The following is a 72,089-nucleotide window of genomic DNA, read 5'->3' as shown; positions in this document are numbered from 1 at the left end:
CATGGGCTCCCATTGTCAGGAGTCAGGAAGGATGTATTTCTGTATATTTTAATGATAACTGGCCACTGGAGTTAACAGAAGTCGGAAAAAGTTTGAATAAACTTTTAGGCTTATCAAATTACTTACACAGGACAAAGTAATTCATTTATTTATCATTGTTTTTTGTGGTGAGAGAGGAAATGTAATTTAGGACTTGGAGCCCTTGGGGCTGTGGGAGGCTGCAAGGGTGACTTTGGACAGTAAGCAGAGTCGAGACCCAGGAGTGATGTGGACTATTAAAAAAGCAGGAAGACCTACTAAGAAGGATAGCAGAGGCTCCGGAAAGGAGACATGAAAGAGAACAGCCCTGTCTCAGCACAGGCTCGAGGCTGTCTCCCCGTGCATTCCCTTCTTAGATATCAGGATGGGCAACTGTTCAGCGACCCCAGCTCTTAGCACTCACTGTCATTGGCTTTCTTGACCCTAGAAGGGCACAGAAAGAAAGAATGAAGGGATAACCCAGCAAAAACAAGTCACAGCGAAGCAGAGCTGAGCCTGGGGCATCTTCCAGGCACAGAGAGCAGAGCAGTGCCCTGTGGTCGTTCTCACACCCTGCTGAATTCCTCGGTATGTCATCATATCCCAGCTTAAGGCTTAATCCAGTGTGTTAGCTAGGCTTCGCCAGTTCTTAGACATACTTTCCAGTGTGGTTTTGACACTTAGAGAGATTTGGAGGAGACATTATAATGATGGGTTTGACCAAAGGCAAGAAATAATAGCTTAGGGTGATGAAAGGAAATATTTATTTAGAAAGTTGTCCATTTCTTGACGAGTTAAGACTTCATTACTTACCAAAATAAATGTGCTTTAGAATTAAAAAAAAACAACAACTATTTCTTATATTCTCAAGCATGGGAAGTAACACAGTATTTTATATATTACTGTACAGTTATAAAGCTATTGTGAAAATGCAGCTTCCTCAATATGGGAAATGAGAAATTTTCTAAATTCAACCTTTGCCTTATTTGGTGGTTGTGTAGCCTAGCCTGACTTTCATATCTCTCATATAGTAATAAAATATATGATAACACATTCATCTTATCCTGCTGCTGCTGCTAAGTCACTTCAGTCGTGTGTGACCCCATAGACAGCAGCCCACCAGGCTCCGCTGTCCCTGGGATTCTCCAGGCAAGAACACTGGAGTGGGTTGCCATTTCCTTCTCCAATGCATGAAAGTGAAAGGTGAAAGTGACGTCGCTCAGTCGTGTCTGACTCTTAGAGACCTCATGGACTTCAGCCTACCAGGCTCCTCTGCCCATGGGATTTTCCAGGCAAGAGTACTGGAGTGGGGTGCCATTGCCTTCTCTGCATCTTAACGTATGCTAATAGTGATTTTGGGCATCTGAGTATCGCATGAATAACTGACTGTAAGATGACCTTTGTATTTACACAGTAGATAATTATTTCACTTGTCCTCATTGCTACTGGAGAATCCAGATAATTGCACAACTGAGGCAGCCAAACATTCTATACTTGTTAGGGCAATAAACGGATTTTGCTAACCAACTGTGCTAGCATAGGTGAAATAGGAATGGAATAACACAAAAGATTTTAGAATTTCATGAGTTGTTGGGAGCATGGCAGATATAAGCAAATGGTTAACAGTTCAGATGTTCTAGTAGTGTTAATTTTTTTTGGCTTCTAGCTGGGTTGTGTAGCCTGATTGTGTAAGAAACACACCTAGGTTTCTATAGGGCCAGCATGGTGGATAGAATAAGAAGTGGGTAAATCTCTTGCAAGAAACATGAAATTTTGGGCAAAACTATCAATCACACTCAATTTATTTAAACAATATAAAATGTATGCATAGAAGACAACACTGAAATACTTAGTCTGAAATACAAGGAAGAAGAAAAGTTGGTAGAATTTGAAACCATGGGCATGCACCTGGAATGCATTTTGAAAGCTCTTATTTACACTACTCAGGAGGTCCAGGAACCACCCAACTGAGATGTGAACTGAAGGTCAGCTACTTGATTCGGGCTCTTGGCAAAAGGAAACAGGAACCCACCATGGAAGATGCTCACAGTCCAAGTCACAAGGAACCCACACCTGGAAAACTAGCCTCCCATTCATGAGTTACACCACATAACGAACTTTGAAATTCAAAGGACTAAACTGAAATCAAGTCACTTGGTGATCTGAAAGGATGAACTGGAAATCTGAAAGAGCAATTTTAAAAGAATATAATTAAAATTTTTCACAGCATTAATATAATCAAAGTCCTGAAAAAAAAACAACAAAATTTCAATTTATAATTTTTAACAAGATAGAAAAAAATATATGGATAAACTCCCCAACTAATCCACACAATGACTGGATGAAGAAAAGTAAAATGTAGAAAAAGTAAGAATGTGATGGCAGAAATAAATCTAAATATACAGTAAACTCCATAAATGGGAAAGAACTGAGTCATCTAGTTAAAAACAAAGATTGTCAGGATCAGTTAAAAATACTCAGCCATATGTTTTTTACAAAAGACACACCTAAAACCTAAAATAAATTTGAAAAATTTGCATCCTACAAAACACAAAAAACAATCTAGTTGGAGAGTTGTTTATAACAGTATAAATCAGCAAACAAACAATTAGATCCATAAAATCATCTTAACAAAATGCTATCTCAAGAGGAAACATAAGTGTTTCAGTTCGGTTCAGTCGCTCAGTCGTGTCCTACTCTTTGCGACCCCATGAATCCCAGCACGCCAGGCCTCCCTGTCCATCACCAACTCCCAGAGTTCACCCAGACTCACGTCCATCGAGTCAGTGATGCCATCCAGCCATTTCATCCTCTGTCGTCCCCTTCTCCTCCTGCCCCCAATCCCTCCCAGCATCAGAGTCAACTCTTCGCATGAGGTGGCCAAAGTACTGGAGTTTCAGCTTTAGCATCATTCCTTCCAAAGAAATACCAGGGCTGATCTCCTTCAGAATGGACTGGTTGGATCTCCTTGCAGTCCAAGGGACTCTCAAGAGTCTTCTCCAACACCACAGTTCAAAAGCATCAATTCTTCAGTGCTCAGCTTTCTTCACAGTCCAACTCTCACATCCATACATGACCACAGGAAAAACCATAGCCTCGACTAGATGAACGTTTATTGGCAAAGTAATGTCTCTGCTTTTGAACATGCTATCTAGGTTGGTCATAACTTTCCTTCCAAGGAGTAAGCGTCTTTTAATTTCATGGCTGCAGTCACCATCTGCAGTGATTTTGGAGCCCAGAAAAATAAAGCCTGACACTGTTTCCACTGTTTCCCCATCTATTTCCCATGAAGTGATGGGACCAGATGCCATGATCTTCATTTTCTGAATGTTGAGTTTTAAGCCAACTTTTTCACTCTCCACTTTCACTTTCATCAAGAGGCTTTTGAGTTCCTCTTCACTTTCTGCCATAAGGGTGGTGTCATCTGCATGTCTGAGGTTATTGATATTTCTCCCGGCAATCTTGATTCCAGCTTGTGCTTCTTCCAGCCCGGCATTTCTCATGATGTACTCTGCATATAAGTTAAATAAGCAGGGTGACAATATACACCTTGACGTACTACTTTTCCTATTTGGAAACAGTCTGTTGTTCTATGTCCAGTTCTAACTGTTGCTTCCTGACCTGCATACAGATTTCTCAAGAGGCAGTTCAGGTGGTCTGGTATTCCCATCTCTTGAAGAATTTTCCACAGTTTATTGTGATCCACACAGTCAAAGGCTTTGGCATAGTCAATAAAGCAGAAATAGATGTTTTTTCTGGAACTCTCTTGCTTTTTCGATGATCCAGCAAATGTTGGCAATTTGATCTCTGGTTCCTCTGCCTTTTCTAAAACCAGCTTGAACATCTGGAAGTTCACAGTTCATGTATTTGTGAAGCCTGGCTTGGAGAACTTTGAACATTACTTTACTAGCACGTGAGATGAGTGCAATTGTGTGGTAAGTGTAAGTAACCCTTATTAAAGAAATTAACTTAATAATTTCTAGCATTTCCACCAAGAAAATAACTATCTCAGAGAATTTTGTGCAATCTACCAAACATATAGAAAACTAATTCCTGTCCCAGAAATCTTTTCAGAATTCATGAAAAGAGCAGATGGTCTTAAAGTATTTTATGAGACAAATTATGCCTTACCATCACAACCAGAATATGCAATGCTGCTGCTAAGTCGCTTCAGTCGTGTCCGACTCTGTGCGACCCCATAGACAGCAGCCCACCAGGCTCCCCCATCCCTGGAATTCTCCAGGCAAGAATACTGGAGTGGTTGCCATTTCCTTCTCCAATGCATGAAAATGATAAGTGAAAGTGAAGTCACTCAGTCGTGTTCACTCTTAGCAACCCCATGGACTGCAGCCTACCAGGCTCCTCCGTCCATGGGATTTTCCAGGCAAGAGTACTGGAGTGGGGTTGCATTGCCTTCTCCAGAATATGCAATAGAAGTGAGGAAATCTGGTATCCAATCTCTTAAGTACATCAAAATAAACAACAACAACAAAAAACAATATAGGATTAACTGTAAATTTTTTAGCATAAGAAAAATAATTAAGGTAACTTAACACATCAACAAATAAACAGAAATGAGCCTAGTGATCACCTTATTAATGCAGAAAAAGTATGTGATAAAATTGAACAGTCACTAATGATAAAAAACATTGGCAAATTGAGAATAGAAGAGGACTTCTTTAATTCAATAGATACTATCTAGAAAAGTCCCTGTAACAAACATCCTGTTTCACTGTTCTTTTTGTTCGGTCACTAAGTCGTGTCCAGCTCTTTACAAACCCATGGACTACAGCACTCCAGATTTCCCTGTCCTCCACTATCTCCCAGAGTTTGTTCAGATTCATATCCATTGAGTCTGTGATGCCATTCAACCGTCTCATTCTCTGTTGTCCCCGTCTCCTCCAGCCTTCAATCTTTCCCGGGGTCTTTTCTAGTGAATTGGCTCTTTGCATCAGGTTTTCAAAGTATTGGAGCTTCAGCATCAGTCCTTCCAACAAATATTCATGGTTGATTTCATTTAGGATTGACTGGTTTGATCTTCTTGCTGTCAAGGGATTCTCAAGAGTCTTCTCCAGAACCACGATTCAAAAGCATCAATTCTTCGATGCTCAGCCTTCTTTATGGTCCAGTTCTTACATATATACACAGCTACTGGAAACACTATAGCTTTTACTATATAGACCTTTGTGGGAACGTGATGTCTCTGTTTTTGAATATAATATCTAGGTTTGTCAACTGTTCCCTAAATCACTGTAATCGTACCAAATTTCCAGCCACTGTTTCATGAACTGCATAATCTGTTTAGTCAATTTATATGAAAAAGCAAAGGGTCAAAGCTATCCAAAACATTTCTGTAGAGGAACTAGGTTAGGATGGCAGTGAGGGCATCTACCTTCAAGAGTTATCAAGAACTGACAGGAAGCTATCATGATAAGAATTCAAGAACACTAAAATACACCAAGAAAGGAGTGGGGAGCTCAGAAACAGATCGAGGGCTAAAGAGAAACCTAGGCCAGAGGTCACTGAAGATCACCCGGAAAAGCCTGAGCCATTCAACAATGTGCCAATCACTGCTTATCTAAATGTGGTAAGTATTGGATATATTCTTTGTGTGTGTGAGCTCAGTTGCTAAGCTGTGTCCTACTCCCTTGCAACCCTATGGACTGCAGCCCTCCAGGCTCCTCTGTCTATGGGGTTTCCCAAGCAAGAATACTGAAGTGGACTGCCATTTCCTCTTCCAGGAGATCTTCCCCACCCAGGGACTGAACCCATATTTCCTACATTGGCAAATGGATTCCTTACCACTGAGCCATCTGAAGAGGTTGTTCCTGTGTTGTCAGGGCCTCAAACACCTTGGTATGATTCTGACTCTAAAGTGTGGTGGTGAGTATATGCATAGCTACCCTAATTTTCTTCTTTAAGCCATTATGTGGACTTTTTGTTGTGATATATTTGAAATACATGACATATTTCAGAATTAATAAAGAATAATAAATAAGTCTCGAAACTTTTATTTCTAAACATGTTGCAAAACATCATTTAAAAATTCAATGTCTTTAAAAAAATGCGTATAAACACATTTTGAAATGCGGGCCAAATGAAAGGAGTGTTTCCATGCTACAATACCCTGTGGAATTGAAAGCATATTGAATTGTAGAACATAGAGAGATATCTCAAATAGATATATCTTTTGTATATCTAGGAGCATGGCTATGAAAAAACATAGCCCACCTCTCCTAACCCTTGCTATTTGCTAGAGAATCAGGTCTAGATCTTATTATATGATACCTTCCTGCAACATACAGTTGAGTCAACATAATAATTCATATAGAGGTCACTTGTTACAACACTAACATCATATGCAGTCAGGCCAGAGCAAGCATGTGAGAGATTTCGTCCTCAGATCATGCAAGAGGAACAGCAACTGGGGTAGTAGCGTGGGCTCGTTACGGGTCTTCCAGCACCTGATGTGGGCTGGTGGTCACGGCTATTTCTCAACAGTTATCTGTGACACATACAGATATGAAGGCAATGAGGACTTTAAAATGCAACAATATCTGCACTATAGGTGGATCTGAGATTCATGAAGCTCTGGACCTGTTGCTGAGTCATCCTCTAATATCTTGTGAGGATGAGAACTCAGGTCATTTCTAAACTACAAAGATGAAACAGAAAAACCTGGACACTGAAAACATATTCAATGGTATCCGCCAAATTTGTGTGGGTGTGAGTGTGTACAAACTTGGAAACTCAGATTTGGCCTGTGACAAATATGCTCTACTCATTCAAATAGTTAATTAACCAGATGGGTACTAGTATTATTTTACCATGGGTGCTGGGCAATCAGAATTCTTAGAGACAGCTGCACATGCAAATCTGTAGCCCTGTGCTGGAAACACACGCAGACTGAAGGCTCCAGTCGCCCCACAGCTGGCAACTCTATTCTCCACGCAGCTTTCAGAAAGCTCCAGAGCATCATGTATCACATTAGTCCACAAAATCACAGATGACACTAGAAATAATCATGATTTATGACATAATAAGAGGAAATCATTTCTATGAAATGTAACAATTTGTGTGTGTATTTAAGCTTCAGCACGTGCCCCAAGCCCCTACAATCACTAATGAGAGTCGTGTTTCCATGTCATGTGGAAAACAGACCTTTGAGACCATACTGCCTGCACCCTGGAGAACTAGCTGTGTCCTCTGAATAAGCTAAAAGCCGTTTCAGGCATGAAAAGCAAATTGGATACAATTTTTAACAATCTGGGAATAAAATTATTTCACAAACACGTCGAAGAATCTTACCAGTTCGATTTTTTAAAGTGTGTGATGGGATATTTGGTTGGAAGGAAGATATGCAATTAGTGGATTAAAAACACCATTTTGTGTACTATTATTTAATAAAACAAGGTTATTTTGATTTAACTTGTGCTATTTGTTAAACAGACTTCATCTTTAGGGAAGTTTTAGGTTCCCAGCAAAACGAGGTTAAGATACAGAAAAAGGTAAATCCCTGCCCGCCCCCTAGCCTCCCCACTGTCAACAATCCCCACCAGGTGGTACACTTGTTACAGTCAATGCACTGACACTGAACTACTCAAAACCCACAGTGAACCTCGGGATTCACTCTCACTATTGTGCATTCTGAGGGTTTTCACAAACATATAGCAACATGTATCCATCCTCTTTTATTGTATCATAAGAATAATTTTTGTGTTGTGTTGTTGTGCCCAGTGGCTGAGTCATCTCTGACTCTATGCAACCCCCATGGACTGTAGCCCACCAGGCTCCTCTGTCCATGGGATTTCCCAGGCAAGAACACTGGAGTGGGTTGCCGTTGCCTTCTCCAGGGAATCTTCCTGACCCAGGGATTGAACCTGCGTCTCTTGTGTCTCCTGAATTGGCAAGTGGGTTTTTTACCACTGAGACACCTGGGAATCCCTTCAAATAATCTTATGCCCTAAAATTCCTCTATGCTCCAAGTATTCATCTCCATCTGTTCCTCCCACCTGGCAACCTCGGATCTTTTTGCTGTCTCCGTAGCTTTGACTATTTCAGAATGTCATAGAGTTAGAATCATACAGGGTGAAAACCTTGGTTCACAGGATAAAAATCACTTTCTGTATCTCTCTTGGTGATCAGATCACTGAGATATCATTTCAGAATATCAAATATTTGCAAAACATAAATATAGTGACATGTATTTGCTAATATGGATTAAACTTTTTTAAACAGAAGAGTAGTGGCTATTTAGCCACCAATGTATTGGTATTTTCAGAACATGAATCTGACAATGATATATGTGATAGGTCCAAGGGGAGGAATAAGTTACAGTGGATACATTAAATTAACCCTTGGAAAAGGCAGTTATAAGAGAATCACTGTGGTGACTGTGAAAAGGAAGGGCAGATGCCAGAACCATTTGAAATGAGTCATCATGCTGGGGAATTCTTTGGATGCTCCTTCTTGGGGAAGAGAGGAAGAAGGGCTCTGTGTGATACAGACTTTCCATCTTACTGGCCACGTGTGGCAGTGCCCCCATCTATGCTTTTTTCTCAGACTGTGTTTCCACACAATGGGGCCACATGGCCCCTCTACAGGAGGAGTTTTGTCCATTCTTAAACTATGTGATGAATGCATGAAAAAAAATCACCTTGGTTACAAAAATTGATTCCATTCCTCAAACTACTATCATCATAATCCTTAGGTATTTATTTTGTTTCTGGTAAAAGGAGTGGAGAATATAAAGATATGTGTAAAATAACATACACTTCAGTTGTTACCAGTTAGAAGATTCAGATAACCTATAATACTCCTGAGCTCTACAGCATGGTGCTTAACCATCTGCCAACCTCTATTTTTTTTTTTCAGTCAAAATATTCTTAACTCCAACCTCCATTTTTTTCTTTTTGTCCTAAACTTGGCCATATCTTTTGCTATAATACTCTGCACTCTAATGTGAAATCTTCATGACACATGGGCTTACAGTCTCATTCCCAACCACTGGAAATCAACCCTTATGTAGGCTAAACCACCTGTAGTCCACCTGGAACTTCCTGGTTTCCTAAGTGAAAGTCTCTGTCCCAGAAACTCATTTACTATCACAGGATGACAGGACTACAGCTCTGTATTGATTTTTTCAGTTCCCCCTTCAGAAACAAGAGCACACAAACTGTCATCGATCAGAATGGAAGGCAGGAAAGACATCTTCTGATCCCAATTAGTGTGTAGTTTACCTCCAACACAAGGGCCTTTTAGAACAATCTCTAAAAAGAGATGTTCTTTGTGGAATAATGCCCTCAACATTCTGTTAGACTAAGGGTGAGTCCATCCCTATGAGACTCATGCCCTGTCAGGGTGACTGCACTCCAGCTGCTGGCCAAAGGTCTGCCCTCCAGGAGATGCCCTGATAGGAATGGGAATAATCCAAGGGAAAAATGGGTTGGAGGAGAAGATGAATCACTCGGTAGTGGGTCTTTTGAGTTTGATATATTATGGATATTCATCTTAACAGCTATGAAAATACAATCTCAGCCAAGTGTCTGAGAGCCCACAAAGCTTTTTACACCATAGCACACATTATGTGCCTTAGAGAAACTGACCTAATTCTGCTATTTTCCTTGTCTCAGTTTCCTTGGAAGCTGTATATGTGGGAACACATAAAATATGTTTTCTGTACCTTAAGACATTATTTTAAGTTTTTTGGGGGGGTGGTTATCTTGTAGACAAAATATTGGGATGACTGAGTCAAGGGTTTCTTTTCATTTGAACTAAAATATTCTATTTGTTTGATCTAGAGGTACCAAACAACTGAATTCCTTAAATACTCATTAATAAAATCTCCAGGATGAAAAGTGACTGAGTGCATTCTCAACTTGAAAAGCTATAGTCTGTTTCCTTTTTTTTTTTACTGCAGTCTGTCTTTACTGGAGAGGGAATGATGAGAGTCAGGGCAGGGAGGGGGCATCCAAAAGAGAAGTGACTGAGTTGAAATAATTCAAAAGTGTGTTCATGAGGCACATAGACAACGAGCAGTCTTACCAGCTATAAGAAGGCATCAAGAATCTTCTAGAATAAAATGCAGTGGAGCTTTTTGCAGTATCCACAGATGAGGGAAAATGTAGGTTTGGTCTTGCCTCTAACTCAAGTGAATATCAAAGGAAAGCAAGTGACTGTGACTAATTTCTCAACTCCCAGTGTTGGCAACAGAGCAGGAGATCCAATTCACTCTGCAGTAACTACAGAGAGAGTATGAAATGAAATACACACTCTAACGAAGATGGGTCCCAGACAACCACAGGCTTAAAAGGTAATCACCTAGCAGGAACTAGTAAACCTCAGTATTTATTGCTCAGAGTTATCCTCCTGCTTAGAATACATAATTGAATCAGAGAGCTTCAAAATTTTCAAGTTAATAAAAATGTATGTTTATATCTATACTTTTCCTCAAGAAGAAGGTTTCAAGACACATATCCTTGTAGATTAAGAGACAATTTTTATATGCCTTCTTGTACTCTCTTTAGTTGTTGTTTTTTAGTCACTAAGTTATGTCCAACTTTTTTGCAACCCCATGAACCCCATAGTTCACCAGGCTCCTCTATCCACGGGATTTCCCAGGCAAGAACACTGGAGTGGGTTGCCATTTCCTTCTCCAGGGGATCTTCCCCACCCAGGGATTGAACCCCCATCTCCTGTGTCTCCTGCACTGGCAGGTGGGTTCTTTTCCAGAGTCACCAGGGAAGCCCATTCTCTTTAATACATAAAAGAGCTATTTAGCAGCGGAGAAAATGTGTATGTGTACAAAAACAAAGCCACAAAAAGGGAACAAAGAGAAATCTCCAAGCTAGAAAAAAATAAACGAAGGAAGAAGAGAAATAAAACAGCAACACTATAATGCTGCATACATAATGAAAATGGTATAAGTAGAGTCCTTAATATAGCATATTGGTAATTAAATTTTAGCTTCTGGCAGGTTTTACCCGAAGATTTTTAAAATCATTTTTATTAATTTTGTAGTAGAATACTAATTCAATCATCAATCATAGATGTTCACATAAAATTTTGAGTAAAAAACAAAGCAAAAACCAATTAAAAATGATTAAGAATGTTTCTACAGAAAGTTTCTATTTCCTTTGTACAACTTTATATATCTTATCATATGAATCATCATATTCTAATTTGAAATACCTTTAAAATATCACTATTTTGAGAAATGTTTTGTAAGTTAAGGCCCAACAAATCATGGTAATTTTTTTGATAAAACATATTCCGTACAGAATACACGCCCGTGCTAAGTTGCTTCAGTCATGTCCAACTCTGTGCAACCGTATGGACTGTAGCCCATGAGACTCCTCTGTCTGTGGGATTCTCCAGGCAAGGATACTGGAGTGGGTTGTCATGCCTTCCCCCAGGGGGTCCTCTTAATGATGCAGGGATCCAATGTCTACTGGCAGGGGGATTCTTTACCACTAGTGTCACCTGGGAAGCCCTGTAAATCCCACCCCACACTCACACTGTCCATGATACTAAAAGTAACTTTAAAATCCCATAATATGTGATTCCTTTAGACATCTTTGAAAGCCCTTTCTGTAAGATGGTTTTGCTTTTCTTCTTAAAGCTAACCCTGCTCTCTGAGATTAAAACAATGAAAGGGTTCCATGAGGACAAGACATAGTCTGTGTGAAAGATTGTGAAGTCATGCATAAGATACAAAATTCTAGACTCACTATGCTCTTCTTTTGAATTACAATTATTTATCACCGCTGACTAAAATTAAAAAGACATATAGTGTCAGCAAGAATGGGAAGCATGGAAGCTCTCAAAAGTTAGTGGCATCACCTAAGTGAACATACACACCCTCCCAGCTTAGTCATTTTACTTCCAGATAGGTAGACAATAGATGGGAGAGCTCATGTCTACCAAAAGCAGGCTTGTTCACAACAGCCTTTGGTGAAATCAGCCTCCAGACTTCTCCCCCAAGAAGGGTGAATGAACCTTTGACTATTAACACATCAGAATAGCCCACAGTGTGGGAAAGAACAAACCAATATTTGCAACAGGGCAAGCCTGACTAACCTCATGTTGAAACATTGCAGTCAGCCACAAAAGCACACACTCCACTGCTATGAAATACCAAAAGAGGCAAAATCATTCTTTTGTCTAGAGATAGGAATAGAGGTTACCTTGAGTGGCGGTTATTGCTAGGAAGTAGGGTAGGAGGCTGGTTGGAAGCTGAGGAGTGTCTTGGATCAGGATCAGGGTTATGGATCCTGGATGAACATGCCTGTAAAAGTGCATTGAGAGGGTCCTTAAGAGCTGCATGCAGTTGTAACCCAGTTACACACACACACACACACACACACACACACACACACACACAGAGGAATAGAGAAATAAAGACAAAACAGTCACTGAAGTTCATTCCATGAGGCAGGACTGTGATGGGGTTGATTTCCTTCCTGCACTCTTTTTGCTTCTCTCAACTTTTCAAATGAACACATACTATCCTACTTTTATCATCAGAACCAACCCAGAAACAATTTTATAACAGAGAAGCTGCCAAAATGAATTAAGGCAAGAATAAAACTTGCAATTTATATATTTTATAAAACTGATTCATCCCATTCGGAGTTCAGGTCAGCGTGTTTTTGTTCACTTAGTACTTGTCTCTAGTAAGCTTTAATTTATGGGAAAGAACATGTATAAAGAGTGGCTTACTATTTAGTCTACAGAATAAAACCTTTTTCTAAGACAATATGTTATCTGTTTGCTGGAGGCGTTTTGCCCTTTTCAATGCATTCATAAAAACTGCCCCAAAGACTTAACTCATATGGCTTCGGGGCGAGGTCTCCCTGAAGATGAGAAGGACCATGTTGTCTTGCTGGACGTCACTGTGGTTTGTCCAGATTGAAAACAGCTGGGCAGAGGAAACGGCTCTCTAATTAGAACAATGTGTGGAGAACAAGGGAGGAGGGAGGGATCGCTGAGCCACTCTTGAGCCAAGTCCTAAGACTTCAGGTTCAGTTCTGTGTCTGTGGATTGATGATGGGTATACACCTGTCTCCAGACACTGCAAACTCCTTGGGTGCAGAACAATGGACCCCCATCCGGACGTGCCTCTCGAAAAGCAACAAATCAGCTGATTGGTTTGTTGTGCTTTAACATTGAAATATTTTACTTGGATAAGCAAGTTGTAAGAACTTTCCTCATTGTTAGCATTTTGTAAAACTACATTTCATACAATATTACAGACAGAATCTTGCCATTAATACAACCCGTCCATCTTACTCAGATTATCTATGCTTTATCTGTACTTGTGTGTATGTGTGCATGTTTGTGGCAACTCTATCCCATGTATAGCTTTGTGTGTCCACCATAGTCAGGAAATGAACACAAGGATCCATCAAATTGCCTTTTGGTAAATATACCCACCGACCAACTCCCATCCTCAACTGTTGGCAACCACTAATCTGTTCATTTCCAAAATTTTATTTCAAAAATATCATGCACATGGAATAATATAGTATATAACATTGTGGGATTGACTCACTCCACTGACTCCTGTAATCCCCTGGGGATTCATCAAGTTGTTCCACATATCAATAGCTCATTACTGTGCAGTGCTGAGTAAACATTCCATGGAATGTGTGTCCTAGACTATTTAACCATCCGTTTGATTAAATACATCTGAGTCATTTCCAGTTACTTGGCTGTTACAAAGAAAATTGCTCTTCACTTTTGTACACTGTTTTATCTGTGAAAGTAAGTTTTCATTTCTCTGGGATGAATGCCTGAGTATGTTTACTGGGTTTTATGTTAATTGGATGTTTAGGTTTACACGATACTGCCAAACAATTTCAGAGTGGTTGTGGCATTTCACATTGCCACCAGCGATGTGGGAGCAATTCAGTTTCTGTACTTCCTCACCAACCTTTGGTATTCTCCCTATTTTTGTTTGTTTTAGCTGTTCTCGGAGGTGTATGGTGACCTTTCATCATGTTCTTGATTGGCAATCCCTAATGGGTAGTTACATCAACAATATTTTCGTGTGTTTATTTGCCATCTATGCGTCTTTATCAGTGAAGTGACTCTTTGTGTCTCCTACCCATAAACTTTCAGAGTTCTTCATATACTCTAGTCAGCAGTCTTTTTTCAGGTGTGGCTTGCAAACACTTTCTCCCAGGCTGTAGCTTGTTTTTTGATCCTCTTCACATTTTCATGGAGCAATAGTTTTTAATTTTGAAATCCAATTTACTGTTTTTCCCTTTGAGGATCATGCTTTTGGTGTCAGTTGTAAGAACTCTTTGCCTAGCCCTCCTCAATCCTGAAATTTTTTTTTACTACTTTTTTCTAAATAGATAGTATAGTTTTATATACATTTCAGCCATTATTTCACTGAATAATCCTTCAGACCTACTATGTTTCTGTAATGATGCATTTATTAGATCTTTTGCTAGTTTCCTGTAGGTCTCTGAGTCTCTTTTTCAATCTATTTCCTCTTTGTTGTTCAACTTGGGTGAATTCTCCTGATCATTGCTTAAGTTCATTGATCCTACCCTCTGTCATCTCCACTCTACTATCAAGCCTATCCAGATAGGTTTGTTGTTGTCATTGTCATTTGTCTGTTTTGTTTGTGGCTTTGTTCTTGCTTTTGTTGTTATCATAACTTCTAGTTAATTTTTCATAGTTTCTATTTCTTTGCTGAGATTCTATTTTCCATCTGTTTCAAGAAAATTAATAACTGATTATCTAAGCCCGATGGCTCAGTGGGTGAAGAATCTGCTTGCAATGCAGGGGACTTGGGTTTGATCCCTGGGCTGGGAAGATCTCCTGAAGGAAAATACAACATACTCCAGTATTCTTGCCTAGAAAATCCCATGAACAGAGGAGCCTGGTGGGCTAGAGTTCATGGGGTCACAAGAAGTTGGACACGACTGAGCCACTAAGCACATAATCATGTAAGCATTTTATGATGACAGCTTTAAAATCACTGTCAGATAAAACATCTGACTTATTTTGGTGCTACGATCAGTTGCTTGTCTTTCTCAAGTTTTCTTGATTTTTTTTGTTTTCTTGGTTCTTGCCATGACGGGTTATTTCTCCTTGTACTCTGGACATTTTGTCTGTTATGTTAGGGAACCCCATGTCCTCTTTAAATCTTTTGTTTTAGCAGGATATTACCCTGTTTAGGTTTACTGCCCTAGGACTTAGCTACTTTGCAGGTTGTGGTTCCAATGACAGTTTAATTTTCAGAGCTTATGCTGCGTTATTTTGGTAGAATTCATTAATCTGCTGCTGCCGTGTTATTCCTTCAGCCCTGGGGCCTACATTAGTTCACCTTCCTCTCACCTCTTACCACCTTTAAGAGTTCCCTGTCATTTGCTTCTTGCATAATTTCCAGGAATTGCAGTTGTCCTTAGTGGGGAGAAGCAGGGTGAAATAAGTCTATGCCATCCTGTCTAGACTGAAAGCCTTAGTTGTGCTTTAGAAAGATAACTGATAGTTTGTATAGACTGAGAAAAATCAAATACCTATTGATGCTACTTCACGCACTTTTGCAAAATGTTTAAAAAATGTGGTCTCGATACTTAACATGTATAATAAAGAGACCACAGTGCTTCTTTTCAACATCCTAAAACCTTAGCTTTTGATGGTTCTCTTTTATTTTGCACAACTTATTTTCCACTTATTTGAGTGTGGGGTGTAACACACACAAAATGCAAAAAAGATGGCAATGAGTTTATTCTGTTGCTGCTGCTCCTTCTTGTATCCTTCTCCATATGCTAAATATAATACTGAATCCTATGTAAATGATAATGCCATGGATCAGTGGTTGTCAAGGTGGGATTCCTGGACCAGCAGCATCAGTATCACCTGGACATTTGTTAAAAATTCAAATTCTCAGGTCCTGTCCCAGATGCAGAAATTGTGTGCTGCATGGCTCACCACCCAGTGTTTTAATATTAATAGCATTTTTAGCTGATTCTGATGATGCTGAAGTTTGAGAACCATACCATAGGTGTGACAAACCTAGACAGTGAATTAAAAAGCAGAGACATCACTTTATGGATAAAGGTCCATATAGTCAAAGCTATGGTTTATCCAGTAGTCATGTACGGATGTAAGAGTTGGGCCATAAAGAAGGTTGAGCACTGATGCTTTCAAATTGTGATGCTGGAGAAGACTCAAGAGTCCCTTGGACTGCAAGGAGATCAAATCAGTCAATCCTAAAGAAAATCAACTGTGAATATTCATTGGAAGGACTGATGCTGAAACTCACACTCCAATACTTTGGCCACCTGATGCCAAGAACCAACTCACTGGAAAAGACTCTAATGTTGGGAAACAATGAGGGCAGGAGAGAAGGGGATGACAAAGGTTGAGATGGTTGGATGGCATGATCGACTCAATGGACATGAGTTTGAGCAAATTCCAGGAGACAATGAGGGACAGAGGAGCCTGGTATGCTACAGTCCTTGGGGTCACAGAGTCAGACACAATTTAGTGACTGAACAATAACAACTCTCCTAGTATATTATAAAAATGTGTGACATGTCCGGAGGGAAGTGAAATATGCCATTAGAGCTTCAGTGTTTAGTCCATACAGACATGTGGACATTATACTCTTTCACATGTGTTCAGTCATATAGCAAGTATTTCCTGAGGACTACTATGGCCAGAGCCCTGTATCAGGCATCCAATATAGTCATAAAGAAGACGGATGCAACCTCTGCCCTCATCAAGTCTGTGCAGCTTGGTATGCAGACTTGTGACCTTTTTTCATGCTTTCACAAATATTACTGAGTCATAATTTACTGAAAATATTTTTACTGACTTCTCAAATGTGTTTTGGAATCCAAGATCTATTCTGTGTGAAAATGCAGCTTTAAGAAAACTATTAATACCTGTGATGGATTCATTTTGATATTTGGCAAAACTAATACAATTATGTAAAGTTTAAAAATAAAATAAAATTAAAAAAAAAAAGAAAATGAGTGTGTTATGGTAGATAACACTTTTCTAACTTTATGTAATCATATTCCTATTAATTTTGTTTCAGTTCAGTTCAGTTCAGTCGCTCAGTCGTGTCTGACTCTTTGCGACCCCATGAATTGCAGCATGCCAGGCCTCCCTGTCCATCACCAACTCCCAGAGTTCACCCAAACCCATGTCCATCGAGTCAGTGATGCCATCCAGCCATCTCATCCTCTGTCGTCCCTTTCTCCTCCTGCCCCCAATCCCTCCCAGCATCAGTCTTTTCCAATGAGTCAACTCTCCACATGAGGTATGCAGGTCAGGAAGCAACAGTTAGAACTGGACATGGAACAACAGACTGGTTCCAAATAATTTTGTTTAAACTCATTTTAATATGATCCAGCTATCACAGCACATGACTGGTTATAAAATACCTCCCATAATTATATTGCTCAAAAAACCTTTTAATTATAAAACATGATATTATCAGCAAAAATATTTTACAAGAATGATTGCTACAGAATTCTTTAAGTCTACTTAAACAAGCAAGATTAATATTGCTCATAAGATAAATTTGGTGCATTCTATTAAAAAATGGATTTTTTTAAGAGAATGGTGAAAGGACTAAATAGAAGAGGAATCTTCTGGAAGCTGAAACAACATCTGATAATTGATTTATTTCACAGACATCACGTATTTTCCCTTATTGGAAGACAGAAATTTTAAAAAGAAACTTGAAATACTTTTTCTTGGCAAGCCAGACAAATGGACAATTGATAACACTTCTTTATAGACTTATGCCTATTTTTCAATTTGCTCTCTAACCTTATGTGACAAGAAAAAGAGATTTTATCATTTGTTGCTGTTTTTTAAAAACAAAAAAATAACTCAAGGGAGTCAACGGACCTTACCGGTTGAGTGGATATAAGTGTTGAAGGCTAAAGGGAGCAAGCTGGGGCCTGGGGACATTTCAGTAAACATGGAACAATTGGAGACAAGCAGTTTGGTGGGGATTTTCATAAATTCTATTTTGATCATGTTGCTTTTGAGGAGCCTCTACATGGAGAGGCTAAGACCTCTGAGTGGAGACGTCAAGTGAGCATTCTGATCTATGAGATAGCCCCAGGAGAGAAGTCAGGATAGGGAGCGCTATCATGCTGAGGGTAACTGAAACCAGACCATTCAGGGGGAGCATGCAGGGAGACAGAAGAGGAGGGCTTCCACACTCTTAAAAGAACTTCACCTCTGAGTCGGGAGGATGGTGAGGACCCAGAAAGGGATGTAAATAGGGACCTGAGGGAGGATGCAAATCAGGAGAGTGTGCAATTACAGACGCTAAGCATGGGAATTGTTTAAAAGAATCTATAAAACAAGATACTGTTTTGAATTCTTCCAAAAGGGCTGGTTGAGAAAGCACCTCAACTCCCTCCACCCTTTTCAGAAAAACATTCTCAATAGGCCAGATCAGGGTGGATTCAAGGTGACTAGAAAGAGCCTGATAGGCTACAGTCCATGGGGTCGCAAAGAGTTGGACACGCCTGAGTGACTGAGCAACCAGCTTCGCTCTCACTTTCAAGAATTCAGCTTTTTAAAAAAGCGGTACTGCTTCTTGAGCTTGCTTTTTAACAGCATAACTGGAAAGCTGAGGAGACAGAGGGTAGTGCAAAAGAGGGAGTGAGAGAGGGAAAGGAGAGGCAGGGAGAGGGATCTGTTCAAACATCAAAGTGGTCCCCCACTTCTTTCATAGCAGAAAGAAAGAGGGAAGCCTGGACACCAATGCAAGCATTTTGCAGACTTCAAAGGAGGCAGTGAAGTTTGCTGGCAGAGGCATTTCATGTTTTATTTTTCTGTGAAATTGAAGATGAGATCATCTGTTGAGTTTGTTTTTGTTGGGAGATAGTTGGAAAAAAGTGTAGAGGGTATTGACAAGCAATTTTGGAGTCTAGGAGAATAATTTGCTTAGGGAAATAGAACGTAAATACATGTCTGTGTGCATGCTCAGTTGTGTCCTCTGCAACCCCATGCACTGTAGCCCCCCAGGCTCCTCAGTCCATGAAATCTTCCAGGCAAGAATACTGCAGTGGGTTGCCGTCTCCTGCTCCAGGGGATCTTCCTGACCCAGGGGTTGAACTCTCATCTCTTGCATCTCCTACATTAGCAGACAGGTTCTTTACCACTAGTACTACCTGGGAAGCCATGAATACATGGCAGTGTCATAAAAAAGAGTATATTACAAACCCACTGTTTAATATACTATTATTTATATGTACACACAACCACCTCCAATGATGCATTCATGTATCTATCTATGTGATAAAATTTAAGATTGTTTCACTTTACTTCTGGTAGTCTTATGAATTTTTGAATGAACATATTCTGCTTGTTCACTAAGGCAAAGAAACAAGAAAAATACTCTGTAAGTTAAATTGACTATGTTATTGGTAAAATAACTGACTTCAGTAAGCTAACTATATATTTTTACCTTATAGTGCTCATTCAAGTGTAAATATTCAGAAGGACAATGCTTCAACAGGCACCAATCTTATTTAGGAGCTCTGACTCGAAACCACAGTAGCAAGGCTCCTATTTTATAAAACTTGACTTTCAAAAATAGTTTCCTTTTTCCATACTGACACTGGAAAATATTTAATTAATCACATCTCCTTTTTATGCTAGCCTCTGCAAAGCACAGAGCCAATTAATTAATATCCATAGCACTCTCTGGCTCCATTTACCACAGCAGGTTGAGAAAACACTAATTCTGAGGTGTAGCTTTAGGTTTTACTCAAGAAAAAAGTCTTTGATGTGTAAAAACTCAGTCCATATGCTTCTGACTCTGTAATATTTAACACTTCAAAACATTTGCTTTGTGAATAATATTTATTGTCCTAAACCTTTTGAGTTCTTATAATAAGCTCCCTATCCAAAAATTTGGGGAGAGGTTTTTACACTGAGGAAATTATTGAGTAAAACGGTACAAGACATTGGTTTAGAATATTTTTTTAAATTTTATTTTATTTAACTTTACAATATTGTATTGGTTTAGAATATTTAAACCAAAGTTTCAGTTCAGTTCAGTTCCATCGCTCAGTCGTGTCCGACTCTTTGCGACCCCATGAATCTCAGCACGTCAGGCCTCCCTGTCCATCACCAACTTCCGGAGTTCACTCAGACTCACGTCCATCGAGTCAGTGATGCCATCCAGCCATCTCATCCTCTGTCGTCCCCTTCTCCTCCTGCCCCCAATCCCTCCCAGCATCAGAGTCTTTTCCAATGAGTCAACTCTTCGCATGAGGTGGCCAAAGTACTGGAGTTTCAGCTCTAGCATCATTCCTTCCAAAGAAATCCCAGGGCTGATCTCCTTCAGAATGGACTGGTTGGATCTCCTTGCAGTCCAAGGGACTCTCAAGAGTCTTCTCCAACACCACAGTTCAAAAGCATCAATTCTTCGGCGCTCAGCCTTCTTCACAGTAAAACTCTCACATCCATACATGACCACAGGAAAAACCAAAGTTTAAATAGTGAATTATCCTTGGCAAATTTCCCCCTAATATTTATATTTCTAAATTATGGTCTATATTAAGAAAATATACACACCTATTTTTCTTGTTTCTGTAGATGATCTTCCTGATTTATTCATTGTATGTAAGAATATACATTTTTAAATCTCAATAGAATTAATAGGGAAATAACATTTAACCAAAATTATAGACCATGAACATGAACTCCTTATTGCCAAATTCAGACTTAAATTGAAGAAAGTAGGGAAAACCACTAGACCATTCAGGTATGACCTAAATCAAATCCCTTATGATTATACAGTGGAAGTGAGAAATAGATTTAAGGGCCTTGATCTGATAGATAGAGTGCCTGATGACCTATGGAATGAGGTTCATGACATTGTACAGGAGACAAGGATCAAGACCATCCCCATAGAAAAGAAATGCAAAAAAGCAGAATGGCTGTCTGGGGAGGCCTTACAAATAGCTGTGAAAAGAAAAGAAGCAAAAAGCAAAGGAGAAAAGGAAAGATATAAGCATCTGAATGCAGAGTTCCAAAGAATAGCAAGGAGAGATAAGAAAGCCTTCTTCAGCAATCAATGCAAAGAAATAGAGGAAAACAACAGAATGGGAAAGACTAGGGATCTCTTCAAGAAAATCAGAGATACCAAAGGAACATTTCATGCAAAGATGAGCTCGATAAAGGACAGAAATGGTATGGACCTAACAGAAGCAGAAGATATTAAGAAGAGATGGCAAGAAAACACAGAAGAACTGTACAAGATAGATCTTCATGACCCAGATAATCACGATGGTGTGATCACTGACCTAGAGCCAGACATCCTGGAATGTGAAGTCAAGTGGGCCTTAGAAAGCATCACTACGAACAAAGCTAGTGGAGGTGATGGAATTCCAGTTGAGCTATTCCAAATCCTGAAAGATGATGCTGTGAAAGTGCTGCACTCAATATGCCAGCAAATTTGGAAAACTCAGCAGTGGCCACAGGACTGGAAAAGGTCAGTTTTCATTCCAATCCCAAAGAAAGGCAATGCCAAAGAATGCTCAAACTACTGCACAATTGCATTCATCTCACACGCTAGTAAAGTAATGCTCAAAATTCTCCAAGCCAGGCTTCAGCAATATGTGAACTGTGAACTTCCTGATGTTCAAGCTGGTTTTAGAAAAGGCAGAGGAACCAGAGATCAAATTGCCAACATCCGCTGGATCATGGAGAAAGCAAGAGAGTTCCAGAAAAACATCGATTTCTGTTTTATTGACTATGCTAAAGCCTTTGACTGTGTGGATCACAATAAATTGTGGAAAATTCTGAAAGAGATGGGAATACCAGACCACCCGATCTGCCTCTTGAGAAATTTGTATGCAGGTCAGGAAGCAACAGTTAGAACTGGACATGGAACAACAGACTGGTTCCAAATAGGAAAAGGAGTACATAAAGACTGTATATTATCACCCTGCTTATTTAACTTCCATGCAGAGTACATTATGAGAAATGCTGGGCTGGAAGAAACATAAGCTGGAATCAAGATTGCTGGGAGAAACATCAATAACCTCAGATATGCAAATAACACCACCCTTATGGCAGAAAGTGAAGAGGAACTCAAAAGCCTCTTGATGAAAGTGAAAGTGGAGAGTGAAAAAGTTGGCTTATAACTCAACATTCAGAAAACGAAGATCATGGCATCTGGTCCCATCACTTCATGGGAAATAGATGGGGAAACAGTGGAAACAGTGTCAGACTTTACCTTTCTGGGCTCCAGAATCACTGCAGATGGTGACTGCAGCCATGAAGTTAAAAGACGCTTACTCCTTGGAAGGAAAGTTATGACCAACCTAGATAGCATATTCAAAAGCAGAGACATTACTTTGCCAACAGAGGTTCATCTAGTCAAGGCTATGGTTTTTCCTGTGGTCATGTATGGATGTGAGAGTTGGATTGTGAAGAAGGCTGAGCACTGAAGAATTGATGCTTTTGAACTGTGGTGTTGAGAAGACTCTTGAGAGTCCCTTGGACTGCAAGGAGATCCAACCAGTCCATTCTGAAGGAGATCAGCCCTGGGATTTCTTTGGAAGGACTGATGCTAGAGCTGAAACTCCAGTATTTTGGCCACCTCATGCGAAGAGTTGACTCATTGGAAAAGACTCTGATGCTGGGAGTGATTGGGGGCAAGAGGAGAAGGGGATGACAGAGGACTCATCACCCAGTGATGGCTGGATGGCCTCACTGACTAGATGGATGTTAGTCTGAGTGAACTCCGGAAGTTGGTGATGGACAGGGAAGCCTGGCGTGCTGGGATTCATGGGGTCACAAAGAGTCAGACACGACTGAGTGACTGATCTGATCTGATAGTTTAAAGGTAGAAAGGGACCCAGGGAAAAGCAGTAGAAATGACATGTACAAAAATATGAGATTTTTACATGTCTGTGTATTATCACTAAATCCAAGATAGTTCTTAAGCAGTGGTCTTGCTTGAAATGTCTCATAGATTTATGGAGCTACACCTAGGACTAAAATTCAGATATCCAAAAATGTTTGCTTAGTCATTTTTACTTTAAATATAGCCACAATTTAATATTTTATTAGCTGGAAGATACAACTGCTTCATATGAAGGAAAAACTAATGCCCTAGATTTAAAAGAAATGAAGCATATGAGAAAGCAAGTATAGATTTAACAAATTTATGGGCTAGCTAAATTCTGAAGAGATCAAATTGATTTAAAAGATGTTTCAGGCAAATGAGATGTAACAAAAGAGTTAGGAAATTCAGACACACTAAAATGAATCTAAATTCATTTATTACTAGGCATTAATTACTTTAAAGATAGGTTTTGTTAAAATACAAAGAACTACTATATTATGTTCTATAGCTTTACATATATTTCATATATATATACCATGTACATAATATGTAATTATATCTATATCTACATATATTTTAATCTGACCTCCTCTTTTCCATCTAATCAATATCCATTATAATAAAAAATGTATACCTATGTTTGTGTGTATACCTACATCTATGTATGAAGACACACACATGTATCTATTATCTGTCAACATGTGCACAAATCCAGGTAGAACCATTTTTAATGGGTATATAATATTCTACAGTATGGACTGATCAAAATAGTTTTACTAATTGATTCCTTTTTTAATCCACTATCCTATCAAAGGATTTTCACAGGCATTTTGCTATTTGCAACTATGAACAGTCTTACAAGTTTCTTCTCTTAACAAGTGAGGTGGTTTTTATTAAATATATTACCAGGAGTGGAACTGCTGTTTCATAAGGAATACAAATATTGTACTTAAATAGAAATGGTACATTTTGTTCCATACTGTAGTACAAATGTACTCCCAATAGCAATATATAAAATATCCTGCTTATCCATATTCTCATTACTTTCAGATTAAATTAGATGCCAAATGAATAAGATGGCATTCTGGTATTGGTTTTTATGTTCCTACCCACTACCGATGATGAAAATTCTTTACATTTTTATTGCCGATCTGGGTTTTATTTTTTGTGCAATGTCACTACGTATCTTTGGCCCACATTTCTGTTTTACTTTTGTTCTTTTTGTATCAGCTTGAATCATTTACATCTTCTTGATGCTGGTGTTTTCTCGGTTGTGTCTTGTGTACGTGCCCTTGTGAAGCACACGGCGCAGGGGCAGATTTGATGTGTCTAGGGAAATGCTGTGAGAGATGGAATTATACCAGATGGTCACAGGGAGACGGCAGCATTCTGGGAGGTCAGGGAAGCTTTGTGTGGAAAACAGCAATGCAGCCTGTGTCTTGGAGTGAGCGGGGGTTAGCAGTGGAACAGGACACTCTTAAGTGGAGGTGGAGGTGGAGGAGGGCAGCACACACTGGAAAGCAGTCACAGCGGGGTGGGCGCCAGGGGCTGAGAAGAAGGGCAGCAGGGCTGGAAGGAAAAGAGCTTGTAGGGGTAAAGTGTAGAAGGGTGGTCCTCCGTGGGCCACACCCAACCCTAAACCCATTTTAAGTGTTGTGCTGTTAAGTGTTGTGGTGTGAGATCCGTGGGACACCACTGGACTGTCTTGAGTGGGTATTTAACAACCAACTTGTGTTTTGAAAAGCTGTCTCTGATTGTAGAAAGTAAGTTGTGAAAATGTGCTGCCCAGTGGCCCCTGGATACCACTTAGCAGGCTTTTTTTTTTTTTTTTTGTAATACAGTAAGAAATGTTCATAGGTTAAACTGTGCTGTTGGATGGAGAATGAGAGAAAAGAATGTATTAGAGAAAAGCTAAATGATGACATCAACAGGACTTCCTTTAAGAAAGAAAGAAAGAAAGTGAAGTTGCTCAGTCATGTCTGACTCTTTGTGACCTCCCATGGACTGTAGCCGACCAGGCTCCTCTGTCCATGGGATTTTCCAGGCAAGGGTACTGGAGTGGGTTGCCATTACTTCCTTTAGTATAAGGTACTTTTGATTCATCTGACTCTAGGATGAGATCCAAGTTCTAGGATCTCAAAAGTAATTACTAAGAAACTTGTTACTTTAAGCACTTTAAAGGAGAACTTAAAAATCTTTTCATTAAATTACTATTTATTATTACAAAACTTAGGACTAACAAAAGCGTTATCTAAGATTTCAGGCATTGGGTGAAGGATGCCTCCATTTGAAGCCCAGATGCATCCATTACTCACACAAGCCTCCATATATCTTTTTGCCTGTACAATGGAGCTGCCAATGGAGTGGTGGTTATGAGAATTAAGTAATGGAAAAAAAATGCTTAACAGACATTTGGCACATTCCAACGAGCTAAATAAATGTTCATTATTATTGAAATAATTCCATTATGACCGCTATTATTTGGGGAAAGCATTATAATAAAAGTTAATTTAAAAAACTCAAATAGAGGCAAGATTGCAATTTTTACTGATTCACAAGTTAATAACAGGGTTTGAAATTCTCTATCCTTAAACATGATCATTCAATGTAAATGGAGGATGTTGAGGGCTAATGGTAGGGAAGTCTGTTTATCCTGACATTCCCCAGGGTACCTGGACAGGTCTGAGTGTTCACTTGCTTGCCTTTGGCTTACTCAAGTAACAAGGAAAAATAGCGGAGAAATGCTGCATCGACTTCCTGGATTAACACTATATCATGAGCTGCGTAATTATTATAATCAGAATGTAGCAGATACATTTCTAGGATGAATAAAAGAAAATGTGTTTCCATATTAATTGGGCATCACGGACTCAACAGACATGAGTTTGAGCAAGCTCTGGGAGTTGGTGATAGACAGGGAAGCCTGGCGTGCTGCAGTCCATGGGGTCGCAAAGAATCGGACACGACTGAGCAACTGAACTGACTACAGATAACATTTACTAATATTCACTTCAGATATCTTCCTGTTATTTCACTACTCTAGCAGTTATACATGTTTTGGCTGCTTTAAATTCTCAGTTTAATCATTCTACTAATTTAAAATTGCACGATTTCAGCCCAGGTATTGTAATTAGTCTCTGTGGGATACCAATCACTACTTGGGCTTGCAAGATGAGAGCTGTACCCAACACGTGGTGCTCATGTATGTGTGACACCCTAACTCATCTTTTTATTTCAGGGTAGAAAGAAAACAGGGGATATGTGTTTGCCAATAAACTTTAATATAATTCTCCCAGGAGCAGTGACTATAAGATTAAATTTCAAATGAATACAACAGTATGTACACTAAGCACTTCAAATATGTCAGTCCCTCTAATTTGGTCCAAGTCAAGAATTTTTTAAAAAAGGGAAAAATCAGTTTCTGTTGGAATTCCTTTTATGCCTTCTGTTAGAAATTTGTAAAACTGGCTCTTGCTGGCTCAGATAGTGAAATAACAATGCATTCAGCTCCGGGCGAGCGGCTTTCCAGGCCAACCTGTCAGGAGAGAGACAGACAGCTGAGGGTAATTCATTCTCGCCACTGGGTTTCGAAGGGCTTGCAAAGAGATCTGGAATTTCTGAAATATAAATAGCACTAACTTAAAGCAAGAAATAGAAGGTGTTCTTCACATCTGCGGAGAGGCAAAAGAGGAGCTGTGAGCAAGGGGAAGCTAGCCAGATGGGATTTAAGAATCAAAAACGGGGAATTCTATCCGATTCTAAGGACACACCTTAATCAAGGATTACTTGGAATAACTGATTCATAGTGTTTTGTAAGTCTTCTATTCCTCAAAATGATCTGAGTATGCAAATAAATCCTATGCAAATGAGCCTTGGATCAAGATATGAAACTAAAATATGCCAATGAAAATAAAATGAATTGAGAGAACTGGAAAGAGCCAAAACAGGCTTAAAGCTGTGTTTTGGTTTTTATTTTTTTGCTAATTAATTCAGCATGCGACTCACATTCCAGTAGTAGCAGAGAGACTGAGCCCACACTCAAAGTGTTGGTGAATCCCACACCGGGACCAGAGTCTGGGCTCTCATCAGGGTCACGCCAGCCGAGCCGCACCAGGAACTGACTCGCTGCCAGGCGCTCTCTGCTCACACAGCTCCTGTGGGGAAGAAATCTGATACCACTTCACAGTGGCAAGTGTTATGACTTCAAGTATTCATCCTGCAGAATTCATAAATCTCTGTTTTTGTTTCTAACACCAGTATATTGAAGTCCTCAGGGAAAATATGAGGAGATATATAAATGAAAGCAAGCCTCCAAGAAAGTTTCTTTTTCTTCCCTTCTTTATTTTTTTCTATTACTTCACAGGAGAACATGTCTCAGAATTTGTCTCTAGTGTATCTTAGAACAACCTCCCTGTGGGTTCATTGGGCAGAATTTACTGAGGGTAAGAGCATGAAAACATCCTTTAGGTGTGAATTGGTCATCAGGACAGACCAACAGGATGGAAAAGTGATGATGCCATGCTCACACCTGCTTGTCCTGTGTCCAGGTAAGGCATGGTCTTGGTCCCAGACTCTGGGTGTCCATGGTCATTTCATTCAATGCTCTTTCCTGCCCAGGTCACATGAAGAATTTTGGTGTGCCAGGACATTTCTAGTGTCAATGGGGATTAAGACTCAGGCTGCTTGATGACCATATAAGAGTAAACACGTAACTCAAGCCAATCTTGTCAGAGTGCAGCCTGCCTGGCTAGCAGGCTGGTAAGGGGCTCCCTCTCCTAGAAGTCAGGAGCCTGGATGTTAGTCAGATGCGTGTAAGCCTAGCTTTTCAAATCCTTTCCCACCCACCCAATCCTTTTAACTGCAGAAACCAGGTATATAATTTTATAAATACTCACAAAGCTAAATTTATTGCTCATGTTGTTAAATTTTTATTTGATTTTCCTGTTAAAGCTTTCATCTAACTATGAATATGCCTATTTCTCAGGTAATTGTGCAATTACCTACTATAAATATTTAAATTTTCTCATTTTTCCTCAACTGAGCAATATAAATTGACTCATATCTAAATGCACTGATTTTCTTCTGTCATTTCCAATCTGTTATTAAACTTATCCAGTGACTTATTCCAGGATTATATTTTAATGAAGAAAATATATTTGTTATCTACTAATATATTTTGTTAGACCTTGTACGTTCTATTATATTATCTTAATCTCAGGTTACAGCTTTGAACCTAATAGTCTGTAGTCATGAATGAACCTCTGCTACCTCATGCTCTGTTCAGATATGACAGGGGTCAGGCCATGACATGGCTCTTAGATTTGCTACAGACACGATGCTCGGCAAATGTGAGTCTCACTGTCCTCCTCAAAACGCCCTCCTATTTGAAGATGACACCCTTGTCATCATCACCCACTGTCTTATGGATCTGAAAACACCAGTGTGACCATCAGCCCTCCTTCCCTGCCCCTAGTTCCCAGGGCAAGTATTTCATCAATATGTCTTAGTCCATTCTGTTATAGCAGCCCGAATGGACCAAGACAAGGATTACTCATAGGTACTGAATATTAAAATTACTACCATCTTCCCCATGAGACTGTGTCTTTGATGTCCGCAAAAGTATCTTCGCCAACTGCGCTCCATCTATGCCCCTTGGTCTGTGGCACAAGATGGCCATGCAGGTTCCTCCCAGGAATTTGGAATTTACGCTGAAAAACAATAGGTACAGATTTCTTGGCAGCACAATTCTGGCAATGGCAACACTCCAAAGTGAAGCTTTATAACACAGCCTGGAGATCCTACACTTAAGGACTGGGCTTTTAAATTAAATTCCCCAGTCCCATCAGAAACCCTCCCTGCCTTTTTTTTTTTCTTATAGTAACTATAATGCACGTGTGCTCAGTCGCTTCAGTAGGGTCAGATTCTTTGCGACCCCATTGACTGTAGCCTGTTTCTGTCTGTGGGATTCTCCAGGCAGGAATACTGGAGTGGGTTGCCATTTCCTTCTCTACTATTAACTATAGTAGAGTCTTTTGAATGAAACACCAATAATAGCCAGCTTTATTTCTGTGATCTCTTTACTCTCTGATAAATTTTTGTAACTTCGAATATGGATGGATTACACTGATGTCTAATATCTGTGAGTACATGGAATAAAGGGAATTATAAGACTGTATGATGCACCATGGACTTTATTAAAGCAAATTCATCCCATCCCACCCCAAATCTCCAAACAATTCTTAGAAATGTGGTATTGAATTTTTCATCAAATATATGATGGAGGTTTGAGTGACTTTATGAGAATTTCAAGGCTTCCCTGGTGGCTCAGTGGTAAAGAATCCACCTGCCAACGCAGGAGACGCAGGTTCGATTCCTGGATCAGGAAGTTCCCCTGGAGAAGGGAATAGCAATCACTCCAGTTTTCCTGCCTGGAGAATCCCATGGACAGAGGAGCCTGGTGGGCTACAGTCCATGGGAGTCACAAAAGAGTCAGACACAACTGAGCAACTAAACAACAACAGCAACAACATGTGCATTTCAAAGGATAGAACTTTCTGAGAGCACAAATGTTGGGCAATAATCCAGTGCAGTCGTATCCTGGTTACATAATAAACTAGACAAACTGCTAAAATCACCTCCATTTTTATGATATTCTTTTTGGAGTGACAGCTCTTTTAAACCCAGTAACTTATAATGATCATTTTCTTCTAACCCTAATGACTTATATTTTGTCCCTAGGAGAGCTCAGCTTCATAATAATTTTTTAAATTCTTGCTCTTTTTTATTTAGTGTAACTATACGTCTTGGAGAAGGAAATGGCAACCCACTCCAGTGTTCTTGCCTGGAGAATCCCAGGGACGGGGGAGCCTAGTGGGCTGCTGTCTATGGGGTCGCACAGAGTCGGACACGACTAAAGCGACTTAGCAGCAGCATACCTCTAGGAACAAGAATGTACCTTCCAACCTTTCTAAAAGGGACTCTTCAGGAAAATCTCAGGCATTACTGATACATGGATATGATTTTAAAGAGTCAGCGAGAGAACATGACATACAAATCTAGTGAAAATAACATCAGATTTGTTAGCGACTTGTTTGGAAAACTTGAAATTCTAACATGCATATAATGGAGGGGGGATCAAATGAAATAAATAAGCATTTTTAGTCAAATAAACAAAAATCATTAGTACAAAGGGACTAGTGTCACCAAATACATTTTGGTTTTTCTAGATCCAGTTACCCTCATATGTCTTATAAAGAATCCATGTCTCATTGCAAATCTAATTCTGCCTCTTCTCTGTAAGCAACATTTGAAGAAACTACATTAAAAACTGACTGAACAAGAGAACTGCTTACGGAACATTTGCCACATAGAAACACTGTGCTAGTTCTTACGGAAAATAAAAACAAACAAAAAACTGAATATAACAGTTTCTATGTTTCAAGACTTCATAAGCCATTGATATAAGCCTCATGAGAAGCAGGACAGGAAGTGAACGACTTACACAAAGGTAATTTGGGTATTCAAGAGAAAGTATGCCAAAGTAAGTATTTTAAGGATGAAAAGGGACTCTGACATACAGGTTAACAGGAAGGCAAAGTTGTTTCAAGTGGCTGCAGTAAATATAATTAAATGTGTGAAGAAAAGAGTAGTTGCAGGGAGCTTGTGGGGCAAGGAGTAGGGTGAGGTGCATAAGGTTTAGAGTGTTTGTATGTGGCAGGAGCATGCATCAGATAAGACAGGTTGGGAAGGGACCACTGACTGAAGAGGATGGCTTTTACCATCCTGCCCAGCAACAGCAGGGGCGAGGACAACGGGCGAGACATATGCCTCGGGCAGTGATCCCTTGCCTCGAGAGCAATCCCACTCACTACGCTAAGTTTTCCCAGTGAAGAAATAAACTCACAATAATTTGCTGTGAATATTGGGGAACATTTCTGTATCCTTAACAGATCAACACTAAAAGTCCTTTGTAAGAAATCTGTGTCAAGCTGATCCCTCTTCCACTTAGAAAAACAGCTCTATTAGGATATGCCTTTACAGGTAAACAAATAATAATGTGTCATAAAGTCTTTAAAATCTACCACCAAGGCCATTAAGACTTCTCTTGTTCGACCTTGGAGAAAATCTTTCTCCACAATAGGAATTCTGACCGTTATACCATGAGTGTGAATCATTGCCTACCTGAGCACCAACAATCGAAGCACTGGGATTTCCAAACTTCAGTCTGCTCTAGATTTGCTGCATTACTCTGGAAATGCCTTTGTATTTCTCTCTTCTGGTTTGTCCATCACAAAAATGGTGTTAATAAAAGTCACCACCTGTCTGCCTTCCAGGGATGCTGTGAAGATAAACTCATATCCTTAGTCAAGTGCACAGCTTAAACAATTCTCAATAGTAACTGTATTAATAACCATGACAGCAGCAAGGAGATGTTATCCTGTTGTGGGTATTATAATTTATTGGCCTGGGAACTCAACTCAAGGCCTGCAGTTACAGAAATCTATGAGGAGGTGAAGTTTTCATGGGCACTGTCTGCAATATTGCATAGGAACCTGGAATGTCAGGTCCATAAATCAAGGCAAATTGGAAGTGGTCAAACAAGAGATGGCAACAGTGAATGTCGACATTCTAGGAATCAGCGAACTGAAATGGAATGGAATGGGTGAATTTAACTCAGATGACCATTATATCTACTACTGCGGGCAGGAATCCCTTAGAAGAAATGGAGTGGCCATCATGGTCAACAAAAGAGTCCGAAATGCAATACTTGGATGCAATCTCAAAAATGACAGAATGATCTCTGTTCGTTTCCAAGGCAAACCATTCAATATCACAGTAATCCAAGTCTATGCCCCAACCAGTAACACCGAAGAAGCTGAAGTTGAATGGTTCTATGAAGAACTACAAGACCTTTTAGGACTAACATCCAAAAAAGATGTCCTTTTCGTTATAGGGTACTGGAATGCAAAAGTAGGAAGTCAAGAAACACCTGGAGTAACAGGCAAATTTGGCCTTGGAATACGGAATGAAGCAGGGCAAAGACTGATAGAGTTTTGCCAAGAAAATGCACTGGTCATAACAAACACCCTCTTCCAACAACACAAGAGAAGACTCTACACATGGGCATCACCAGATGGTCAACACCGAAATCAGATTGATTATATTCTTTGCAGCCAAAGATGGAGAAGCTCTATACAGTCAGCAAAAACAAGACCAGGAGCTGACTGTGGCTAAGACCATGAACTCCTTATTGCCAAATTCAGATTTAAATTGAAGAAAGTAGGGAAAACCACTACACCATTCGGGTATGACCTAAATCAAATCCCTTATGATTATACAGTGGAAGTGAGAAATAGATTTAAGGGCCTAGATCTGATAGATAGAGTGCCTGATGAACTATGGAATGAGGTTCATGACATTGTACAGGAGACAGGGATCAAGACCATCCCATGGAAAAGAAATGCAAAAAAGCAGAATGGCTATCTGGGGAGGCCTTACAAAGAGCTGTGAAAAGAAGAGAAGTGAAAAGCAAAGGAGAAAAAGAAAGATATAAGCATCTGAATGCAGAGTTCCAAAGAATAGCAAGAAGAGATAAGAAAGCCTTCTTCAGCAATCAATGCAAAGAAATAGAGGAAAACAACAGAATGGGAAAGACTAGGGATCTCTTCAAGAAAATCAGAGATACCAAAGGAACATTTCATGCAAAAATGAGCTCGATAAAGGACAGAAATGGTATGGACCTAACAGAAGCAGAAGATATTAAGAAGAGATGGCAAGAATACACAGAAGAACTGTACAAAATAGATCTTCACGACCCAGATAATCACGATGGTGTGATCACTGACCTAGAGCCAGACATCCTGGAATGTGAAGTCAAGTGGACCTTAGAAAGCATCACTACGAACAAAGCTAGTGGAGGTGATGGAATTCCAGTTGAGCTATTCCAAATCCTGAAAGACGATGCTGTGAAAGTGCTGCACTCAACATGCCAGCAAATTTGGAAAACTCAGCAGTGGCCACAGGACTGGAAAAGGTCAGTTTTCTTTCCAATCCCAAAGAAAGGCAATGCCAAAGAATGCTCAAACTACCGCACAATTGCACTCATCTCACACGCTAGTAAAGTAATGCTCAAAATTCTCCAAGCCAGGCTTCAGCAAAATGTGAACTGTGAACTTCCTGATGTTCAAGCTGGTTTTAGAAAAGGCAGAGGAACCAGAGATCATTGCCAACATCCACTGGATCATGGAAAAAGCAAGAGACTTCCAGAAAAACATCTATTTCTGCTTTATTGACTATGCCAAAGCCTTTAACTGTGTGGATCACAATAAACTGTGGAAAATTCTGAAAGAGATGGGAATACCAGACCACCTGATCTGCCTCTTGAGAAATCTGTATGCAGGTCAGGAAGCAACAGTTAGAACTGGACATGGAGCAACAGACTGGTTCCAAATAGGAAAAGGAGTTCATCAAGGCTGTATATTATCACCCTGTTTATTTAACTTCTATGCAGAGTACATCATGAGAAACGCCGGGCTGGAAGAAGCACAAGCTGGAATCAAGATTGCCGGGAGAAATATCAATAACCTCAGATATGCAGATGACACCACCCTTATGGCAGAAAGTGAAGAGGAACTCAAAAGCCTCTTGATGAAAGCGAAAGTGGAGAGTGAAAAAGTTGGCTTAAAGCTCAACATTCAGAAAACGAAGATCACGGCATCTGGTCCCATCACTTCATGGGAAATAGATGGGGAAACAGTGGAAACAGTGTCAGACTTTATTTTTCTGGGCTCCAAAATCACTACAGATGGTGACTGCAGCCATGAAATTAAAAGACGCTTACTCCTTGGAAGGAAAGTTATGACCAACCTAGATAGCATATTCAAAAGCAGAGACATTACTTTGCCAACAGAGGTTCGTCTAGTCAAGGCTATGGTTTTTCCTGTGGTCATGTATGGATGTGAGAGTTGGACTGTGAAGAAGGCTGAGCGCCGAAGAATTGATGCTTTTGAACTGTGGTGTTGGAGAAGACTCTTGAGAGTCCCTTGGACTGCAAGGAGATCCAACCAGTCCATTCTGAAGGAGATCAGCCCTGGGATTTCTTTGGAAGGACTGATGCTAGAGCTGAAACTCCAGTACTTTGGCCACCTCATGCGAAGAGTTGACTCATTGGAAAAGACTCTGATGCTGGGAGGGATTGGGGGCAGGAGGTGAAGGGGAGGACAGAGGATGAGATGGCTGGATGGCATCACTGACTCGATGGATGAGTCTGGGTGAACTCCGGGAGTTGGTGATGGACAGGGAGGCCTGGCGTGCTGGGATTCATGGGGTCGCAAAGAGTCGGACACGACTGAGTGACTGATCTGATCTGATCTGGAGACGTCTGTTGGTCTAGGTTTTCCACAGAGATTCCACAAACACAAAAACAGAAGTGTTTGTCGGCATTTGGGAACGTGGGGACAGAGCTGATGCTCTCTCACAGCTTTACATTTAATAATAAGTGATGGTATGTCTTGCTAGCATCCACGCATAATGCAGTTTCAAGGATAAGTAGACTGGTCACTTTATTCTTTACTCAAGGTACCTTTTGGTGCCTCGAGGGATGGGGCACTATTTTCCAAGAAGCTCTCACATGAGTAGGATTTGTTGGGTGGAAACAAGCTAGTGGAGGTGGAAGCGTGCAGAGCTGCTGCATCTACACGGGCCTGCACCAGCCACGCAGCCAGCTACTCTAACAGCTGCTCCCAGGGCCCTGCAGCCTCTCCCAGTACACAGGACCTCCTGTTCAGGTGGCTCTCCAAGCAGCGCCTCCAGGACAGCCTCGTGTGATGTTCCAGAGACCTGGGCCCTCCACTGAGTGGTGTTGTTCTCTCCTGAGTCCTTCCTTCAGCCTCTGGGTAGGGAAAGAGAGCGGAGGACTCTGAGAAATGTCTGGTGGCCTGACTGTGAAGTGATAACACACCCCAGGCCACCCCTCAGGTGGATAACCACCTCTACCTGCCTGGTGTGGGGAAATATTCCTTGCTGTGTTTCCAAACGGTAAAGGGAATCTCGTCAGTCTCTTTCACAGGCCTTAGGATAGGGTAAGAGTGGCAGACAGCATAGGTTTTGCTCTCAGACAAATCATATATTCGTCTGGCTCTTCTTCTAGCTATGTTGGGTGAATTTTTTAATATGCTACATAGAAGCTGTCCACTCTTGGGCAGGTTCTTCTTCTCCTCTTTGCCTTCTCTCTCTCCCACTTTCATTCTTTAAAAATATCTCAGGCACTCTTTATTTAGGGATCATCCTCATAGGGTAGTGTTGAGAATCATACTCAGTAAAGCATATGAAAGTCGCTGCTGTGTCTGGGACCAGACAGGTTCTCAAGGACTCAGTGCTGTGTTAGGTCACTTCAGTCATTTCTGACTCTTTGTGGCCCCATGGACTGTAGCCAACCAGGCTCCTCTGTCCATGGGATTCTCCAGGCAAGAATACTGGAGTGGGTTAACACGCCCTCCTCCAGGGGATCTCCCTTACCCAAGGATCGAACCCGTGTTTCTTAAGTCTCGTTCATTGGCAGGCAGGTTCTTCACCACTAGCACCGCCTGGGAAGCCCCAAGGACTCAGCAGTTCCCTAAATTATTTTTACGCACCCTGGAAATCTTTGGGGTAGTGGTAATCAAAGCGGGTTGTAGACACTTAAGTTTCCTCACTTTGTCATCTGGGTAGGCACAAGTTAAAAGAGTTTCAGTCTTTTAGGCACCAAATAATGAGGATATTTACTGTATGTACCAAATCTACACACATGTTCCTAAAAGATGGTACGTGGAGAAAATAGGGGCTGCCAAATTCAACTGCAGTTACAGCATTCCTGATATGTAGCTTCCTTTCTAAATGTCTTAAAAAATGTATCAGTGGAAGGAAATCAGCCCTTTTTAAGTCATAAACTGCATGAAATCCTGGCATCTTTTGGGATTTGAACTGGCTATGCTCTTCAGCCAGTCTATGTAGACTAATTGAATCAGCTTAATTGAGCTACAAATCTATGAGGATGAGTTCATAAGGGATCTTGCATACACCCTGCTTATAGATAAATCAAAATGATTACAAAGTAGTCCTTCTGACCGTGACTTGCTGCAGGAGATGATGAAATGAAAAACAAGATAAGAGGAAGTGTGCACCTCTAAAATACAAGAAAGAGCTGGTGCAGGTTCAGGATTTGCTGTGCACAGATGCTGCTGTTCACTCCTGTTTAAAGAGGGGTTTCTCACTTGAAATCTGAATGATCTTATGTCTCCTGGAAACAGGAAAGAGATGAGGTAGTTCCCCTGTCAGTCGGCCTTCTTGCTCTACTACTAAAATGTTCAAAGTGTTTCTGAACAAATAGTAATTAAAGATGCAGTTCTTTGGAAAGGAAGGTAAGTCACAAGCCCCCAAAGTTAACATAAGTGCTCAGTGCACTTGTACCATCGGTATTCTGAGATCTGTCCACAGTTAAAACTCATAGAACGCAGTTTCTGAATTTCAATATGCTTTTCTACCAGATTAGGAAAAAAAAAAAAGATGCGGTTAAAATCCAGGTGTTAGAAGGCCAGCTGACATCACAGTCTGGCTGTTCCTTGGCATTTTAAACACTATGAATGATGTAAATTTTGTTTTCTGAATATGCTTGAAAAGGGATCAGTGGTCTAATCTGATCTTTAACAACTACATCCTTCCCATTTTCAGTCACTGTTTATAGATAAAAGAAATGGAAGTCATGTATTTATAATTCAAATTTGTTGAACCAAGTATGAAACTAATATGATTATCCCATTGTTCAGTGCAATTTCATTTATACACCTGAACAAATGACTTTGTTTTTTTAGCTTCAGTATTCTGAGTTATAGACTTTCTTGTATTTCAACATACATCCGAGTAGAAAAAGAGATTAGATTTTCTGCAAAATATTAATGCTGGTATATTTGAATATTCTGTTTAACAGAATATTTTATTTGAAAATTAAATTTCAGTATCAAAATGGACAACACAAGTAATGGGTTTATAAAAACAAAATCCATCCTTCTCCCAAACACATTACCTACATGAAAATAAAGAGATTTATAAATAGGCTTTTTAGGTAATTTTTTTTACAGTTTAAACATTGATCATAAATCTGGTTGGGAAACTGATTTCTGTCTTGAAGGAGATGTCTTTGAGACTTAAAATGTTCCAATGAAAAATTATCCCAACATGGTTAAATTAAATATCATAAAGTTCATCTACTAGTGTCTTGGCTTTTCCTTCCAAATTCATCTTGTCATATGAGCCACCAACTGAAGAGTAACAGGAAAAGTTATGCAGAGCAACTCTCCAGCTTATATAAAAATTATGGGAATTAAATTACCTATATATGATACCATTTCAGTTCTGCTGATGAGGAAGCTGCATTACAAAGGAGATTCCCATTGCTGCCATTTGCAAATACTCAGGACAGGGGTGCTGTGATGAAAAATATGGTCTCTATGCACATATAAGTAGGCAGAATAAGGCATTTAGATTCTACAGACTAACTTTGAGAGGAACCAAAAGCTGGGTGATCTTAAAACAATCTTTTCTCACAAATTCACATAACGCCTTAAAATTACCCATTATTATTTACAGCTTTGGCTCATATCATTTTAGAGCCTATGAGGTCTTTAGTTGAAAAAATATAATAGTGTATATTTTTAGAATGAATTGCATATAATGAAGCCGTTTCACACCTATTATCTCTGATAATCCTTATACTTTAAGACAAAGGTGGAGGAGAGTTCTGTGGAGACGAACAGGTCCTGAAAAGCACAGGACTGAACCCAAGGATTTTAATCCAGGTCGTTCTCTCCTTTTATGATAACAATGATATCTTTATTCACTATTTCATTGCACACATTAATGTATCTTGTCTGGAAAAGCTAGAAGGTTCATTTTGATGAAAGGAAATAATAGGAAGCACTGATCCATACCACAAAAGACAGGCTAGTTTGAATGGGAAGCTCAGGAAAAGAGAGAAGGTGAAAATAAGTAGAGGAGAGTAGACAGCGTACAGATATCCTCAACAGAATAACTCCATTCAGAACAACAAAAGTGCTCGAAGTTGAGCAGTGCAAGTCTCCAATTTTGTTCTCCTTTGGTATTGTGCTGCTCATTCTGGGTTCTTTTCCTTTCCATATGAAACTTAGAATCACTGTGTTGATATCTACAAAATGACATGCTGGGAAATCGTCCCAATAGCACTGAATCTATAAATCAAGTGGGAAAGAGCTGATGTCTTGAAAACGTTGAGTCTTTTGACCAATGAACATAGAATGTCTTTCCATTTATCTAGTTGTTTAACTTTTTTGTTTCATCTATAGTCCTTATATAGATCTTGTACATATTTTGTTAGATTTATTTCTAACCACATGCTTCTTTTGGTGCTAACATAAAGAGTAGTATTACATTTTTAAGTTCCAACTGTTTGTTGCTGTTTATTTAGGGAAGCAATTGTTCTTTGGATATTAACCTTATATCCTGAAACTTTCCAGATTTACTTATTTCCATGAGTTGTTGTTTTTTTTTTAATTTTCAACATAGACAATCATGTCATGTGTGAATGGTTTTAGTTTTTCAATCAAATCAGTATACCTTTATTTCCTTTTCTCATTTTATTGCATTAGCTAAGACTCAATTTGATGTTGAATGGAAGTTTGAGCAAACTCCAGGAGACAGTGAAGGACAGGGAAGCCTGGCGAGCTACAGTCCACCAGGTCATAAAGAGTCAGACACGACTTAGCGATTGAACAACAACGGGAATGATAAAAGGGCACATCTTGGCTTTGTCCTTCATCTTAGGCAAAAAGCCTCTAGTTCCCCACAGTTATGCATAATGTTAGCTATAGACTTTTAATAGATATTCTTTATCAGGAAGAGAAAGTTCACTTTTATTCCTAGTTTTCAAAGAGTTTTTATGATGAATTAACTGTTGGATTTTATCAAATGCTTTTTCTGCATCAATTGTAATGATCATATAATTTTTATTCTTCAGCCTGTTGATACGATGAATTAACATTAACTGATTTTCAAATCTTGAGCCATCTTTGTATACCTGAGATAAATCCCATTTTGTTGTGGACTGTAATTCTGACAGGGTTGAATTCATATCGTTAATATTATGTTCAGACTGTTGCTTCCATATTTATAAGAGATATTGTAGTTTTCCTTTCCTGCAACATCTCTGTCTGCTTTGGTGTTAGGGATAATACATGCCTCATAGAATGATAGAAATTATTACATCTGCTTCTATTTTCTGAAATAAATTGTTGAGAAATGTTTTTTTTTTTTTTAAATGTTTGGTGGAAGTCACCAGTGAAACCATCTAGATCTGATGCTTTCATTTTGGAAAGTTATTATTAATTCAGTTTCTTTAATCCATATGGCCCTATTCCGATTATCTACATCTCTTTATGGGAAATTTATTACATTGTGTCTTTCAAGGAATTAATACATTTGACCTAAGTTATCTAAATTTAGGTCATAGAATTGTTCATACTATTCTTTTATTATCCTTTTAATGCCTGTAGGATCATTAGTGATGGCCCTAATTTCATCTCTGATATTAGTAACTTTATCTTCTCTCATTTTCTTCTTGTTTAGCCTGGCTAGTGGATTATCATTTCTATTATCTTTTCAAATAATCAGGTTTTGATGTCATTGACTTTCTATAATGTTTTCCTGTTTTCAATTTCATTCCTTTATGCTCTAATACTTCACTTTCGTACTCCTTAAATTTGTATTCCTCTCCTTTCTCTCGTTTCATAAAGGCGAAGAGAATATTATGAATTTAAGCTCTACCTTCATTCTGATATATAAATTCAATGCTTTGAGTTTTCTTTTAAGTATTCCTTTGCTGCATTTCACAAATTTTGATGTTTTACTTTTAAATTCATGCTTCAATTGACTTTTATTTTGAAAAGTATAATTTTTATTTATTTGGTTTAAAATACTTTTATTAATAACTTCTCAAGTTTCTTCTTTATCCCATGTGTCATTAATATTTACAAGTGTGTTGTCTGATATCCTAGGTTTTCCAGCCATCTCTCTGATAGTAATTTCCAGTTCAATCTAATTATAAGAGCCTACATTGTATGATTTCTATACTTTTATATTTGTTAAGGTATGTTTTATGCATACAATATGGTCTATCTTTGTAACTGTTCCATGTAAACTTCAAAAAAATGGGTAATCTGATGTTTTTGAAATCCAGTTGATTGACGGTGCTGTTAAACTATATCCTTACTGATTTTGTGCCTGCTTTATCTGTCAATTACTGACAGAGGTGTCTTGAAATCCCCTACTGAAATAGTAAATTTATCTATTTCTCTTTTTAGTTCTATCATTTCTATCATTTTTTTTCATTCATTTTGATGTTCTATTGGTAAATGCATATGCATATGGATTGTTATGTCTTCTTGAAGAATTGTTCCTTTCTTATTATATAATGTCCCTCTTTTTTGACATCCAAATGGTTTATATGCATGATATAAAAAGCATATCTCCAACAGTTCATCAAGCATCTGAAAATAATATTATTTATTATTTTTAATAAAAAAAATCTTCTGAAGAGACCCTCTCTCTTCCAGGTCAGGCAGCTCAAATGTCCATTATGTCTAGAAGTGGAGAGATGGAGCTCAGGGTCAACGTCTGCTTCCCTTGAACTTGGGATCTGCCTTTCCAAATGCTCAGTACATCCATTGGAGATGTGCCTGCTGCCTTTGACAACTGCAGCTGCTCCCACCCTTTCATCCTGAGGGCCAGTAGTTGCAAATGTTTCATCCCGGCTCTGACAGTCTAAGGCAGAGACACCAGAATATGAGGAGGGTCAGGCAAGGGAAGCTAAATCTATAAATGCTCCTGAGTCTCAGTCAATCACTGCTCATCTTCAAGCCTCTTTCTCCAGCAGCAGATTCTGGATAGGAGCTCCTCGGCAGAGGCTCCACACACCAGACTCTCAGTGCTGACCTCCCCTCTTGGCTGCCTCCACATTCCTCTTCCTGAAAACTGCTTGCAGAAGGATGAGAAGATTTTATTCCCAAACTTCTGACTAGTTGATCCTCCTCCTGCATCTGCATTTTCTGGCTGGTATGATAAAGGAACATCACAGTTTTTCAAGTGGTTTTTTAACAGAATATACACATATCTGAGTGTCACCCAAATGCAAGTCCAGACCCACAGCGAGGCCAAACAACACTGAAATGTTGGTGTTTGGAGCAGAAAAAGGTTTACTGCAGGGCCCCCACGAAGAGATGGAGGCTCATGCCTTAAACACCCCAAGCTCCCCAAGAGCTCTCAGCAAAGCCCTTTCCTAGGGAAAGGGAGGGAGAGGTGGGTGAGTTGTTGCAAACATCTTAGTGTCAGAGTCTTTGCTCCTGAGCTCAGGTCATGGTCAGATAACAACAATTCCTGTATATCTCTATCAAGCAAATGTTATTCTGCATTCTGACAAGAAAGGGCACAGTCCCTAGGCACGACTGTTACCCTCTGAGGTCCAAACCCTGGGTGAAGAGCAGATCTCAGCTGGTGGCTCCCTCAGGACCAGGTCCCAGACCCTGCCCAGCTGTCATCTCTGAGGGAGCTGGGCATCCAGGACCCAACTGGCCCTCGGGCTCCTCAGGCTGCACACACGGCAGGGACAGGTCAAGCAAACTGCATCCTATGCAGATGGCTGCTGCCGTGAGGTCGCAGAGACAGGGAAGGGGGCAAGGATCACTGCTGCCTCAAGGGCTGGACCCAGCAAGTGTACAGACTTGGCAAGGGCTCTGGAGCCAAGAACACAGCCCCAGCCTGTTCTCTGGGACCCCAGCTCAACTGCTGGCCAGGACCAGGTGAGCTGGAGGGTCCTGGGAGAAGGTGGGGATGGGCCTCTTACCTCACTCTGCCTGATGACCACCACTCTGCTCACCACTGGCTGAATGGCCCCAAAATGGTGGCTCATTGACAGTCGCTCACTTGAGGGAGGGGCCCATTGCAATGCTGACCAATGGCTGAGGGACTATTAGCAGTCTCTGGTAACGGGTTGCCTGTACCTACCCGCTGGGATACAAGACCGGTAGGGTGTAGCAACTGCCACATGCTAAGGGCTCTATTACACGGCCATCTTCACTTAGTGCCTCCGACATGACAAGAAACCAGGGGACCCCAGCCTGCTGTTAACGCACAAGGGAACGAATTTTCTGGGGGTATCTGGCAACCAAAGGCCCTCCCCTGGTCCCAACTAGGAGGGAAGCCCAAGGCAGCTTTTGCTCTTTCTGGGGAGTTATACTCTGTGGAGCGGGTTATGACTTGGGCTGGAGGAGGGGCTGCCTCTGGCGAGAGCTGAGAACTGAGAGGCACAATGGACTGGATGACCATGGAGCGTAGGAGGGGCCAGGGCGCCACAGGGCAGCAGATCCATCTGTGGAAACTGAAGACAGCCCACTCTTCCAGGCCAGGTGCTCTTCGGAGTCCTGATAAAGGTGAGGAAGCAGCCAGCCCCCGTCCTCACCGCCCCCCCCGCCCCCACCCCCCCCACCCCCCCCACTGAGAGACTGATCTGATCTGATCTTATCTAGCATTTATTTGGAAGTTTTTATTCCATGTAGCTACATTGTACTGTCAGTTCAGTCACTCATTCATGTCCGACTCTTTGTGACCCCATGAATCCCAGCACGCCAGGCCTCCCTGTCCATCACCAACTCCCAGAGTTCACTCAGACTCACGTCCATCGAGTCAGTGATATCATCCAGCCATCTCATCCTCTGTCGTCCCCTTCTCCTCCTGCCCCCAATCCCTCCCAGCATCAGAGTCTTTTCCAATGAGTCAACTCTTCGCATGAAGTGGCCAAAGTACTGGAGTTTCAGCTTTGGCATCCTTCCTTCCAAAGAAATCCCAGGGCTGATCTCCTTCAGAATGGACTGGTTGGATCTCCTTGCAGTCCAAGGGACTCTCAAGAGTCTTCTCCAACACCACAGTTCAAAAGCATCAATTCTTCGGCGCTCAGCTTTCTTCACAGTCCAACTCTCACATCCATACATGACCACAGGAAAAACCATAGCCTTGACTAGACGAACCTCTGTTGGCAAAGTAATGTCTCTGCTTTTGAATATGCTATCTAGGTTGGTCATAACTTTTCTTCCAAGGAGTAAGCGTCTTTTAATTTCATGGCTGCAATCACCATCTGCAGTGATTTTGGATCCCCAAAAAATAACGTCAGCCACTGTTTCCACTGTTTCCATGAAGTGATGGGACCGGATGCCATGATCTTCATTTTCTGAATGTTGAGTTTTAAGCCAACTTTTTCACTCTCCTCTTTCACTTTCATCAAGAGGCTTTTTAGTTTCTCTTCACATAACTATTTTATATTAGAAGTAAAAATGAATATCAAAGAGTTTTCACTGGTAAAAATTTCTGATTAACAGCTGTATGGTGACCAAAACTAAATTTTTGGTGGTGAGCATGCTGTGTTGTAAGCAGAAGTAGAAATATAATACTGCACAATGAAACTTACATGTTATAAGGTAATATTGCCTCAATAAAATTCTGATTACTTACTCATACTACATATAAAGGTCAATTTTGGCTAAGTGTAGTTCTAAATGAGAAAGTTAAAATAGTGAATTTTCCTGGGAAAATATAGGAAATAGAGAAATCTCCATTGCTTGGATTAGGTAAATATAGCACAGTAAATAACCATAAAGTTTAAAAAAAGAATGCATTGGTCTGCATTCAGGCTAAGAGGTTCTATTTATTAAATCATGCCAGGAGTGTGAAAATATGTTACAACATGAAAATATAAGTGTGGAAGTCTCAGTTCTTAAATCTAACTCTAAGCCTAACCCTAGCCCTAGACCTTAATTGATGAGACTCTTTTGTGAGTGATAGTCGCTTAGTCGTGTGTGACTCTTTGTGACCTCATGGACTGTCGCCCACCAAGCTCCTCTGTCCTTGGAATTCCCCAGGCAAGAACACTGGAGGTTGTTGCCATTCTTTTCTCCAGAGGATTTTCCCAACGCAAGGATGGAACCTGGGTCTCCTACATTGTGGGCAGATTCTTTACTGTTTGAGTCTATTCTTAAAATTTGTTAGTATCAAGGAACATACTTTGTGAAGTGTCACCATAGGGAGAAAAAAAATAACAAAACAGGGAAGCTAAGCATAAGCCCCTTATTCCCTTGTAGAGATAGCGCAGGAATGCAAATGTCTCTATCACAAAACATTTAGTGCTAAGTGTTATAAAAAATTTTTGTAATGTGCTAGAAATTTTAATAGTATATTTTCCATGTCAATTCTTAAATGCAGTTTAAAGTCATAAGAATGAGACCTTTTGAGCTAAAATTTCACCTGAGAGTCTGTGAAATATAATATATTTATATATTAGGTTATTTAATATAACCTACAGGTGTTAGAAATACTAACATTTTTCTAATAAATTTAGTTATGAGGAGAATTCCCTTAAGAAACAAGGAGCCTTGTTTTGATGTATTATTATATAGTTGTAGGAATTTCAGAAGAACATAAAAATATTACTGAGTAGGCACAAAATTCTGTGGGTATTTAGAGATAATAACATGTACCCAATTTATACAGTTCTGCTTAATATATATGTTATGCGGGAAACTCTTAAGTTCTATTTCACTAATAAAATAGAAGATAAAAGATGAAACACATACTTTCATGTCCAGCCATCTAAATAAAACCTAAAGGAAAGATTGATCTGTGCTTTATGTTTTTTCCCTGCCTTTCTCAATGTCCCTAACAGAATTGATTAATTTGAGCATGTCATCTTTAAATGAACAGTTTCTAGCAAAGCTGATGCCTGCAGTAACCTTTGGCAACTTGTCATTTAAGAGGCATGGTAACCCTTGACCAACAGACTTTACAACTGTTTATCTTTCTTTAAACCTTACACACACTGAACCCAATTTGCTGAGTAGGTGTGTTTCTCCCCTGTTCATTTTTTTTTTTAATACATTTTAAAAGCTGCTTTACTGCTTATGGTTTGTTAAGTGCTACCTTGCTGGTGTTAAAATGATAGAGTTTCCCCAAATGGCTATATTATTAATATTTTCACCACATAGTTTATATAGCAATATTTTAAGTCCTTTTCCCCATCCTAGTTTACTGTCCTGAGGGACCTGTGGGTCCTGATTTTGAGCCAGCCTTAGGCAGGTTGCAAACTGCACACCCAACCACTTGGGCCCAAGGTCATGGTTGAGTGAGGGACCTCTAATTCACTCCCCACTTCAACTGCAGGGCCTGGGAGCTCCTTCGTCCATCCTAGGTCTTGACCGAGACTAAAGTAAGGCATTCTTTTCAAACAGGCCATGATGTCCAAAAACTTTTGTATACTCCTAAAATGTTGAATTATTTGAAAAAGCTCGGAAAAGAATGAAAAATCAACATTCACAAAAGCTAGCATTTGTTTATAAAGACAGAACATTCCAGGGCTGTCCCGTCTCTGACCCCTGGAGTTGGGAAGGCTGTGCCTTGCTGTGGGAGTCATCCTTCTTTGCCTCATTCCCATCCTCTCCAGCTCCTAGACTTGATTATATATGGCTTTGGTCATGGTTTCAGGGAAGCTCCATTACTGCAGACCCACACAGGCCTCTGAGGTGGAATGCACCACTCATTGGGTCTTCCCTCTCTCATAATATTTAGTTTTCCTGATCTCCTGGAACATACATGGAAGAAAGTTGGAGGAGTGTATCTGTTTTCACATTTTATGTGTAGCAAAGAGTGATGAATGGCTGAGTTCATCGTACTAAGTTCACATAATAGTTATCATTCAAGCCACATAGCATCTTAACTTTCTATGTAATTCCTCACTAGATAATATTGTTTAAAAAAGACTCCATCATATGGCTTTCAAATCAGTAAACTCAGAAAAAGCTTAAAATATCCGAAAAAGATATTTGTAATGATACACAGGAGACTTTGTTGGCTAGCAGAGTTTTAAAATGTTTACTTGGATATTTTTGGCCACACGTGAATGCAAAGTACATGCAAACGTAGTCTTCATCATCAGAATGAAATATCTTATTATAACTAAGAATACTGAACTAATTTTTTGCATTTATTTTATTTTGTGTTTTGAAGTTGATGTTAATATGAGTGTTGGACTACAAGAGTCCTTGTAATTGGATTACCAGACTGTCTGGGTATTAAAAAAGATGTGAAAAAATTACTTCCAGTTCTATTAGGTTCAAAAAGATTTATTGAGATCTTGGAATATCAGACTTGCCAAAGGGGAGAACCATATTCCAAACTCATCTTTCTTTTCTAAATTTGGTTGTCCAAAACCACTGCATTTACTGCAATTAATAAAAATCCTCTGGCAAGGCATAAGAGTGTTCCTGATGAAAGCTGCTAGCACTCTCCCCAAAAGACTTGGAACGACAATAAATTAATGAGGGAGGGAAGGAAGAATTAATTAGTATTTGATAGCAGAGCATTAGATGTTGATTTATTAGTCAGGACCAGCTTTAGCAAAGTTGATAAACCTCAAACCATATCCTTCCCAGGTACATCCTCCTCACCACCATAAACAGTCTATATATTAACTGATAGTAACTCATCACAAACAAATATAAGGGACTCTTCATCAGACGGGGCCACAAGTGTAGATGTGTAAATTTTCTCTTATTGAAATGATCAGAGGAATATAACAGCAATGGGAGAAATTACCTCAGTATAGAAAAATGAAAAAGTTCACTAACACAAGAAAATAAAGATAGAAACAAAACAGGGGTCATAGTAGATGACCAGACATAGTAGCATTTGAGGCAGTAAACTTAAAGGAATAGGGAGGATGGTCTTCTCTTGATAAATGTTACAATGCACATGAAGGGTGGGGATAGTTTTTGTATAACTCAGTTCAGTTCAGTTCAATTGCTTGGCCGTGTCCAACTCTTTGCGACCCCATAGACTGCAACACACCAGGCTTCCCTGTCCATCACCAACTCCCAGAGTTTACTCAGACTCATGTCCATTGAGTCAGTGATGCCATCCAACCATCTCATCCTCTGTCATCCCCTTCTCCTCCCACCTTCAATCTTTCCCAACATCAGGGTCTTTTCCAATGAGTCAGTTCTTTGCTTCAGGTGGCCAAAGTACTGCAGTTTCAGCTTCAACATCAGTCCTTCCAATGAACACCCAGGACTTATCTCCTTTAGGATGGACTGGTTGGATCTCCTTGCAGTCCAAGGGACTCTCAAGAGTCTTCTCCAACACCACAGTTCAAAAGCATCTCTATGGCGCTCAGCTTTCTTTATAGTCCAACTCTGACATCCATACATGATGACTGGAAAAACCGTAGCTTTGACTAGACAGACCTTTGTTGGAAAAGCAATGTCTCTGCTTTTTAATATGCTGTCTATGTTGGTCATAGCTTTTCTTCTTTTAATTTCATGGCTGCAGTCACCATCTGCAGTGATTTTGGAGTCCAAGAAAATAAAGTTTCTCACTGTTTCCATTGTTTCTTCATCTATTTGCCATGAAGTGATGGGACTGGATGCCATGATCTAAGCTTTTTCAATGGTATAATTTGGTATAACTAGATTTTATTTTTTCCTATCTTGTCAATATTACTATTTTGATTACTTACAATTGATGCTGACCTGATAGGTTTTGTGTGTAATATTAAGCTGAAATATGTTTTATGTGGAGTATTCTGGTGCTTTACTGCACTCTTTTTTTGAGGAATGGGTAATATTATTTTTTATAGATACAGAAGGAAGTGATAGTGAGTAAGGCCAGTGAACTACAAGAAGTATGGACATGTTAGTCATTCAGTACACTTTTCATAATGTTTTGAAAACCACTTTACAGGTACATGACTATGGGTTTTGTTAAACTGTATCATATTAAAAAGCAGAGACATTACTTTGCCAACAAAGGTCTGTCTAGTCAAGGCTATGGTTTTTCGAGTCGTCATGTGTGGATGTGAGAGTTGGACTATAAAGAAAGCTGAGAACTGAAGAATTGATGCTTTTGAACTGTGATGTTGGAGAAGACTCTTGAGAGTCCCTTGGACAGCAAGGAGATCCAACCAGTCCATCCTAAAGGAGATCAGTCCTGAGTGTTCATTGGAGGGACTGATGTTGAAGCTGAAACTCTAATACTTTGGCTACCTGATGCAGAGAGCTGACTCATTTGAAAAGACCTTGATGCTGGGAAAGATTGAGGGCAGGAGGAGAAGGGGACAACAGAGGATGAGATGGTTGGATGGCATCACTGACTTGATGGACCTGAGTTTGGGTGGACTCTGGGAGTTGGTGATGGACAGGGAGGCCTGGCATGCTGTGGTTCATGGGGTCGCAAAGAGTCAGACACAACTGAGCGACTGAACTGAACTGAAACTGTATCATGTAAATGTATACAGAAATCTTTTAAATTGTTATTAGCAGACTTTATTGGGTCAATAAAATTGGGGAAATTTGAGAAAAGCATATATTATGCAAAAGAGCTTGCAATAAAAAATATGGAGCAAAATGTTTTTAAAGGCAAGGAGAATGTGGGACAATTTAAGCTACAAAACAATTAATGACTATTATGAATTATAGCTCATAAAATAAAGCACCTATGCACGAGTCTCTCCTGATATAAATAATCAAATAAATAAATGGGAGCAAAGGAGAAAGTTTCTCTTACAGTGTAATTCCAGCATATAGAGAGAGAAGGAATGGTGAAATTAGAAAATCACCATTTACAAGCACCACAATCAAGTGTGATTCAGGCAAGAATGATAGTAGACCCTAAAATTAGTGGATATAAGTCTGAAGAGACATAGAGTATTTCTATGCTCTAAAAACATCACCATACATGATACTCTTTAATGACAAGGGGAGAAATTAAAGTTATGCTTTATCCAAGTGAACATCATCAGAAATGAGTGTGATCAACCCCAGGCATCTGGCATCATCTGGAGCAGCAGTAGAAAAGAGCAACAGTTGGGTAATTGACAGAATACAAATAAGGGTTGTAGATCAGTGGATAGCGTCTTATTGATGTGTCACTCGTAAGTAAACAACTTCATACCTTCATGCAGATATTCTCATAATATAATTGTACTACACACAGATGTAGCATTAGAAGCCCTCTTCCACCAAATTAAACCCACACATTGGGAAGCCTTACTCCCTATTCTTGGACAAGTTCAAATTTTGTGGGTCCATTTCTCTATTGCAGTACGGGATCAATAATATAGATTTCTTGTTTTCAGTTTCAAATGTATAAAAATAAGTGCCATAAGAAGTTGTGGTAACATAAGTAAGTAAGTCACTTCAGTCATGTCTGACTCTGTGCGACCCCATAGATGGCAGCCCACCAGGCTCCCCCTTCCCTGGGATTCTCCAGGCAAGAACACTGGAGTGGGTTGCCATTTCCTTCTCCAATGCATGAAAGTGAAAAGTGAAAGTGAAGTCACTCAGTCGTGTCCGACTCTTCACGACCCCATGGACTGCAGCCTACCAGGCTTCTCCGTCCATGGGATTTTCCAGGCAAGAGTACTGGAGTAGGGTGCCATTGCCTTCTCCATGTGGTAACATAGAAGTACTCAAAAATGATGATACCAGGCTCTTCATTTTTTTTCTCCTATTGTATTATAAATCCTAAACTTTAACTCCAAGCACTTAGGAAATCTTCTTGAGAGTCAAGTACTACTGAGAGACTAAATATGCAAATGAACAATGGCCCCGACCACACACAATGCTAGAAGTCTGACCCGCAGCCTCTGCAGACATCATTCTAGGGCTGCCAGGACAGGGACAACAGCTGCCATCAATCCTATTTTCACTCCCAACTCAGGACCAGACAGAGAAAGCCGATATGCTCAGTCAACAGTCACATTTCCCTTTCCTTCCTTTATTTTTATCTTTGACTATTTTCGACAATTAAACCTACCAACAATCGTATGTAGAACATCAAATAACACACATGGTTTTTCACTTTTCTCACATTAAAAATATTTAATCTTTCATTTCCCCATGGTTGTCCCCTTCCCTGCAGTTTCTAAAATTTTTTTTTTTTTTCATAAAACTGTACCTCTGAGAAATGTGATGATGCTGGCATAGTGTTCTGGACTCTTGCTGTGGTACCACTGCCAGCAGGATGTTCCTTTATTAAAAAATGTAGAGCTTGCTTGGAGCCAATCTGATAGCCAGATGATCAAATGCGAGGTATTTTTAAACACAACTTTTATGAGACCTGTATTTTATGGAGTTAAATTAAGACCAAATAATGAGAAGGTCATGATGATGCTCTGAGCAGGGTGCAGATCATCCTGGCCCTGGTTGCGCCCCTCCATGGGCTCAACAGTACCGCCCTATACATGTGAATAGATGCAGGCATCTGTGGAGGAACCACGTGTCTTGGCTTAGCAGTTATCATGCCTCCGCCCATGTGATGGCTTATCTGGAAAGGTCTGCACAGCAGTGGATGGGCAATAGGTTGAAATGAATGGTAGAAAAAGACTTCCCCAGAACTATATCCTCCTGCTCAACAGACACCATCCCCTCCAGACACAGGACAAACAGCCACTGCTGAACAGGACACATGGGAAAAGCTTTGTTCTTAGTTTGCTGTTTGGTAGGGTTAACCTAGGTGTAACCCTATGGTTCTTTTCCTCATTTGGGATTTTGTGTTTAAACTTGGAGACAACTTCAATAAGGTTCACGTATGTGGAGGTCAGATGTGTTGGAGTTTTCAACCAGTTCTAGATTGCAGTATCAGTTCCCCTCAACTTGTATTTTTACTCTCCTTTCTGCCTTTCTGAACTGTCTTCCAGTTCACACAGAATCCTATCTTTGGATTTGTTTTTTCTCTTTCTAACTGTCTAAAGGGCCTATATACATTTTTCTCTACTCTTGGCCCCCACCACGTTACTTACATTCACTGAGGACTGAACTTTACCAAGCATGGTCAAAGTGCTGGAGATACAAAGACACACAGTTCTGCTGTTAATGGTATCACAGCGAGGTCAGGAAAGTAGGCCCAGAAACCAGCACAGGGTCGAGGGTTGCACAGGAGTAGAGTGTTTACTGAGATGGTGGGGACACCTGGTCAGACAGGAGGAGAGGAAGCCTGAGATGAGTGTCGGAGGATCAGTAGACAATGAAACAGAGATGGCTGCAGGGAAAGTGACCTGTGTAGAGACACATGGCCCATGGGACCGATGCTTCGCTTAAAGCTCTGATGTCATCATCTTGAAATTCTTAGTAATTTTGGGGGTTAAGGGGCTTTTCCTTTTGCTTTGATCTCTGCAGATGATGTGGCTGGTTCAAGAGCAAGGAAATACATGTGGAAAGGCACAGAAGCCTCAAGGAGCATGTGAGCTGAGGCGGGGGGTTCAGGGTGACTACAAGGAGTTGTGGGGGGGAACCTGCCTGGCCAGAGGGCTGGGAAGTTAGAGGAGAACCCGGGGTGAGAGCAGGCCACAGGTACAGAGTGAGAGGAGTGCTGCCCTGAGCTCTCGAGAGAATTTCTGTGTGGAGAGATGACAGAGGTAAATATTTCCATCTACAGAGGACAGGAGGGAAGTATGTCCAGAAAGAAGGGAAGAAACAGGAGGAGGAGTGAAGCAGAAAGAAGAAATGCTGAGGGGAGAAAGGGTTTTGAGAGTTAGGTAAAGAGATGAGACATGCTTGTAGATACAGAAGACATTGAAAAAAATGGACATCATTATGGGAGCAATAAGGAAGAAGTTAGATTTCAGTGAGTTCACGTATATGCTGATAGAAAAGAAGCAATTAGAGAGCAATGTTAAGATGACAGAAGAGGGAGGTGAGGTCAGGACTGATGGAGCACATTCCCAGGAGACAAGAGGGAGACTCCTCATCCCCTGATACCCAGGTTACAGGAGGGGGCTCGTTCCTCAACATTAGCCCATATTTCCATCTCTGACAGAGCAGTCTCACCCAAAGCCATATTCAAAGGTGACCCCTCTCTCATGGCACCAACAGGATCCCTTGACTCTGCATCTCTGCTTTCCTCGTGTGTGCCTGCATGCTAAGTTGCCCCAGACATGTCAGACTCTTTTGACCCCATGGACTGTAGCCCACCAGACTCCTCTGTCCATGGGATTTCCCAGGTAAGAATACTGGAGTGGGTTGCCATTTCCTTCCCCAGGGGATCTTCCCAATCCAGGTATCAAACCAGGGTCAGTTATGTCTCCTGCTTTGGCAGATGGGTTCTTTACCACTGGTGTCACCTGGGAAGCCCCTCTGCTTTCATCTCAGCATAGGTTTTATCCTTCCTTCACTCTGAGCTCTTCCATACACTCTTCCTCAGTGATTATTTTTTCTCACAACTCTTACTACAACTGTTACCCATACCTCATAATCAACTAGAGTGAACCTTCCCTCATGTACTGCATTTCTGCCATAGTCACTAATCCCTTCTGAGGGGGGAAAAAAAGCATATCGTGTTCATTTACTCATCCTCAAGTTCTTGTGTATCAGACAGCCTACCATCTTTCTTATTAATATGGTTCAGAAACTGTATCCAGGTGTCACTGGGGATCAAACAAATGCATGGGAGCACCACAAGTTTCCTTTAAACTTTTGAAGGAAACAGAGATCCATGGCATCTGTCAAACACTGCTAAATACTAGCTTGAATAATTAGTGACTTCAACATTGCAAGCTGCTAAGTCGCTTCGGTCGTGTCTGACTCTTTGTGACCCTATGTACAGGAGCCTGCCAGGCTCCTCAGTCCATAAGATTCTTCAGGCAAGAATACTGGAGTAGGTTGCCATGCCTTCTCCAGGGGATCTTCCCGACCCAGGGATCCAACCTGCATCTCCTGCAACTCCTTCATTGCAGGCAGATCTTTTATTGCAACTTTCTGTAATGTCACATCTTTGCAAAGCAGAGGTTTGGGTGCTTGCTATGATAACAAGCACGTGCAGTGAAAATCAACACAGGTCCAGAAATGAGGATTAAGAAGTCGTGCAATGCCTAACAGGTGCATATTTTCTAGTACTGAGTCATGGTGGTTATTTAACTATAAAATTAAAATATTATTTCTCCTTCAACTTATGTGTATTATTTTTTCCAATGGCCACTAAGTTGTTAGGACATAAACACTTATTAAGTCTTTTGGACTAAACTACTTGGTAAACAGAGCCATGTTTATTTTGGAATCGGGTAATGTGGAAGTGCTGCAGGGATACCACAGGCCGTGTGTGGATTGACCACTCTTAAAGATCTCGGCCCTGCCTTTTTAGAGTAGGGACCCAGACCGAAGCCAACTGCGGCTCTCTGGCCCACAGTCCGAAAGGGGAAAGAACGGCTGAAACCAATCAACCCCAGCAGGTCTCTCTCCATTGGAGAGTCCACGTGAAACACACAGTAGAGGAGCCCATCGTGGAATGGCCCTGGGATGGAGTGGGGTCAGAAGCCACGGCAGAGAAGCAGGAGGCAGAGTGTGTTTGGACTGTAGCCTTTCCTGTCACTGACTCACCCTTAGGACTGAGCACCAGAGCAGGAAGGAGCTGGCCACTCGACAAAGGGGCAGGTGGGTCAGGGAGAGGGAGAGACAGGGAAGACTGACCACAGGGGCAGCGTAGGCCATCTACTTCCTTAGAGCTGCCGCCCTGTTAGTCTGTGTGTGGATGGAGGATGCCCCAGGTCCAGCCCATGAAAGTGTTTTCATATGTTTCTTTGTAAATCTGTATATCCTCATACCAACTCCTCCTAAAACATATATCCACTGTAGCTGTGTTTTCTTGACCTTGGCAATCAGCAAGAGCCCCATTATTATATTAGCACTTAGTGTGTGTTGTTTGTTCCTTTGGTTTGTGTGTGTTTGTGTCTGTTTCGTTTTATCTTGTGTTTTATTTGGCTGTGTCCAGTCTTCATTGTGGTATGCGGGGTCTTAGTTGCAGCATGGGAACTCTTAGTTGTGGCATGTGGGATCTAGTTTCCTGCCCAGGGATCAAACCTGGGCCCCCTGTGTTGGGAGCAGGGAGCCTTACTTGCAGAACCACCAAGGAAGTCCCATTCCTTTAGTTGTTTTATATGTTTTAATCTCCTAAATATGTTTTTGTTGTCTAGGAGACCTATTTTTATGGAAATCCCACAGTATAAGCCACATCATTTTTTATTATAAAATATGATCTAATGTACAGCAGGCTTTGAACCTTATCAGTTCTGCTGCATGATTTTAAACATGAGAAAAATTGTGTCTAAAAGTAAAATGGAAAGGCTGAGATGATACTCAATGAGTCACACAACCACAATTTAGCCTTAAGGCTTTGATTCCAAAGCACTGATTTCACTGTGTGGTGGGATTAAAGGTACTTACTGAGTTGTCTCTAATTATTCCTTAACCTCCATCAATGGCATAATTAAAAACCTCTTTACTGAATGTAGCTCATTATGCATGATGGTGCAGTAGTTGTTCCATGTGTCTTAGCCCAATAATGCTCCATTCCATAAAAGCAATGTAATACAAATTAAAATATTAATCTTAGGAGGTATTTGGTCAGCACAGTTCTTAAGTTTGTATTGAGTCCCATGGAAATCTACCAGGTGAAATTCCAGACAAGTATCTCCTCTTTGATGAACTTATCAAAAATTGTGATTTTGTTACTTACCAAAAACAAAACAAAACAAAAATATATATATATATACACACACACACATAATTGTTTTCACTTTGTACATTAACAAATCTTGTCATCTACAATTTTTTGCCTGTTTGTTCATCATCTGCCCCATCGTAGGAGCATTCTTGTTGTATCTGTATTCTTAAGAGAGGTATTTCTCTTTAGAAACTCCATTGTCTGGTGGTGAAAGGTATCGTCCCCCATATTATGAAAGCCAAGTAGTCACCAGCCCAAGATCACTCATGATTAATGACACTCGGATCCAAGGAATGTTGGCTTTGCTTAGTGGGTTCTTGCGCTGCTTGTGTAATTCACGTTGTGTGTCCTGGGGGAGGGGAATGCAAAGGATAGAAGAACATTTATGAAGACATAAATATATCTGTTCCTGTAGCGCTGTTTCTATTTATGTAGATGGGTGTATATTCTCGATGTCCATCTAATGTCTGATCTGCAGTGGTCAGTGATACATGGCTCTTCCATAAGCAGCCACATGTATTTGTTTTCATTTTGTGAGTATATAGCTTAATTTTTTAAAGTGTCTCAGGGTTGCAATGTCAGATATGTATCAAGTAATTTAAGTCATGGGTAAGGAATACATTTTCTAATACAGACTCAAGATGGGCTTGTACTTCAGTATGACAACACAGATATTTAAAATTTTTCTTCCTCCATACTCTCTAGGTGAACATTTCCTCTCATGGTTTTTAAATTTAAAATTTTCTTACAGCTCTTAAAAATCATGATCAGTTTCTACAGAGGGCATCATCAGTATCAGTTCAGTCACTCAGTCAACTCTTTGCAACCCCATGGACTGCAGCACACCAGGCTGCCCTGATCATCACTAACTCCTGGAACTTGCTGGGCACATAACCACTATTTATATTATGTGACCATGGACAGGGTGCATTTTCCATTTATTGATTTAAACAAACTGACCTGAGGTTGAAATTTGCTGATAATTTAAACATAGTACATGCCAAGTGGTAAGAGGATTGCGATTTTCTGATCAAAATATTTTTTATTAATATTTGGTTTTCACCCAATTTATTTAACAAGTGTTTATTGAGAGCTCATTTTGTGCAAAGTATTGCAGAAGTGTGGCCTAAAAATTGAATAAAACCTAAACCTTACCCTCAGGAGAGATTAAAGATTCATTGTGAAAATCAACAGACACACTAAAACATTCACAGAATTTAATAATGGCATGGAGATGGGGGCACAAGAGGAAACTGTTGTGTGAGTGAGAGGGGGGTTCTGCATCCATCATGCTCTGTGTTATAGCATCATTTAGACTATGGAGTGTAATATATATGGAAAGTAATATGATATATATAAACATACATGGGAAACAATGTGTAATACTGTAAGCTGGGTTTAGAAAAGGCAGAAGAACCAGAGATCAAATTGCCAACATCTGTTGGATCATGAAAAAAGCAAGAGAGTTCCAGAAGAACATCTACTTCTGCTTTATTGACTATGCCAAAGCCTTTGATTGTGTGGATCACAATAAACTGTGGAAAATTCTTAAAGAGATGGGAAGTCCAGACCACCTGACCTGCCTCCTGAGAAATCTGTATGCAGGTCAAGAAGCAACAGTTAGAACTGGACATGGAACAGCAGACTGGTTCCAAATGGGAAAGGAGCACGTCAAGGCTGTATATTGTCACCCTGCTTATTTAACTTACATGCAGAGTATATCATGCGAAATGCCAGGCTAGATGAAGCACAAGCTGGAATCAAGATTGCTGGGAGAAATATCAATAACCTCAGATATGCAGATGACACCACCCTTATGGCAGAAAGTGAAGAAGAACTAAAGAACCTCCTGATGAAAGTGAAAGAGGAGAGTGAAAAAATTGGCTTAAAACTCAACATTCAGAAAACTAAGATCATGGCATCTGGTCCCATCACTTCATGGCAAATATATGGAAAAACAGTGGAAACAGTGGCTGACTTTATTTTTGGGGCTCCCAAATCACTGCAGATGGTGACTACAGCCATGAAATTAAAAGACGCTTACTCCTTGGAAGAAAAGTTATGACAAACCTAGACAGCATATTAAAAAACAGAGACATTACTTTGTCAACAAAGGTTCGTCTAGTCAAAGCTTCAGTTTTTCCAAGTAGTTATGTATGGACGTGAGAGTTGGACCATAAAGAGAGCTGAGCACCAAAGAATTGATGCTTTTGAACTGTGGTGTTGGAGAAGATTCTTGAGAGTCCCTTGGACTGCAAGGAGATCCAACCAGTCCATCCTAAAGGAGATCCAACCAGTCCATCCTAAAGGAGATCAGTCCTGAATATTCATTGGAAGGACTGATGCTGAAGCTGAAACTCCAATACTTTGGTCACCTGATGCAAAGCACTGACTCATTTGAAAAGACCCTGATGCTGGGGAAGATTGAAGGTGGGAGGAAAATGGGATGACAGAGGATGAGATGGTTGGATGGCATCACTGACTCAATGGACATGAGTCTGAGTAAACTTCGGGAGTTGGTGATGGACAGGGAGGCCTGGTGTGCTGCAGTCCATGGGAGAGCAAAGAGTTGGAGATGACTGAGCAACTGAACTGAACTTAGAATATGGGGTATAATATATATGAAATGTAATATGGTGTATGTACACATATATGGGAAACAATGTGTAATACTGTATGTATATTTCAGATAAAATTTTAAAAATTATTTTTTCATGATATTAATCCACTAAAATGTAATAATCCCTGTCAGAATAATTTTATTAAGTAATTCCTGAAGACTAGAAGTCCTGTAGGAAGAAAAGAAGCCTCTCTGTGTATGCTGAGTATTTATGGAAGACATGAGATGACAGCCAGGGGTGGTTTGTGAGGAACAAACACAACAGTTCATCATGCTATCCTTTATGTTTCTGTGTCATTTGGAGCATTTTCCTAACAAAAGAATTTCAAGAAAACCTAACAAAGCCAAAAATATGTATTTTTGCTGGTAGACTTTCAGGGCAATGGTTCAGGACTGAGGGATTTATACTGTGACATAAATTTCCTCCCTAAAGAGGGCATTGTAAGTGAGCACTATAATTTTATGAATAGATTCATCTCATCATGCAACTTTTATTATACTTTTAATATGTATAATGTTATATTTTCTTTGGATGTCAGCATTATTACATGAATTTAAAAGTTTTGTGGTTTGAATCTTTAGAGTGAGCATTTCAGTTCGAATATTAATCTTTTTTTAATAAAAAGCTTCTTAGAAGCTTTTCCACAGCTGAAAATAATTAAATCCTCTCTAAAGCTGAAGTGCATGAATTCCTTGGTAGGACAAATAGTTATTCTGCAGATGACAACGTGGGGAGCCGTCGTCTTAATTCCAGGTGTTTCTGAGCCTTACTTTCATCAGGTTAAACTGCTAGTAATTTAGAGTCAAATTTGCATTGATAAAACGAGTGGTCCCTCCTTTGCAAACAAGTATGTAATGAGCCCCTATTTCAAATTTATGTAAAGTTTTTGGCTACCAGGTAACTTTCAGGGTCATTGATATTAACACCAGCAAATTCCATCCTCTGTACCTTCATCCCTGGCACTGAGTCCTTGTCACCAGGTGGCTTCCTGTAGAGAGGTGAACAGAGTTCTCAGTATCCTTCAAGGATGTGTTAAAGCTCTTAAACAAAAGTGAGCTATTTTTTCATGGTGATATCAGGATGACCAAATAATGTAATTTATTTTTCTCATTAAGTACATTATCCTATGAATACTCCAGTTGAGTTTCCATCAGTTGATTTGAATCGTTAAACATAAACTGTAAGAACAATGGTATCTTTATAGGTCATGCATTTAAATTTTTAATAATTTTTCAATGCTGCCCTCCAACTTCAAATATTAACCCTTAACATTCATAAACTGAGGATGGTCAGCATATTCTTTAGAAGGGAACCACTCACACCACCATTTAGATTAATTTTACTTATATAAAGTATTTTACCTAATCCAGTGCTTATTCATCAGCAATTATTCAGATGTCTCCAAATTTTTAGAAGCAATGCATTAATGACAAGTGTAATTATTTCAATTAAAAATTAAAACCAATTCTGACATTGGCTCTCTAGTCATTTTCTTGGCTCTAAAGTGGCTCCTAATTTCTTTCAAAAAAGTTCTTTGTGTGTATTTAATATATGTGTACTGAGTGAGTGAGTGAAGTCGCTCAGTCATGTCCTACTGTTTTTGACCCCATGTACTATAGCCCACCAGCTCATCCATCCATGGCATTTTCCAGGCAAGAATACTGGAGTGGGTTGCCATTTCCTTCTCCAGGGGACCTTCCCAACCCAGGGATCGATCCTAGGTCTCTCACAATACAGGCAGGAGCTTTACTGTCTGAGCCAACAGGGAAGCCCACACCATCAATGACCAAAATGGCCAGAGCAATATTATTTTTACTTTGCTTTATTCTGGTTGAAATATAGATTGAGATATAGAATTTACATGACAGTAAATTTGGCACTTTTTCTTGTATTTTTCTTGCTTCTTATAGAGTATGCTCACATTTTGGAAGTTGATCTGCTCTCAGCTTCTTATATTATTCCTTTGAAGGCATGGGGCAGGGAGGGGATGTGACCATTTATAGTGTCACCATGAAAATTCTCCAGTTAAGCCATGGTGGACATGTGACATGGAGGACACTTTCAGCTATCTCCAATCCAGCTCTGCTTTGATTCAGTCCCTGAGCCCCTACCTGGCCAAATTAAAAGACCAATGAAGGAGGTCTGGCTGTGGGTGTGCCCAGGACTAAATTATTTTAATAAATATGTGAATGAATGAATGAATGGAAAAAGAAACTGATGTCCAGGAAAAGCAGATTTCAGAGCAAAGAAAATGATCAGGGATAAAGATGGTATGATGATATAGGGGTCAGTTCTCCAAAAAGACATAATCATTAATGTGTATGTGCATTTGAGAGACATCAAAATGCATGAGGCAAACACTGATCAGACTGCAAGAAGAAAGACAAAATGCGTATTCTTAGGTGGGGACCTCGATACCCCTGTGCCAGCAACTGGCAACTCTAGCAGGCAGAGTATTACTGAGGACATTACTGAATTCAGCACCACCATGAAGCAACTGTATCTAACCAACATTGTTAGAATACTTCACCCAACAAGAGCAGATGGCACATTCTCCCAAAGCTCACATGGAACATGTTCCAAAATAGACCAGATACTGGACTATAAAACAGAGCTTCAAAACTGAAAAGGATATTAACTATGCAAAGAATGTCCTCAGACCAACATGGAATTAAACTAGAAATCAATAACAAAAATATAGGTAGAAAAATACCAAAATAGTTGGAGATGAAAAAACACACTGGTAAATAGCACATAAGTCAACAAAGAAATCTCAAGAGAAATTTGAAATGTTCTGAATTAAGTGTAATTGAAAATACAGAGCATGAAAATATAGAGGATATAGCAAAAAGCAGAGCTTAGGAGGAAACTTATGGCACTGAGTACATATATTAGAAGAGAAGACCTAAAATTCAATAATCTGAGTTTCTACTTTAGGAAAATGAAATAGAAGAGCAAGTTAAATACAATGCAAACAAAAGAAAACAAAGAAACTACAGCAGAAATAAATGGAATTGAAAACATCCTTATTCACTTATAACAGCTTTATAATTAACAGGAAATTGAAAGCAAATTAGATGTTCTTGAATGGGCAGTTACATAAACAAAGTGTGGTACCTCTATGCAATGGAATATTATCCAGTAATAAAATATTCTCCAGGAATAACATCAAACCTTGAGAAGAAACAGAAAAACCTTAAATCCACATTGCTAGTCAAAGAATCCAGGGTGAAAATCTGTATGTGGTAGGATTCCAAGTATATGACAATCTGGAAAGGCATAACCATGAAGATCAGTGGTTGTCAGGGGTCAGGGTAAGGAGGGATGAATAGACTGAGAGTGGGGAGAGCTTAGGGGAGTAAATCTATCCTCTATAAGGCAATGGCCACCCACTCCAGTACTCTTGCCTGGAAAATCCCACGGACAGAGGAGCCTGGTAGGCTGAGTCCATGGGGTCGAGAAGAGTCAGACATGACTGAGTGACTTCACTTTCACTTTTCACTTTCATGCATTGGAGAAGGAAATGGCAACCCACTCCAGTGTTCTTGCCGGGAGAATCCCAGGGATGGCGGAGCCTGGTGCACTGCCGTCTATGGTGTTGCACAGAGTCGGACACGACTGAAGTGACTTAGCAGTAGCATGATACCCTAAATTTGCATATATGGCATTTGTCAAGACTCCTACAACTCTACACTACAAAAAGTGAACCCTAGTTATTTATGGACTTTGGTCAATGAAAAGTATGTGTTGGTTCTTCAGTTTTAGCAAACACACTGCACTAATATAAGATGTCAGTAATCACAGAGAATTTGTCAGGGAAGGGGGAGATTTTATGTGAACTAATTTTATTTTCTGTATGATTTCTCTGCTTAAACTGCTCTAGAAAATAGTTTTTTTTTTTTAAAGAAAAAATACTCATTGAATTCTACCCTTCAGTCAGTTCAGTCGCTCAGTTGTGTCTGACTCTGCATACCCATGAATTGCAGCATGCCAGGCCTCCCTGTCCATCACCAACTCCCAGAGTTTACCCAAACTCATGTCCACTGAGTCAGTGATGTCATCCAACCATCTCATCCTCTGTCATTCCCTTCTCCTCCTGCCCTCAATCTTTCCCAGCATCAGGGTCTTTTCCAATGAGTCAGCTCTTCACATCAGGTGGCCAAAGTATTGGAGTTTCAGCTTCAACATCAGTCCTTCCAATGAACACCCAGGACTGATCTCCTTTAGGATGGACTGACTGGATCTCCTTGCAGTCCAAGGGACTCTCAAGAGTCTTCTCCAACACCACAGTTCAAAAGCATCAATTCTTCGGTGCTTATCTTTCCTTATAGTCCAACTCACATCCACACATGACTACTGGAAAAACCATTGACTAGACAGACCTTTGTTGACAAAGTAATGTCTCTGCTTTTTAATATGCTGTCTAGGTTGGTCATAACTTTCCTTCCAAGGAGTAAGCGTTTTTTAATTTCATGGCTGCAATCACCATCTGCAGTGATTTTGGAGCCCAGAAAAATAAAGTCAGCCACTGTTTGCCCATCTATTTGCCATGATGTGATGGGACCGGATGCCATGATATTAGTTCTCTGAATGTTGAGCTTTAAGCTTACTTTTTCACTCTCCTCTTTCACTTTCATCAACAGGCTCTTTAGTTCTTCGCTTTCTGCCATAATGGTGGTGTCATCTGCATATCTGAGGTTATTGCTATTTCTCCCAGCAATCTTGATTCCAGCTTGTGCTTGCTCCAGCCCAGCGTTTCTCATGATGTACTCTGCTAATGGGTTCGTTTTGTGCTTTTTAAAGTATACATCAAAAAAGTTGATTTAAACATTTGAAAAAATAAATAATGACTGTATAAACTTTGGTCAATTGTTTATAACTCTTTTCTCAGTAATATAGTTACATTATTTCTTAATATTATCACAGGCTTTTTGGTGGAGTAGCAGGAGACAGGGATATGGAATTGTATATGGATATACAGAGTTTAAAATTGTTAGGTTTATAGAGCAAAAATTTTTCATGGACTGTAACCACAAGAATAGGTTATAAGAAAAGATGTTGAGAATAACATGCATTGACATTAGCAAACCCACTAAGAATATACATTTTTTTTAAATTTTTTTTATTTTACAATATTGTATTGGTTTTGCCATACATCAACATACATCCGCCATGCGTGTACATGTGTTCCCCATCCTGAACGCCCCCCCACCTCCCTCCCCATACCATCCCTCTGGGTCATCCCAGTGCACCAGCCCCAAGCTTCCTGTATCCTGCATCGAACCTGGACTGGCGATTCGTTTCTTATATGATATTATACATGTTTTAATGCCATTCTCCCAAATCATCCCCCCTCCCTCTCCCACAGAATATATACTTTTAAACTTTTAATCTTGGTATTTTTCTATTAGTCTGCATATTTTGGGGTGATTCCCAGGTAGCACTAGTGTTAAAGAACCTGCCTGCCAATGCAGGGGATGTGAGAAACACGAGTTCAATCCCTGGGTTGGGAAGGTCACCTGGAGGAGGGCATGGCAACCCACTCCAGTATTCTTGCCAGGGGAATCCTGATGGACAGAGGAGCCTGGAAGGCTACAGTCCATAGGGTCACAAAGAGCTGGACACAACTGCAGTGACTTAGCACGCATGCATTTGTAAGTGCCAGAGTTTTGGAAAGCTTGTTTCTAGATCTTCATAAAGTTTTCAGTCAGACTGCCCTTGGCACACAGCCTTGGTGTCTGCATTAGAATGTCATAAAATTTCTGTGCACAACCTCTACCAGCAGAGCCATCAGCTAATTGCCACTTCAATCAGCCACCTGTCCCCCGGAAGCTGAGCTGGCACAAATTTGCCACAAATGGATGCTGGCAAATAAAACATGAAATTGTCCAAAGAGGCACAACAAGCAGGAGACATGTCCCTAGACCCAAATCCTGTGGGTTTCATCAAAGCATAACGTAGAATCATGAAATGGCAGTAACTGTAAGATTAGCTCTGAAATCTAAGTACAATCCATTGTCTGTCAAGTCATCATATGATTTAAAAGGTAACTCATACTATTGTTAAATAAAGACCAACAAAGTAAAGTCAGCAGATTGAAACTCAAATAACAAATTTAAAACAAAATTTCTTAGAAATGTATTTGTCTACATTTCATGGATAAATAAAATGCAATATGCATGGGATTGTGAGGGAAAAAAGAGTCTATCCTATGAGCATTTAATATATACTCAGAATGTAGAATCTTATGGCCTTGATTCCAATGTGGTATTATAGCATCTCTGTTAATGCTGCCTGTAACAAACAACTTTGTTACCTTGTATGAAGTATTCAGAGGGTAGAATAAGGTTTATCCTGCTGGCAGGAAAATACCCCTTAGGTTTCACAGCCACCTCTAATCACAACTCAGAATCTTAGTGTTATCCTGTAGGCACCATGGCTTGAATGGTCAATTCTCTTTCCTGCTCTCATCAGCTCAAACCTCAGCATTCCAAAAGAGGACTTCACAGAATGTAATGTCCTGAATGAGACAGTCTGCCGATATTTTTGTGTGTGCTAAATTGCTTTGATCATGTCCTACTCTTTGTGACCTCATGGACTGTAGCCCACCAGGCTCCTCTCTCCACGGGATTCTTCGGGCAAGATTACTGAAGTGGGTTGCCATGCCCTCCTCCAGGGCTGCCTATGTTTTAGGGGCCTCTTAATGGCTTTGTAAAGGGTAAATCTGACTCTGAACTATCTTTGCCTGATGCGGTAAAAAAATCTTCAAATTTCCACCAGTGAAAGTCACAAGACTCAAAAGTCAATTATTTTGAATAGCTGGATTTTTCACTTGTATTTATTTCAATTAGTTTTATTTAAAATGTGCCAAATATAATGTTTCTCACAGTAAAATGGACAACGAGTAACATTCTTTTAATTTAATTTTGACAAGTAAGCATTAGAACTTCTGAGTTTTCCCCCTCAGGAACCAGAGAATTATGGGACCCTTTGTGCAGTGTAACCTTACATAGAGCCCCCACGGGCTTCCCAGGGGCCTCAGTGATAAAGAATTCACCTGCCATGCAGAAGGGGTAGGAGACATGGGTTTAATCTTTGGGTCAGAAAGATCCCTGGAGGAGGGCATGGCAACCCACTACAGTATTCTTGCCTGGAGAATCCCATGGATAGAGGAACTTGGTGGGCTACAGTCCATGGGGTCCCAAAGAGTTGAGCACGACTGAAGCAACTGAGCACCCATGCACACTGCACAGTATCTCTCATACGCTGCATATTCTTTAGCTGCTTTATGTAGAAATGGGACTAAAAGCACCTATGTGACTGGATGTCAAGAGACTTAAAAATTCAATTTCTTAATGCCTTACTCTTCTTAGTTGAAAGATGTATATTGGGAATCAGTTTAAATGAAGTCTTTCTAGAATAGCATCATATGAAAAAACAAACAAACAAAAAAACAGCTTCCTTGCTATTAAAGAATATTAATAGATGGCTTATTATTTTAACCAGTCACTGTTCTGAATGGCATTACCTTTAATGCCTCTTTAGCCCTCAAACCCTCCCTCTGAGGTAGACATTAACTCTGTCCCATTTTAAAGACTTCCCTGGTGGCTTAGATGGTAAAGTGTCTGCCTACAATGTGGGAGACCTGGGTTTGATCCCTGGGTCAGGAAGGTCCTCTGGAGGAGAGCACGGCAACCCACACCAATGTTCTCGCCTGGAAAAATCCCACGGATTGAGGAGCCTGGTAGGCTACAGTCCATGGGGTCACAAAGAGTCAGACATGACTGAGTGGCTTCCCTTTCTTTCACTTTCATTTTAAAGAACACATGAGGGACGAAGAGAAAAGATGGGCCTGAAGCCACTGTGCTGCTTGGAGGCAGGCCCACAGACTCCATGTCCTCACCTGGATGCTGGCGGGACATCCGAGATAAGGACAGTATCCTTCTCGACAGTTCACCATTCTGCTGGGTCTCCTTTTGTACTAGTCTGAGCATCGTGGCTTTCCAGATAGGGTCATGCCATGGATTCTGAAAGATCAATGCATTTCAGAGAATCTGATGCCCCATGGCAATGTAGTCCCTGGGGAGAGAGATGCCCAGAGCTGGCCTGCACAGTCATGCAGTCGGCAGGGCAAAAGTGAGAAATGACCACATTGGGCACAGGGGATACACCCTTGTCCGAGGTCCAGGCTTCCTGTGTACACAGAGGACAGAGCAAACCTCCTTTTAGTCCATCCAAAGCAGCACTAGCTGAGAGACTCAGTTTCACCAGTTAGAGGAGATGAAGAACCAAGTGGACTCAGCTGGAAGCAGGGCCAGTGATTGCAGATTGTGTAGACAGCACAATCCTGGCGCTCCCGAGGCAGTTTCACAGGCAAAGAATTTACCACAGGAGCAGTGGGAATGTGTCTGCAAGGGCAACATTTACTATTTCGGTGCATGAGCACAAAGCACATCAACTTCAGGAACTGTCTCTGCTAACAAAGCAGAGTCCAGAAATGGGGTGATTATCTGTACAATCAAGCTGAAAAAGTATACCTTCGACTCACAGATGGGGGTATTTTAAGCCCCCTTTTTTGCTTTAGTAGTATGTTCAATTGCTTTGCTAACTTATTTCACCTCTCTGCAGAGAAAGCATTAAGAAGTTATTTGCTTATGTGCGTGTGTGTGTATGTGTGTGTGCGTGCACACACACATGTGCACATCACAGCTTCTTTATTCTTTCATCCCTTAAGTTGCTTCCATATCTTGGCTATTGTGAATAATGTTGCAGTGAACACTGGGGTGCATGTCTCCTTTCGAATTAGTGTTTTGGGTTTATAAAAAATATATCTCTTAGGAAATGGAAGGAATACTGATGGATGTGCATTTCTTGCTACCAGAGGTGTTTAAACAGTGACTATAAGAGCTCCAGCAAAGAGAAGTAAACATCTGCTTGAAGGGGCAGAAAACTGCTTCTCTTTTCAAACTTTATATTTGCAGGTATTTCTTTGTCCTCTCCATTAGTAAGCAGAACACAGTGTATTTTGAGAGAATGCTGTTTATGGATAAAATATTAAAATAACTACTTTTCCCCCTGTATAAATGAAAAGTTATTCATGCCTTTTTAATTGCACACAACTACTAAGAATTTATGCAACATTGCTGTTTATTGTTGAAGATAAATTTTTCAGTTAGAATGCCTTCTTTATGATCACTTTTCTTCTTGGCCAGATCCCAGATTTGTTAGATGATCCCCTTTCCTGTTTATAATACTAATTGCCAGCCACTAAGATCCTGGCTGTGGTGAGGTAAATTACTATTCAACTACTCATCCATTTCCCCTGTGAAGTATAATATTTACTATTTTCATTATGCAGGTAGAAATTTACTTTTAAGGCTATAATCATTTATTTGCTTTGATCCACTTCTTAATAGGCATTGATAGCCTCATTCTTTTTCCCCAAAAATGTATTGTATCTATTTAGAACTACTACTCAATATCTCCCAGAATCTCAGTTCTACAGTTTCTCTCTTATTCTGCAAAAGATCAACTCTTTCTTTCCTGTATGATGATTTCAATCCAGCAATTAATTTCATACCATTGTTTTCTTTGCTTACATATGCCCACAGTTGTATAAAATTAAGAAATAGGAAAGAGAATTTCCTACAAAACTGTTAAGCTAAAATAAGAAGTAACAATCTAGTCCTTACCCAGAAATCAGCAACGAAAGGGTCACACTTCTTCCTTGTCACAACCTCGGAGACTGAGAGTACTCCTCCCAGGTAATTGCATGTCTCCGATCAAGTCTTCCCTTTAAACTGATGCTTTATAGATGACTACCAAACTCTTCCCCGGACATCACAAATCTAAATTAACCTGAAACATAACACAGGTTTCAGGAGTTATATCATGACTGTGGAAGAGAATTTGAAAGTACCTCTATTTCAGGAAGCCTTATCTTAATTATTTTTCTTATCAGTGTAAGCATAACATTTTCAAACAATGAGCAAGAAACCTAAAACTTAAACATATACCAGACAGCTGCTTCTATCCATCTATTTCCCCCCACAAAATTCTAGACACCCCCCCACATCGTGCCCCCGCCCCAGGTCAGAAAGATTTCTCTAACTAGGGTTTTGCTCTCCTATAATGCCATTTACTAATTCTACCACGATAAATCTACCGTAAAATCATCAGAATTGCACTGTTACAGTGAAATACTCTGTTACATACACTGGCTAAACTCATGGGTTAGAAAATGAAAATGATGCAGTTCACCATTTGGCTCCTTGGTGGCATACAAAATGTGCAAATATCTGTAACCCCCAAAGCAAAACAAGACAAAAAAGAAAATAATTGCAGGTGCAGGTTTATTAACTTCTGCAGGGAAGGTCATGGTAATGCTGCTACAGTGAATGGAAGTAATACAGGCAATTATTCCATCCTATCAGGAGAAGGAAAAAATGTTAAGCAAGTTGTCTAACTGAATGGACTGGTTAGATGACTAAGTAATTATTATTGCTGTGTTTAGATAGACCCAAAGGTATAGTTAGGAATTCCTAACATTCCATTTAGACTGAAGAGACTGAATAATGCTTTTTCCCTTTCCAGCCATTAATGCATTGAAAGCCAAGTAAAATACTAAACTGAAAATTCTCTTTAATCCACGACCTGTACACTGTGTGATTCAAATGAAATGACCTCTTTGCAGACCTGGTCTATAGTTTAAAATAAAGGCAGTGAGATGCCCATTCTGTTCCGTGTCTTTTAGCTGGATAGCGGTAGGCCCAGGGAGGGGACCCAGTGGCGTACTCTAGAGAACCAAGAGGAATGACGGCCCATTAACAACCATTGTCTGTTGGAACTTCCCTGCCTGCCAATGCAGGAGACCCAGGTTCGATCCCTGGGTCAGGAAGACCCCCTGGAAGAGGGCATGGCAATCCACTCCAGTATTCTTGCCTGAGAAATCCAATGGACAGAGGAGCATGGCAGGCTACAGTCCATGGAGTTGCAAAAGTGTAGGACACAACTTAGTGACTAAACAACAATAATAATTGTGTGTCCATGTGTGAGTTTTCTTATTTGGTAGACAATTGAGATAATATTTAAATATTTTTATCTAAAATTGTTAAATATTTTCATTTTGGAAACAGTGAGGGAGTAGGTAACTTTTCTTTATGATTCCATTAGAGTCTTGTAATTCAAGGAAATTTGTGAAAACAATCATCCTGTAATCTTCAGAAGTCTCAAGTTCATGAAAGAGAAGGGCAGTTTGAGAACTCTTTCAGATGGAAGGAAGCTAAAGAGACAGGGAAGTTTAATACAGCACATCATCTGAGTAGGATCTTCTGGTTTCCCAGGGGATATTGGAACTGTTGGCAAAACTGGATGGGTCTCTAAAAAATTAGATGGTGATAATGTGTAATGTGAGTTTCCTGATTTTGACGTATTTGGGTTATGAAGGAGAATGTCCTTCTTTGTAAGAAACACTGAAGTATTTTGGCAGGATGTGACATCATGTTGGCAACTTATCTCCAAATAGTTCAGGGGGGGAAAAAAAGGTTCTCTGCTGTAGTCTTGCAAATACACTTATATTTATTTCCAAGTTACAAATTATTGAGACAAAAAGAAGGTAAAATACAGTTATTTTATTGGAAAAAAAAACAAAAAGATTTGCAAAAACAGTGGAAACTTGTGTTTATCTAAAATTTTAATTTTAAAGGGGAAGGTGATTTATTTCATTCCCAGGCAATGAACACAAAATTATATATATATATTATTCCATACCTTTATTTTGACTTTGTATATTTTAAAGTCTTATGCACTAGGTCAGAGCTGTCTGATAAAGGAAAGGCATTTATTAGATATTTGTTCCATGTTGAATGATGATAAAAAGATTATTCTGCTAGAATTTAACAGAAATCTTGATGTAATATCTGTGTAATTCTTTTTCCTTAAAAACATCTTGTGTGAAATCTTTAACATGCAAAGTTCAGATTAAACCTTGGGAGAGAGATACCAAAAAGAATATTAATATACTTAGAAGTATTGTGAGCATCAGAGGAATGCTATAGTCTGTCCTAGATAAAAGGAAAATTATGCTTGAAATAGGTGATTCAGATTATAGTAAGTAAGCAATTTTCTATAGCTTGAGGTAAACATGATAAAACCTTTCATGACAAATATTTGTTTTCCTTCTCATCTACCACCAAATGCTAATTCACAGTCACTATTAGACAACAAAAATTATTTGATGAAGATGTTGTCTGGCCCCTCAGAAATGTGTTACCCAATTCTCTAAAGCTATTAGTGCTTTGAGAGAATACATTCCTTGACTCTTTTCCAGCTTCTCCTCCCTTGTTCATGTATTTACGTCACGTTTGTCATGCTTTGAATTGCTTTGAAGCTATTTAGATGTTTTAGTCGCTAATAAATTTGCTTTCCTGAACATTTGCGCCTTCACTGTGGCAGACACAAGTCTTCTGAGGATAATTTAAAATGTGGTGTTACTTACTGATTATTCCAATGGTCATTTGCACTCACAAATCTATGATAATTCTTTATGCACAGAATCCTTCTGTATTTTACTTACAAGGTTTCTTAAAAATATATATTTATTTTCAGAACAAAACACTTGGAGAAGAAAGAAAGGACACCCAAAGAGCAGATGCTTTGAGTGAGTCCAGAGATCCAATAGGAATCTGAAGCCATCCTCTCTATGTTTGCCTCACTCCCCTCCGCAGCTGGCTTCCTCTGTCTCCTGTTCACATGGTGACCCCAAGGCTGCCCAAAGTTTCCGACATCGTAAGGATACGGTCTTGGGGAAGAAACTGCATGGGTCTCTTAGTCTCAGTACTAAAGTCCTTGAGAATGAGCTGTGATTAGTCAAACCTAAGTCAGTTCATTGCAGCCAAAATACAAGACCATTGCAGGTGCTGGGAGTCACCCAAGTGACCACATGGGTTTGCAGAATGGTCAGTTCTCAGTAAGAGGACAGGAGGAGGGAAGTGGGCAAATAATCCAGCAGTTGATCATTATAATTATGCTGGTAAACAACAAAAATGATCATGGAAACACGTCTGATTGATTAACATACCAATTTAATAGCATTCCCAAACCTCTATTTGTGTTAGAACTAGATTCCTATGGGGACATCTCCAGTTCCACTTTGCTCCAAAGCCAAAGTTAATTTCAGTGTTTATTTGATTCTATATATGGTACCACCTCCAAAAATCTTTAAGAGATCAAATGTTGAATTTGGTGACCCAGAAATTCATACGATGAAGCAGAATCAATTTTGTTTTTCCATTCCTGTCCATCCCAACAGAAAACAATATCTCAACATCCGGATCAAACTTTTCTATGTGTATTTATATATACACACACATATATATGTATATCAGGATAAGGAAGAAAGATAATCATGTACTGGGAGACTTAGAAAATAATAAATGTCGTACCTGGTCTGGGTTTGACAGGCAGGGTGAGAGATCTTAGTTTCTTATAATTCTAGCATGTACCCTCCTAACAGTCTTTGTAATTCATTCCGGAGTTCAGCTGCCCCCTCATGAAGGAAGCCTGGCATTATTTCTAAAAGAACCTTGCACTAGGATGACTCGCTCAATTACAGGCAATGTTTTTGAAGTGCATACCGTGTTTTCCACAAGAAAATATCTTTGGACTGTTTATTAGGAACTGCTCTTCTCCACTGTGTTAGAAAGCACGTTCAGAGCAGAGGAGGTCTCATGAGATAGCACCTGAGCAGGTGTAGCATCGGTACTAACAGTTCTATGATGTTTCTGTCGTTACTGTTTCTTTTTATATTGGGGTATAATTGCTTTACAATGTAGTGTTAGTTTCTGCTCTACAATGAAGTGAATAACTTATATGTATACATATATCCCTTCCCTCTTAGACCTCCCTTCCCACCCGCTCCCACCCATCTAGGTCATCACAGAGCGCTGAGCTGAGCTCCTGTGCTATACAGCAGCTTCCACTGGCTATCTCTCTTCACATGGTAGTGTATATATGTCAGTCCTAATCTCCCGGTTCATCCCATGCCTTTTCTGGGTGTGCACACCATCATGAATGGATACCGCTTTTGGCATCCACGCTTCAATGCACTCTCCTCCTCAGCTCTGAGATCCTACTAAATCTGCCGCCAATTCCCTTTGCTTTTTTTATATACTCAGTGAAGTCAGGAGGTAAGGTGATAACAAGATAACAAAATAAATCAGAAAAAAGAACGTCTCTAAAATAATGTTACTGATTTTTGCTAAAACTTTCTGGAACTAAGGGGACTCTGGTCGAATTCTAAATTCTGTGATTACATTTTGGTAGGCTCTATATTCCACTTTTATGTGGCCCTCATTTTATTTCATATATATATGTATATATAGAGAGTCAAATGGGAACACTTATTTATTTATATTTGACTGCATCCAGTCTTGGAAAAGGCGATGGCACCCCACTCCAGTACTCTTGGTTGGAAAATCCCATGGATGGAGGAGCCTGGTGGGCTGCAGTTCATGGGGTCTCGAAGAGTGGCACACTACTGAGCGACTTCACTCTCACTTTTCACTTTCATGCATTGGAGAAGGAAATGGCAACCCACTCCAGTGTTCTTGCCTGGGGAATCCCAAGGACGGGGGAGCCTAGTGGGCTGCCATCTATGGGGTTGCACAGAGTCGGACACGACTGAAATGACTTAGCAGCAGCAGCAGCATCCAGTTTTAGCTTTGGCACTCAGACTCTGTAGTTGTGTCACATGGGCTTAGTTGCCCTGAGGCATATGGGATCTTAGTTCCCAGACCAGGGATGGAGCCTGTGTTCCCTATACTGGAAGGTAGATTCTTAACCATTGGACCATTAGGGAAGTCTTGGGAACAATTTAAAATGAGATTGTCAACAGTCAAATTAATCAGTGTCATGGGTGCATTGGGACTTCCAAGAGATTTCCAAACAGCTGAGTAGACTCCAGATCCATGGTGAAATTAAATGAGAAGTGTGTGGGGAAATGT

The 72,089-nt window shown here is 40.0% G+C and overlaps 1 long non-coding RNA gene across 1 annotated transcript; it reads right to left on the bottom strand.

The window, feature by feature from the left end:
• Window positions 1–22,905: 22,905 nt before the first annotated feature.
• On the bottom strand, window positions 22,906–66,970 carry LOC138990522 (uncharacterized). Its single transcript, XR_011466662.1, has 5 exons — window positions 66,780–66,970; window positions 31,055–31,211; window positions 28,454–28,581; window positions 26,879–27,027; window positions 22,906–26,408 (listed from the first exon to the last, which is right to left on the bottom strand). It is a non-coding gene; the product is annotated as an uncharacterized lncRNA (long non-coding RNA).
• Window positions 66,971–72,089: the final 5,119 nt, after the last annotated feature.

The sequence above is a fragment of the Bos mutus genome, chromosome 13, assembly GCF_027580195.1.
Source record: "Bos mutus isolate GX-2022 chromosome 13, NWIPB_WYAK_1.1, whole genome shotgun sequence".
Classification (NCBI taxonomy): domain Eukaryota; kingdom Metazoa; phylum Chordata; class Mammalia; order Artiodactyla; family Bovidae; genus Bos; species Bos mutus.
Note: the sequence above shows the minus strand (reverse complement) of the source record. Positions and strands in the feature narration are given on the sequence as shown.